We start from the raw sequence: 72,089 nt of genomic DNA on the forward strand, positions 1-72,089 counted from the left end.
TTTAAATTTATTTTAAATATTGTCTAATTGTTTTATAATTCACAGAGATCGAACAACAGTAGACTCCGTGAGGTTGCGAATGATCTGAACCAGGTTCTTGCTATATGTAGTGACAACCAAAGCTATATGGAGGAAATTCATTATATGTACGATCAACCTATTGTTCCTCCACTAGCTCCTAGACGTAGAGGACATGTTCGGGAAGAGGATGAATTTGATGAGGTTGCACATAATATGGAAGAGTTGTCCCTTATGATGCAGACGCAGAGTCAAACTGATTATGTTAGTCTGATGATGATGATGCCAGCATTTGGTTCAAGACATTATGACTCAGAGGTTGGTCCTTTGTCTTCATACGTGTATGAACATGGTTGGGGTCGTGGAGAGCATAATGAATATTTATATTATGAAGTGCCTGCAGAGATACCAGAGCAACATCAAGAAGAACCCGAGCAACCTCAAGTTCGAAGTCGACGACGACAACCAGCTCAAAATCGACGACGTCCGCCTTGTGGGACACATCGATTTTTGTAATTATTTTTATATAAATGAGATATTTAATCTTTTATTTTTATGAGATATTATTTTTTTAATTTATTCTTTTTAGAATTTAAATAAAATGAAAAAAAAAATTTTAGAAATTGTTTTTATAAAATGGAAAATTAAAAAAAAAAAAAAAAAGAAGAAGAAAGAAAGAACAAGGACAATGTGTAATAATTAAAAAATAAAAGAAAAAGGGAAACTTGTACGGATGACCCAAAAATTGAAGTGTACTCTCGCTCTCGCTCTCAAAATCTTGCTCTCTCTCTTTTATTTTTATGAGATTATTTTTTCTTAATTTATTCTTTTTAGAGTTTAAATAAAACAATAAAATATTTTTAGAAATTGTTTTTATAAAATGAAAAAAAAAAAAAAGAAGAAGGAAGAAAGAAGAAGGTCAATGTGTAATAATTAAAAAAGAAAAAAAAATGGACATTTGTACGGATGACCCAAAAATTGGAGTGTACTCTTGCTCTCTATCAAAATCTCGCTATCTCTCTCGCTCTCGCTCTCTCTGAAAATTATGGAAACCTCTCAAAATCTCGCTCTCTCTCATATTGTCGCTCTCTCTCAAAATAATAATGGAAACCTTGGAAAAGCGAAAGGGCAAGGTTGATGGTTCAAAATTTGACCTACCTTGGTCGAATTTTGAACCCTTGACTTATTTTAAAAAAAAAAACAATATTTTTACAAATAGTTTAAAAACAACAATATTTTCCTAAATAGTTTCTAAAAGGACAATATCTTTTTAATTTTCCCTATTATCTTTTTCATTACTTTTAACTTTAATGTAAAAAATTCACTATTTAAATTTATTTAAAACCATATTCATTTAAAATTTTATATTTTAAAGATTTTTAACCACGTGCGATGCACATGTCCTAAACTAGTTTTTTTAAGATTGTACTATTTTTTTAGTACAACTTTAAGGGCCTGTTTGAGCCACTGAATTGAGATATGATGTCTAGAGCTCAAATGTATGTGGAGTACATATGTTTATGAAGTTCATATGTCTGTGTTTGGGGTGCAAATTTATTTGGTCTGAGTTCATATGTTTGTGGGGCAAAATTGAATTCATATGTCTGAGGTATCTAATCCAAAATTTTGAACTATAAGACTCCACTTGGTAACCATTTCAATTTTTATTTTTGGTTTTTGAAAATTAAGCCTATAAACACTACTTACGTCTCCAAATTTTTTCATTTGTTATCTATTTTTTACTAGTAATTTAAACAATCAAGTCAATTTTTGAAAGCTAGAAAAATGAGTTTTTAAAAACTTGTATTTGTTTTTTAAATTTGGCTAATGATTCAATCATTGTACTTAAGAACACATGTAAATCATTGTAATAAATGGAAGGGAAATAAGCTTGATTTTCAAAAACCAAAAACAAAAAATAAAATGGTTACCAAACAGGACTTAAATAATCTGATTTTATTATTTTGTTTTAAAACTTTTTTTTTATTCAAAATTCTATTTGAATAAAACATGGTTTGCGGTTTTTTCTTTTATTTTTTTTAAGTTTTTATTTTTTTGGTAATGAACAATAATTAACCCACTACGTTTCTTATAGGAAGATGACTAAATAAAATGGGGAATCAAAGAGAAACAATTTTTTTCATTCCTAATTTTTTTCAATGAATATTTTTTTCTCTTCTTCCGGTTGTTGTTTTGATTTTTCTTTGATCAATAACTTTTTTGAATTGAATCTCCCCATCATCTTAGCAGCTAATGAACTATTACCACATTTCTTCAACAATTTCACTTTCAATTCCTCCGAATTTGGAGGATCATTAGAGAACAAGTCTCAAAATTTGTCACTAATTCTTGCTAAAAAAATCTTGATTTTATGGGTTTTCTTGTTTGTTACATACTTTTCAACTACATGTATACTTTTCCAAATATTCTTAACACTCATTTGATATGTGAATTCAATTAAGTAAAAATCGATGATTTTGATCGAAGTTGGTTGTGCGAGGGTGGTCGTCAAATCTGATCATCAAGGGTGATTTTCATCAGAGTTTTGTAGCCAGAGGTGATTGTTGAAGCCTAAAGTTGGTCGCATAAAGGTGGTTGTCGGAATTGGTCATCGGAGTTCATTGCCAGAGGTGGTTGTGAAAGCCTGAAATTGGTCGTCGGAGTTGGTCATGCGAATGTGATCGTTAGAGTTAGTTGCCATAGTTTTATATAGAAGGTGGTTGTTGAAGCCGAAAATGTGGCAAGCTAGTCATCGCTAGTGGCAAATCTGTAGAATCATTGAAAATATTGGAAGAAGGGAGTGTTGGGATGAATTGGTAAAATATTCCAACTTAACTTTACCGATATTTAAAGTTAGTAGACAAAATATCTAATGGTATATTTTACCAACTCAAGTGGTAAGGAAACACCCTAAAGGTAGAGATGTCCACGGGGCGAGGCGGGGTCGAGGATGACTATTTGTGGGGATTAGGTTCCCCGCGATGATTTTTTTTACAAAAAAGAAAAATAATAATTAACTTAAATCATATATATAGAGAGAGGTTTACTTAAATAGTTACATGTCTTTGACAAATATATGATTACAATGTTTAATTTCATTATTTCTAAAAATTAAAATTAAAATATTATAACGATATATCATAATATCAACTTAATAAGACACACACATACATATGTATGAGATAAAAAATTATATATAATTAATAAAAAATTATATATAATTAATTAACTACATGTATACATTATTATAAAAAATGGTTTTTATATATAGTTCTTTTATATTTCAACTCACCGTGAACAACGAGTTATGTATATATATAACTTTATATGAAAATAAATATAACAAAAATTAGATATATATAATTTAGGCAACTGAGAAAATTCTCTCTGCTCCCTCTTCCATTTCCCGTCTAATCATTTAGGCAGAACCCGTGGATCCCATCCCTATGGGCTAAATAGACATTTCCACCCAAATCATTATTTTACTCTTACCCGTCCGATTATTTAATGTGCATTAAAATCAGACGGCGACGGAGAAAGGACTCGGTGTTATCATACAATTGGAGCCAGCAGATAAAGGCTCAGCAGGAAGAAGCTTCAACGAGCAAGAGCAAAGGTCCAGAGCTAGCTGGTGGGGAGGCTCGCAGATCTTTGACGAGCGACGAACCACCGAGTGTTGAACTCATAGTTTCCACCGCTGTAAGCCTTTTTCCCGTTGGATTTAATCGTTTCTGATTCCAAGAGGGTGAGGCGCCGGGGAATTTTGCCATGGATGCGCTCAGAAAGCAAGCCAGCAAGCTCAAGGTTCAAGTTGCAAAGCAACAGCAGGTGACTTGAAAATTACCTTGTATTTCAGTTTCTGATCTCATTGGTTAAGATCCAAAGCTGGTTTATGGTTCAATTTTTCGTTGGGGGAAGAAAGGTTAGTGTGATTGAGCTTCTCATTTTCCTTGGTAAAGGGGAGGAAAGTAAAAGTCAATGAGTTATCATAGTGGTACTGTTTCTTTTCAGGATAGTTAGCATCCCGTTCTAAACTTTAACTTCATTGATTTAATTGTCCGTTTTTCTCAGTAACTGTTGAAGATGCTGTATTTTTATTTTCCCTTTTCGATCTTTCATCTTTCCTGTATGGTAATTGGCAGTTCCATTTGATAATTTTGGTGGAGTTATTTTTCCATATTGGAACTTAGAGGAAAACATGCTGATTCCAAGTATGAAACTTCTGTTCTGTTTTCGTCCCATTATTTGGTTGGCTTAGTTAGATGCAAATTATTGACATGTTTACTTTTTTGATGTACGCATGCAGCCAATGCACTATGGTTTGAACCCTGTTTTTTGTTCTGAAAGTAAGCATATTGAACAATGGTTTAAATGTTTTCCATGTTAGGAAGATATGACTATCACGAGGCAAGAACCAAATTAACAAATGTTTTGAAGTTTATTTATTTGGTTACAGTGGTCAAAACTCAAAAGAACTTGAAAGAATGTTGATTCCTTCCTTATAAGGTTCTTACATCTTTAATTTAGCTGGGTAAAAGGACATTTGCTTTTATGGGACTTAATCATCATCTCATGTTTCGTAATTGCCTTGTGGAAAGAATAGCAGAGAATATGAAGTCTAAATGACATTTTTTTTTCTTTTTTTTTTTTTAAAATCTACTTTTTGTACTTCAGGCTGTAATAAAGCAATTTGGTGGGTCCGGCTATGAGAGTTCGGATGTGATGGTGATAGATGAGGTTGAGATGCAGAGACATCAGCAACTAGAGAAATTTTACCGATCAACTCGTGCAGGAAGGGTAACGTGTCACACGCTCTTTCTTAATAATGATTTATTAGTGTTCACATTGAATTTTGATGCCTCTCTGTTATAAAATAATTGATATGGTTTATTTATTGTCAATTGTTGGTCGTGCTACCGTGAATATGGTATTAATCTTTTGCAAATTCCCCTTTTAATGATGTTAATTAATAAGATGATGCTTGGCCAGTTTTTAATGTGAAGACAAAGTGAAGTAGAGATCTGGTATCTGTGGAGAACAATGGCTTCATGTAACCCTTAGACAACTGGAGGGTTTGTTATAAAGTTGATAGGCACCCGAGTATCTTTGCTATGATTTGATATGTATAAAAGATACTTATTTTGATGCAAGCTACGTATCTTGGGCATGGATGGCTTGTTGAGTTGAGAGGAAATTACGAGGATTGGAAATGAACCTTGCACGTGAGAGGTCATCTGTCTGAAACCCCTGGGAGCATCTCTATCTGGGGTGTATGCCGGTTTGGTGTAGTATACTTTTAATCGAAGTAATTTGATTAATTAGTTTGCTTCATGTTGACTTACAGTCTGAACCATTATAATATGCCACATAATGCATAAAACAACGCAATTAGATTGACAGGAATGATGGTTGATAGGGTCAGGATGACCTTCATCCTTGTTCCCCTCCAATTTTTTGGATTAGGGTGAGTGTTGATACCAAAAATCACACCAATGGTAAATTTGTCTTCTCGAGGAGGAGTGGCCCCAAAATCCTGCAAAAATATACAACTATGAACACCAGTGTGGTGTTGAGCCAAGTCCACCGACGCTCAAGTTAGAATCTTAGGTTGGTCGCCATTGGGTTTAAACTCATTCCCTCTAGTCCTTTATTATTTACATGACTCTATTGACCTTAGGCCAACCCATAGTGGTTAGAACGGTGTATCAAACAAAAAAATTTCTACTTTCGGGTCTTTTCTTGAGCTGGTTCTTTTCACAGCTTTCTCTTGGTGTGAATTTACTCTTCCTTCCAAAATTTAGTATTTCTCATCTTGTAGATAGGCAGGGTTGTTTTTTCCATAATTCATCTTTGGTAGTTTTAAGGCCTTCCTTCTCTATTGTTAATCTCATTAAAACAAAGAAATTCATGTTTCTCTGCCCCCCCCCCCCAAAAAAAAAAAAAGAAAAGAAAAGAAAAGAAAAGAAAGAAAGAAAGAAAAATCTACTTCAAGTTATTTATTGTTAGATGATCTCAAATGTGACACATGACACTTCGATGTTTTTCTAATATTTCTAGTGAGTTTAATTGAAACCATTTTTTCATAAGAGAAGTTTTATGATAAGTTACAAAGTTTAGGGCATTGTCTTGTTGTGTGGAAATTTCGTCTCAGCTCTTTGGATGTGATATTTCTAATATCAATTATCTAGAATAAAAGGACTGCCGCCTAATTTGGGGATTTTCTTTCTTTCTTTAGGATTTCCAAAAAGATATTGTTAAAGCTGGAGAAGCATTTATAGCCATAGGTTATAGGCATATTGAGACAGGTAAAAGTTCTGCAATGACATTATGTTTTGATCACATCACGTGATTGTAAAATACAAGATTTGATGTATCACCCTTATGTTGGAAAATTCTATTAACTCAACTTTATCAAAATTGCTTTCATGTTTTTCTAAATATTTAATCCCCGTGTTTGTCAGGTAACAAGTTATCTGAGGATTGTTGCAACTATGGAGCTAATAATATCAATGAAAATATATTGGCAAAGGCTTCATCCATATATGGCGATGCTCGTAAGCATGTGGAGAAGGAACAGGAGGACTTGATCAAGCTTTTATCTTCACAGGTTGGTGCGAATGCTGTTTAACCTATTGTGTTTGAAGTTGCATCGTTGCACAGAAACTTAACATCTGCCAATTTTGTTAAATGTGTTCTTGATTTTTTTTCCCCCTACCTAAGTTGACAAGTTAAGGATGGTAATATAATTTCAGCAATCGTAATATATCTTCTATTTGTCTCTCCCACTTAATAAATTTAAATCTCTCAAGTATATGGAAACGGGATCGCTCTGATGTTGCTCAGAAGCATCCATAATAACCCAGGCATACTTTTATGTCAGCCCTTTCAAATCTTTTGGACCATCTCACCATATATCCAATATCAGTTTATTAGCTGAATGAGAAGCTACAATTCTGTAAAATTTGTGGTTGTCATTATTATTTTAATATTTTTAATATTTAAATTGATGTAAATAACATCCAAAATGAAACTGTCATGGTTGGGACTGGCTTATTCCCCCCTCCTTCTCTTTTGTTTATGTTTTTATATTTAATTAACAATTAATTTAACATGGAACTGGTTGACTTTTCAGATTTTAGATCCCTTGAGAGCTATGATTACTGGTCCACCTCTAGAAGATGCTCGACATCTTGCTCAACGTTATAGCCGTATGAGACAGGAAGCAGAATCACTGGTACTAAAAATTTTCATCTTATTCATCAGTAATATGCAGAAGCAGATTCACTTTTATTATTCTTTTTTCTTCTATGGACTTTCACGTTTGACTGTTTCTTGTATTTGAAAATATATAAGTTTGTAAATTATGTTGTCTTCTCAATTATTATTCAGGCAGCAGAAATTTCCAGAAGACGAGCACGCGTGAGGGAATTTTCTAACCCTGAAAATGTTGCAAAGCTACATGCTTCAGAAGCAAAAATGCAGGAACTTAAAGCAAACATGGCAGTTCTTGGGAAAGAAGCTTCAGCTGCGTTAGCTGCTGTTGACGCTCAGCAACAGAGACTTACTTTGCAGAGGCTAGTTGCAATGGTGGGTTTGGATCTGATTTTAATTTGGACAAAATATAATGCAAAGCATACAGTAATTAGTTGATATATGTTAATTTTATGATTGGAGTACTGCGATGAGTTTGATATCAACTATGAATATGATGCTATTGTTTTTGAAGGTTGAAGGGGAAAAGACGTATCATCTTAGAGTAGCTGCTATCCTTGGGGAGGTTGAAACAGAGGTTAGTTTCTCTTGTAACTTTTGCAACATCTACCACCCTAATTAACTTATGTGTTGTTTTGTTCTTTTGTTCAGATGGTCACAGAGAAACAACGAAAAGAATCAGCGCCCCCTTTGATCTCATCAGAAAACCACTCAACGAAATCATCATTCTTTCTGGCTGAAGTATGCTCCTCACGAACCATTAGTGCGACTGTTTGAACCATCCACTTTTTATTTTATTTTTCAACTATTCTTTCTATCTTCTACCATGTGAAGGAGAAACACAGTTTGTTTCTAGGACCGGTGCTGCGTCAATACTTTACCTATTTTAGCACCACTTTCTTCATTGTATAGTTCCTTTAATGTGAACTTGGTTCTTGAATTGCTCCACGATATCTTTCCAAGTTACTGGTTTACAGCCACAAAGAGGATGATTGAAGTAGGGAGATTTGAGTGCTTTAAACTTGTGCTGACTACCCAATTATTATATCTGGGATCATATGATTTGCAAGTCACAGTCAAATCATTTGGCTAGTTCTTTTAGCTGTCTTACTATGGCGTGACTACTCCTTTGATTTTGATGGAGAAAATTAGAAATAAGAAGTCAAAAGTCAATGTTTGTGGGGAAACAAAAGTCATTATGGAAGGAGTGACATTGGTCCCATTTTCTCAAACAAGAGTTGACATGTGTTCTGCAGTGACCTATTAGGTGATAAGCCTGATGGAGATATAACTAACATTTTGCAATATCAACAATCTCTGTCCTTTTGTTCTGGTTAATCAAAACTTTCTAATAATTGGTTCGCTTGAGTCGGACTTTGCTAAACCTTCCCTAATATAACCTCAATTTTCTTTTTCCCTAGAATGGCCCTTAGATATGCAGTTTTCTTAATTGCTCACGATTTATAAATCTTTTGTAATTTCTGCAGGCGGTGCATTCTTTTAATGCTGAGTCTGAGAAAGAACTGAGCTTGTCCGTTGGTGACTATGTCGTTGTACGAAAGGTACTTATTTCCTTGGGAAAATTTTCTCAATTTGTTTGTTTTCAAGTTTGTAGAAATATCATAACCTGTGAGTAGAAAGATTTATGAAGCAGAGGACATAATTGCTTTTTTTTTTTCTTCAGAAACCTGGCGTTAGTACTTAGTTCTATAGTGTTAGTTCTCCATTATCAGTTTTTGTCCTCTATCTTGTCTATTCAAATGATCCAGTGACAGAAAATTGTCACGTAACCTCATCTTCTTGTTGGTCACCAGTTTCTATGAGCTAATACCAGTTAATCAAATTATTAGTTTGGATCTTAAATATGCTCGACTTTTATTATGCTTTCTCTTATTCAATGTGTAATGTGCAGAACTAAAGGTTGCTAGGGTATTCTTTATTTATTAATTTGTCAATGGTTGTGATGTTTCCAATTTTGAGCAATATGGACATTCGGTAATTGTTATGGTCTAAGAGCATCATGGATTGATGGTGTACTGGATAGACCAGATCATAAATTTAAAAATTCCTCAAAATTATCATATAGTAAAAGTTTGGTCCCTCAGTGTAGCTTCTCTTTGATTATAAGAGTGGATAATATGTTTGTTGAAATAGTGTTGATGCTCTCACTTCTCGCTCATTTAGATGGTTTTCCAAATTTGGTTCTTTGTCATGGATTGGCGGTGTTGAGTTATTAGTATTCTTAATGGAAATAAGACACAGCCAAAGATGTTATTTTGAGAAAAAATATTACATAAAAAAGAAGTTAAATACAATTTGTTATGCTAGAACACCTTAGTCCATGCAATTTAATGATGGCATATGTTCTGTTAGGCTGTCAAGTTAGGACAACACATTTGTTATGCGAACTCTATCTTAAACATTTGTTGAAATGTTAAAGCAAAATGGTATTATTCTGATATCGCCTTTGGTTGAGACGTGATAATCAAGACAAATCTTTCTCCAACAAGAAAGAAATGGCTATCCAATCTTTGTTTTTCTGTGTTAATCTACTTGCATTAGATGATTTATTATTATTATTATTATTGTTTTCCATCCTAAAATACAGACTTGTGATTAAGTTCTTTGCTCCTTATGATTTTGGAGATGAAAAGTAGTCTTGAACAGTTAACCTATTCCATGTCCTCCAGCTTTTAAATTTACGCTCCCAAAGGAAACTGGGAAAGTAAAACTCGTGGAATCTATTATATATGCAGGTGAGCCCTACAGGGTGGTCAGAAGGAGAATGTAAAGGTAAAGCTGGTTGGTTTCCATCATCATATGTGGAGAAACGCCAGAGGATTCCAACAATGAACTCCGTTCCTGAAGCATTTTAATTCTCATCTGAGTGCATGTTCCACAGTAGGCTTCATTCAGGGTGGTAAGCAACTTGATCCAACTGTTCACATTTATTGGTTTCTAATGTCAATTAAATTTTATGTATTCTTTTCTCAACATCGTTGTTTAGATGTGTTCTTGTATAGTCATTCTTTTTGTCTCCTTTCTTGAAAGAGATATGATACCATTGCATGAATATGCAACCTTAGCTATTCATATTAACAAAAACAATCAATGTGATCTATTTTAACTTGCTGTGTAATATGTCTATTATTATGTGGAGTCCAATAACTGAGTTATATTTAGCATTTATATTGTTTTGTTATGTATATCTTGAACATGAATTGTGGAGGTCAAATCATGAGTGTTTAAAGGGTTGATGAAAACGAATTATTTACAGTCATGATAAAAATTAGAATGATAAAGATAGTGATATGAACCGCCTAGGCTTCAAAGTTATTATTTATGTTTTCTTTAATAATTTAAATATAGTTTAATTATTTCCAATTTTATCCTTTATAAAACTAATTACACAAGGGTTTTTTTTTTTTTTTTTTTTTTTTGTCATTGTATTAAGATCAATGATGTGACACACATTTGGGTTTTGTGAGACTATCTAAAACCTGATGATTAGATTATACGATCAAAACATTTCGAGTTTTGGGAATGATATTCCCCCGTGTTGATGACAGATTCAACATCTTTCTTTACAATTTTTTTTATCAAGGGTTGCATGTTTAAACTTTTAGGTAAGGTTGATCACTTTACTTGTGAAGTGTTCATACCTTGAGTAGGGAAGTAGTTCTCCTTACCTCATGGTTTTCGATCACAAGGTAACCTTCTTTAACTCTTCATGGAGAATTATGTTGAATCGATTTTGGAGGTTTTAGAATTTGTTATTAGGAGATTAAATAACCGAAGGGTTCCTAATTTTCAACTCCTATGTGGTTCATATTAGATAGGGTTGAGATATAAAAAAAGATATGTTGAAACTCTATTGAGGATTTCACATCGAAAAAGTCGAGGAATTCCACTATATTTATTAGAAACACAAATTACTTCTTTCATCGTCAATTGGTTTGAGATAGAATCTTATATTATCTAATACTGTATCATAGTCTATGAAGTCAATTTAAACTAACTTAGCGATAGAAGTAAATGCAAGAAAATATTGGTTATCTTGTTCTATCTACGAAGTTATTAGAGTTGTGCTCCAAGTAAATAGACAATAAGGGCCCATTAGGATTAATTTAATAAAAAAAATCATTTTTATTTAAACACTTTCGATCAGAATACATTTCAAAAGTTATTTTGTGGGGTTTGCCAAACATTCTATTTTTTAAAAAAAACAACCTACTTTTTAAATTAAACACTTGAAAATGTATTTCAAACCCATCTTATAAATGTCTGAATGAAAATTTTCCTTTTCAAATGGGTAATCAATGAACACAAGATTGAATGTTTCGAGCGTCAAAAGGAAGAACAAATTTTTGCCTTTCCACAAGATACAACATTGGCGAGAGACCGAGGTCCAAGAAAACTCAACCTTTTTGCGATATATTTCTCTTCAAGATTTTTATTGTTCAATTTGCTCATAGATGATAACGAGAGAGTTGGAAAGGCAAGCCCATATTAAATACATATTCGTTTTTGATAATTGGTTTCTGAATTCTATCATCCGAATAGGAGAAATATTGGAAGCAAAATTCAAATTTTATGTTTTCAACCTTTAAATTTGAAATTTAATGTGCAAAATTAGGATTAAGTGCTTAAATAGAGTGGTTTTATAAAAATATTGGTAAAAAATCGAAAAGTTGGAGGATTATCACCGAAGATGACATTTTGTTGTCTTTATTCAATTGCATCTTCATAACACTGCATTATTTTGTCAATGTTGGGTTGCACGATATGACTTATTTCTTGACTTCTTGCAACTAAGAGGCAAGAGAAGTGCTCCATTTTCTTCTCGTTCTCACTCTAGCATCCACTCAAATTCTCGCTAACTATCTTGTCGATCCTGTGCTCACTCAAACTTTTTCTCTTCACCTGGTCTTTTCGTTATCCTTCTCTTACCAATCATATTGCTTCTGTTCTCATTTTTTGTGAATATCTTGCTTTCTGTCCCTTAATATCTTGGTTTTGCTCTTGTTATCTTGCTCTCGCTCTCGTACCCGCTAACTCTCTCTTCACCTAGTTTTCTGGTTATCACTCCCTCTCGTGATACTCACTCTTTGCAACATACTCCACCTTTGTCTTCAAAAAATCTTAGCACACTTTCGTCTCTCAAACTTCCACTTTATGCCACTTTTAAAAATCTCCAATTACCTTAGATTAAGTGACCATATTTGAATATTCATGTGAAGGTAAATGATGTTTGGTTGAAAGCTTAAACTTGTAATTTAATCAAAGTTGTTGTAGACGCTATATTTGAAATCGAACCCAACATAAAGAAATACGGGTTCAGGTTCGGGGTCGATGGGGATTGGGTAGGATAAAAGGGTGTGAAAATGACCTTTTCACCCAAAGCACATTGAATAAGAATAGTGTCACCTCAGGAGAGACATCCGGGCGATGAGGTCGCCGGTAGTGGTCCGAGTGTCGAAGAAAGCAATGTTTTTGTCTCTTTAATATTGTCTGTTATTAAGTACAGTCCTTCTTTTGAAGCTTTGTCTTTGTTCTGTTACCATCCAACACCACACCTTTCCATCCATTCATCATTGCCATCCTTTGCATCAAAACATTTTTACTTAAACAAAATAATAATAATAATAATTAATAAATAAATAATTGTCCCTACAATTTTAAAAGAATGAATTTAGTCCCAATAATTTATAAATAGAATCTAACATTTATGTTTAATAAATCATTCATATATATGTATATAGTTTTTACCATAGAGATTATTTGTAAGGTCTTAATTAAGGAGAACTATTTATGATGTTTTATCAAATCATATAGACTACATTCTAATTTTTAAAATTAGAGTGACTAAATTCTAACTTTCTCCAAAATTATAGGTACCAAATTTATAATTAATAAAAGAAAAGTCTCAAAATAAGTGTGTTCGGTAGTCAATTTGAATTATGTTTTATGTATTTATATTTATTGATTTTATTCACACGTGTATATAATGTATGTTTTTTTTAAAGGGTAATTGTTTTAAATAGTAAAATTGTTAAAAATATTTTCAAATATGCAAAATGGCATAACGCGATAGACCGTAATAGATATTTATTAGTGGACGATAGATAGTGACATTGTACTATATTTATAAATAAGTTAGTTCATTTTTCTTTACTTGAAAATAACTATTTTTTAAAAAACTATTTTCAAATTTTATTGTTCAATTAATGCAACTATTGAAAATGGTCTTGTTTGGTAACAATTTCTTTTTTATTTTGGTTTTTGAAAATTAAGTCTATTTCCTCTCCATTTATTACAATGATTTGAATCTTTCTCAACTATAATAGTTGAATTTTTAGCCAAATTTAATTCCAAAAACTACTTTTTAAAAGCTAAATTTTTGTTCTCAAAATTTGGCCTGGTTTCTTTAACCTTAGTAAAAAGTAGATAACAAAAAGAAAAAAATTGGATGATAAAGTAGTGTCTACAGACTTTTAATTTTCAAAAACAAAAAACCAAAAACTAAACGATGTCTACATTTTATGTTTTTATTGTACTATATTCTGACTTTGAAAATTTAAAACGTAGATTTATATTAAGAAAAATTTATAACTTTAATAAATATAATATTTCATATTATAAATTCAATTCAATTTTGTTAAATTAAAATATGTAGAATATAATATATTATAAATGATTTGGTATCGTAAAATGTTTTAACATAAAATATGTTCGTAAATTAATTAATACAACATTATTTTCAAACTAATGTTTTAGTTCAAATTCATATACTCCACTCCATTTATTGGAGGGTGTCATGTTTACTCCACTAAACTTATTTTTTTTTTACGAGTTTACTACTTATATAAAATGGAGATCAAACCATTGATTTTTTAGATGGTAATTGATTTTTTATTTATTGTGTTTAAATTAAATGGTTAAAATTATAAAATTTTTATTGACTTTTTTTTTAAAAAAAAAAATACTTAGATTGATGAATATATTTTAGGACAATATCAATTTATACGTTTGAATTTGGGGTTGCATCATTTCAAACTTAAATTTTTGATGATGTATCAATTTAAACTCCAAACTAATAATCATGTAAATTTAAACCTTGAACTTTCATACGTATGTCGATTTAAACCCTAAACTTTCACAATTGTATCAATTTACACTTTCCTTTAGATTTAGTTTTAGTTTTAAAATATCATCCAAAATATTTATTTTTTTTCAATAAACTTATAAATTGTTATAAGTGGATCGATTTAGTACCTTTATTAGGATTATGTTTGAGAATCGTCGAGGCATAAATTCCTATACATGTGTAGATTTCTACAAATGTAAATTTAACAAATTGATTATTATAATTTAAATGGACAATTTTCAAATAGATCTTAACTGAGAGTCTAAATTAATTCGCTTTTGTAAATATAGAGATTTAATTGATATAATTATAAGTCTCATCCGATGTTTATCCAAATAAAACATAATGAATGATGTAAATTTATACACTTATGAAAGCTCAAGATTTAAATTGATATATTTGTGAAAAATCTTGGTTTAAATTGATATAATTATTAGTTTAGAACTCAAATTAATACAACCCCAAAAGTCCAGGATTTAAATTGATACAATTATTAGTCTAGTGTTTAATGAAACAACTCCTAAAGTTCATGGGTATAAAATGATATTTGTCCAATATTTTAAGTATAGGTATCAAAATAATGAAACACACTGGTAAAAGTAGGACTAGGACTAGCTTTGATAAGTTAATTTTTCAAAATAAATCAATCCGGAGGATAACTAAGGCCCCGTTTGATAATCATTTGGTTTTTTATTTTTGTTTTTGAAAATTAAGTCTATTTCATTTACCTTTCTTACAATGATTGCATCTTTCTAAAGTACAATGGTTGAATTCTTAGCCAAATTTAAAAAACAAATACAACTTTTTGAAAGCTACTTTTTTTTTTAGTTCCCAAAACGTAGCTTTGGTTTTTTAAACCATTGGTGACAAGTAAATAACGAAGAAAAAAATTGAAAACAAAAAAAAAATGGTTACCAAATGGGGCCTAAACTACCTAAATTTTATATGAATTAGGACTAGCTTTTATAAGCTATTTGTTACTAGTACTTAAAAATGTAATTATATAAACTAAGGCCATGTTTACCAATTCTTAACAAAAATTGGTGTAATCGAATTCTATTGACAAATCAATCATAATGGACCTCGATCGCAAATGTAATTAGATTGCTTTTGATTGCATTTATCTAAGATTAAGAATTTTGTCAAATTTACTGTTACCGTTATGGTTACCTTTACCTCTGAGAGTTAAACCGTAATGGTAATAGTAACAATAACAGTAAATGTGTCAAAATTCATATTTTTTTTTCCTCTGAAATAGTTAACAATAATGGTAATGACAACAATATGACATAATTTTCAGACATAATTCAATTGATCACCTCACGCTCGTTATTCAAATTACATTACTTGATTATAAATTTTCAACTGTAGACCACCTGTCAAAACGAATGTGGTATGCTAGTAAACACTAACAAACGTTAAAAAAAAAAAAAAAAAAAAAAAAAAAAAGGTTCCACTTTCCAAATTACCTTTTATTTATTGTGATACAACTTCCGTAAATGTGGCCTAAATCAAAACAAATCAGACAATGAGACTTAAAAAAACCGAATTAGGTTATAAAGGAAAAAAATATGTGTAACCCCTATTATGAAATATTTTGATGGTAACTTAAAATTGTGTGTTGATTCAAATTTTTTATCAAGTCATCTAAAAATTACTCCAATTCTTTTAATCATAACATTTAAATATATATATATATATATATAAAGGAGTACTTTTAAGTATATAGTTTAACCATAAAAAAGGGACTATGTAAGGTTTAAAATATCGATATCAACAGAAACGTCAAGGTCTTAGTTTTATGAAACGTAGATCAAAATATCAATAATATGTCAATGTCGATTGATACGTCTAGAAAAACTAGTCTTTAATACGTGTTTTCATGCAACGTTCCTATTTTGTTTCCATTTTATAAATGAGATTGATTTATTCTACTTGATTTGTTAAACTATCTTCATACATGTTTGATAATTATTTAATAACAATAAAACCAATTGTCTAAGGTTCAAAATAAGTTTATGAAACATTAAATTTATTTTGTACGTTTAAAGGCGAGTTTTGAAGTTATTTCAAACCAAACATAAAAGTGAATTTAACAATTTTAAAATCACTTCCAAACATGCACTTTTATCTCCCATGAAATAATTTTTCACCCAATTATTGTTTAAGAAACCAATAAATAGTGCTTAAAATTTAAACTAACCTATCACTATTTTTAAACCAATACTACTTTGCAGCCTTTACAAAAACAAAAACAAAGTATACTAGTTTACCATACTAACTATATTTTTAATGAAAAAAACTAGAGATGTTAACAAATTTTCAAAACCAATTTTAAACCGTTAAGTAAATGATAATTTTGATATTATATAATAGATAATAATTAAAACCGTACAAAAAATATATTTTTATTCTACAATTTCTAATCCTTTACAATTGTGAAAACCATATTGTTATTAATTTTGTGTATTTATTTGTTGTAAATTAATTTCATATTGATAGCTCAGTTTATTGTAAGAGTTTGTTTTTTTTTTTGTTTTGTTTTGTGTTTTTTTTTTTAAATTATTAATAACAATATTAAAAGAGAGGGCATCGAAATAGTTATTTCAATTATTCACTTTATTAAAAGGTTAGAAACACATCTTTAACTTTTAAAAACATTGAAATTTTCTCGATTAAAAATAACTTTATACAAACAAAATAAACATACTTTTTAATATTCATAGCTCTTTATATTCCAATTTAAATAAAACTAATTAAATCATGGATATTTCATTATTATTCAATATTTAACTTAAAAACTAACTATTTCACACCGATAAAAAAAATAGTTTTAGCTAGATTTATAAATATTAATGTTAAAACATTGAAGTTATCATGAAGGAATGTTAGAATAAGTTCAAAAAAAATGTTTTAAATTGTTGTCATTATTATATAAAAGGTTGAAATAGTTTCATAATTGATAACACTCGATTTTTCTTTTTGATAGAAACTTTCCTTCACAAAACTCAATTTATAGTTATCACATGGCCCTTTTTAAAGATAAAGTATATTTAAAAATATTTATATTTTATAGTAAAAAGTTTCAAAGTACAAAGTATATATATTTTTTAATTTTTTTTTTTACTATAAATTGTAAATATTTTTTTTTTATTTATAAAAATTTCTCTTATCTCATATGTTAGAAAACTTGGAATTTGAAGTGTACTTATCTACGAAATTAAAAAACTAAAAGAAATTAAAAACGCATTTCCACAAAAGCAAATAATTGATATTAATTATAGGGAGTAAATATAAGATGAGGATGGAGTTCAAAGGATTGAGGAGAATAGGACGAGAGAAGAAACTTAGTGACGTCTTTTAATTAAATTTTTAGCGGCGGATCTAGAAATCTTGTATAAGAAGACGCTATGTAATAAAAAATTATAAAGAAATGTTAAAAAAAAATATAGCTCTATAGATTAACTAATTTAATAAAAATTACCATTGTTCTGTACAAATTTTCATGTTTTGAAATTGATCTAAATTTCATCAATGAAAAAATATTATTGTGAGGCTAACAAGGACTTTGTTGTATATATGTTCCAAAAATTTGATCTTGAATATTATCATTATATCCATAAATTTAAATTCTTAAACGAGAATTTGTAGTTCTCTTAAATTGATTTGTACATAGAATCTATCAAAGTTAGAGATTTTTAAGATGATGACTTTGTGGTCTTTATTATTATTTTTCTTTTAAAATTTCTCCTCTCCATATTGATATAGAGTTAACTCTATAAAAGTATTAATAATAAAAATATTATGTTTTATTACATCGATTATGAAAATTAAAAAGATTGAGAAGAATTTGAAGCTTATGTATGATATGTATATCCCAAATAAAAATTATTTTGTACCTTTAATTCTGAAATTAATTAAAATAAATATATACTAAGTAATAAAAATTTGAAAATTACGTAAAAAAAAAAAAGTGAATGATTCGTTTTCAATAGAATGTTGCTGAGATTTGAAAGTGGAAATTTATGTTAAGAAAATATCTATGATTGAAAGAAATTGCTTATGAGTTTTTCTTCTTTAAAATCTTTGTTGGGATGACGGTTAGAAATTTTAGGTTAAAAGGTTGTTTTTTTTAGAAAACCTATTTTTTTTTAGAATACTTAAATTATTTATTTAGACAGCGCAACATCTACTATACACTCTAAACTTAAATTGTTTTTGAAAAAATTACCTTTTTAGTTCTAATATGTGCATTTGGTCTATCAATTTTCAAAACATATCTTTTTAGTTCCCGAATTTTTTAAAATAAGTTCATTTGGTCCCTAAATTTTCAAAATATATTTTTCTAGTCTGTGAGTTTTTAAAACTACATTTAAAAAGTCATGCATTAATTTTTGGTTATTATTATTATTTTTTTTAAGATTAGCTCTTCTCTCTAAAATTATTTTTTAAACATATTTTTGTTATTCAAAATTTCATACAATTGTTTAAAGTGAAAATAAAAAATAGTTTAGGGATCTTTTAAATCCATTCTTAAAAATTTTGGGACTAAAAATGTACAATTTGAAAACTCAAAAACTAAATACACCGATTCTAGAAAGTTAGAGATTAAAAAAGTATGTTATGAAAACTACGACAATTGGCATTTGACAACAATGCTACACACTACACAAGATTCAATTTTAAAATAAATTAAATTTCAAAAAGTGCTTGGGGAGGAATTGAATCCACAATATACAAATCTGTGTGTGCCCCCTTATCACTATATCATCTTCAAATTTTGACGATAATATTGATTTTACATGCATATATTTGTAGATATTACTCAACTTTATATTAAACATTCAAAAAACGACAAGTCGAGAGAGAGGAGGGGACATGTACCTCCCTGGCTCCTACGTGGTTCCACCGATGGTTACATGTTTTTTTTTGTTTGTTTGTTTTTTTTGATAGAGTGGAGTAATAATATCTTAATTGCTTTGCTGTTTTTTTAAGTTAATTGTTTTGCTAGTTTTGTTAGTATTTGAAAAGGAAATGAAAAGTTCAACGTGTATTATTAATAAATGGAAAATGAAGGGTTAAATGCGTATTATTAATGACACATTTAATACCCATTTTTAAGGTTAAGATAAGTATTACAAAAATATATAAGGATAAAATTATCCAAAAAAGTTCCTTCTACCTTCGTACCTTTATATATATATGTATAATTCAAATAAATATTTGAATAAGTAAATAAATATTTTACTCCGTTCTAAATTAACATGCTAATTATCATTAACATCTATATTAACACAATTTTGTTGATTGTTTTTTCATCATTTTTAAAATTTTTATGTGGATGCCAAACTTATAAAAATATCAAAATATTAATGAAAAAGTAGAATATATATATTTTGAAAATAATGTGAAATTTAATAGGACTATTTTTTAAATATAAAAGAATGAATCAAAATATTTATAAAATATAGTAAAATTTTAAAATTATCAACGATAGACGTTGATAGACTTAGCATCTATCATTGATGGTTCTAAAATGTTGCTATATAAATATTTTCTAACAATTTTACTATTTGAAATAATTTTCTAATTTAATACCCCGATATATATATATATATATATTTGAAAAGTAATACCATGATATCTCTATTGAATGAATGCTGTATAGCATATAGTTGCATTAAAACGTAGCGGGGAGGGAAAATAGAAAGCCGCTGACTTTATATTATCACACATACATTAGCGGGTTTAAACTTTACTTGCGCTTTATACGCACGCGTTTTTAGAGTGGTGCAATTCACGCGCCATTCACATCCAACCGCTTCACGACTCATCACGCGCCATTTATTATAGCGAGTGGGAAAATTTCTTTCATATATATATCAAAACGCTGCGTTTTGTTAAAAAAAGGGCGGGGATTTATTTTCAAAACCAAACCAAATTAAGCCACCTCGGATAAGATAAAAATAAAAACATAATTATATATATATAAAACAACACCAATTGCCGTCTGTCTCTGTTGCTTTGTCTAGGAGGTCGTGCGGTAGAACAAAACAAAAACAAAACAAAACAAACCCACTCTCGCTCCTCTCTGCTGATTATTCAATCGCCATTTTCCTTAAACCCCAAATCCCCTTCTCTCCCTCTGTCAAATTTTAGGGTTCAAAATGTTCTCCTGTCTTTTGCAAGCTCAGCTCCGATCCGCCCATGGCGTTTCTTCCACTTTTTTGGAGTTTACTAAGCGCCGGTTTATGCCCCCAAGGTAGTTTCATTTGATGTCTTTGAAGAAAATATTTGTCTTTCGATTGACTGCATTTGTCGTTTTTTTTTTTGTTTGTTTGTTGTTGTTGGGGGGTGGGGGTTGGTTAGGTTTTTGGGTTTTGGTTCTAATCATTTGGGGTTGTTTTGTTTGAGGTTTAACTGTTTGATTACATGTCAAGGATGAAGAGAAAGTGGTTGCAATTGTAGCTTGGTGGAGCACTAAAACATTTTGTGTGTGTGGATTTATGGTACTTTGTATTTTATATCTGATGATTCGTGTTTGTTCATGTTTGAAATGCTTGGAGCTGAATTGGATGTTGAATTTAGCAATTTTTTATGTTGTTGTTGGTTTTGGTTTCTTTGATCGGTGGCATTGCACATTTGGGGTTATCTGCCTACTAGTTTCTGATTATATGAAGAATTGTGTTTGTGCTTATCATTAAAAATAATATGGGGTTGCTAGCAGAAAACTCTGTGATTGGTTGGGAATTGGGACAATTTTTACCCACCTTGCTTGCAGAGCTTCAGACAGACTCCAAAGTCTATGGAAAGAAATGATGTGATGTCCTAAGACATTTTTTCTCACTGTATTGCCTTGTTGGGTTTTCTGTATTGTGTTATGAAGTTTGGTGAGCTTCATTTCAAAGAGGAATTTGAGATCAATGATGAAATTTTCTTTCTTTCTGTCTAACATTAAGCTATGTGCTTTATGTATTAAAGTAAAAATATAACTAAATTTACCATACTCACCCCGCTTAAGTTTTTAGGTTGTTTCATGATTTATCATGGTTTAGAGCAAAAGGTTGTGTTGTGTTCATTGAACATATGTTATGTTATTTCTTACCTACTTATTATTGATTTCTACTCAATGGACTTTCAACAATTTTCCAATCCCACAAATGAGAGGACTGTTAAAATATTAAATTGACCGTTATCCATAAGCTCAAGCTTTTAGTTTTGATTAGTAATTTAGCATCTTTGACAAGGCTGTTCTGTTGTATTGTACATTGAAGCTGTAGATAATTTTGCTGTTTTACTCCGCAAAAGGGAAATAAAATCCTACAAAGAGGACGTTTCTTTCTATATTTGTTGTCAGAGTCATGATTCAAAGATCTGTTTTTACTGCTAACTTCAAAAGTTTTAAGCAATTGTCTTTGGTTAATTCTCATTAGTAAGGAGCGTTGTGGTTTCTCTTTAGAGTAGGATTGCTCTTAAAGTAGTTGTTAAGGTCTTACATAAGATTCAAGGTATTTATGATACTTGAGAAGATCTACGGCTTGTTGTTTGGTCTTTTGTTAGGTTCTATGTCTCCCTATGAGCTTTTGTGACGAAGCTCTTTCATAATTACTTGTTAGGTCTCATTTTACTTGACTGAAGTCCTTTTCTTTAGTTTGACTCTCTTTCCTTTTTAACTCGATTTTTTCTTGTTTTCACTGCTAATTTCAAAAATTGTTAAGCAATTGTCTTTGGTTAATTTCCTGTTCTAATTGTTTTAACAAGAGAAGGAGCATTGCGGTTTCTCTGTAGAGTAGGATTGTGTACATAAAGTAGTTGTTAAAGGTCTTACATAAATTTCAAGACATTTATCATGCTGGAAAAGATCAACGTCTTATTATTTGGTCCTTTTTTTTGGTTTTATGTCTCATTGTGGCCTTTTGTGACCTTTTTTTTTTAAAAATTACTCGCTAGGACTCATTTTACTTGTCTGAGGTCCTTTTCTTTAGTATGGCTTCCTTTCTGTTAGGACTTGGATTTTTTTGTAAGCCCTTGTATTCTTTCAATTTTTTTTAATGCACTACCACGGTCGTTGATATGAATGTTGCTGTCTTGATTCCCATTATTGGCCTCCATGCTCAATGAAGTGCTTTGATGAATTTCCTCTTTCTTGAAGCTCAAATTCTCTGTATTTCAATGTGTGGTAGGTTGAGACATGGAAGCCATAGTTGGTGTAAGATTGATGCAGCCTGTTGAGTGATTGGAAGAAGGCAGTGTAGGGGATTTTGTGCATCGGTTAATATTTCAGGTTTGGCAGAGGGAATGAAGCCACTGGTCCGCTGAGCATAGTGATGTATGTAATACATTGATATTTTTGTAAATTGATCTGATTTCTTCATATCAATTTCAATTTCCATATCTTCTTCATCTTTTGACCTTTTTCTTTGCCATTCTCTATCAATATGCCTGATATTGCACCATAATCCTACTGTCGACCTCGACGAGTCATACAACTTCACCCAACACAACGCTATTTCAAAGAGTTTTGAATTCATCAAGCATATAATATGACTTTTCAATTATTTAAGATCAATTTTATTTTAGAGAGTTTTTGAATATGAGTGATTTGAATCATCTCAAATCACTCCCAAACTTGCCTGTGCTCACGTTTTGAGCTTCCACTTAAATGAGATAACTCCTTATACCCATTATTGATTTAGTTTGAAACTTATACTTGTGGCTTTTATGCAATTTACACCAGCCTCATATGTCGAATCTTGGATCAGAAGTGTAACTTTGGAGTCCATACATCTATGCATGTTTTATGGTTGATATTGCATTTTTTTTTGACAATATATAGGAGGGGATTAAATTTCAGATTTCGAAGTTAATTTTGCTTCATAATATATGTTTCCGTTTCTTTTTTAAATGATATACAACATTTATTAATACATCAATTAGTAAGTAACGAGTGTATCGAAGTTTTAACACAATGTATCGAATGGCTCGTAGCTAAACATTCGAAAAGAACGAAAAGGAAGAAAAAATACTTTATGCGAGGACTGACTTTAATATATACAAACTATATTTCTATGATCTTTGAAATTATAACTATAGTTCTAAATAATAATTTAGTATGGCATCACCACAGTGAAAGGCAAGTACATAAAAATAATGAAATGAAATTAAGTAGCCTTATACATATGATTTAATATATACATATATATATATATACACACACACATATGTCGACAAAGTAAACTTAATTGTGTAGTAATCGGGCGGTTTGACTCCCCAATCTCCTATAATAAAGTTAGTTGATTGTCCTATTTAAAAATAACAAAATAGTTGTTATAAGAATAAGCTTGTTAATATTTAAAATCTCGATGTCACTAGTCAATGGTAAATAACAACGCTAATGAAAATCTTAAGAAAAAACATGTAAAAATAAAAAATAAATATACAATGTACATATATGTAAACGTCACTATTTAAGACACATGTCCTAACCTAACCCCTCAATAGATCCATTCCGATCAACATTAGGTTCACATAAATTTGTAAATATGAACAAAACGATATATATTTGTTTCACTCACGAGTATATATATATTTGGAAGAAAAAAAAAGAAAAGAAAATTTATGCTGCATTAATTAAGAAGAAAAAAAGAATTGAATTTAGTGGTACATGGAACTACGTAGGGGCCAAGCCCAAGGCATAAAGGTTTAAAGTCCAAAAATCGGTTGGAAGAAAATCCTACGAAAGACCGACTCAAACGCCTAACAGAAAGTCCGAGGGCGGTGCCATTATTCGGTTTCCTTCCATTGATTCGATTCTTCAGATACGCTCAATCTCACAAGTAGTGAAAGGAAAATGGTAGTCGAAGAGACGATCAATGCTACATCGACGGAAGATCTTTCTAATTCCATTGCAAATCAAAACCCTAGAGGACGAGGCGGTGAGGAAGATGAGGAACTTGAGGAAGGAGAGATCGTCGGCGACGACGACCTGGACTCGTCCAATTTGTCGGCGGCGATAGTGCATCAGCCTCACCCTCTTGAGCACTCTTGGACCTTTTGGTTCGATAACCCATCCGCCAAGTCCAAGCAAGCCACCTGGGGTGCGTCTATCCGACCGATCTATACCTTCTCTACTGTTGAGGAGTTCTGGAGGTAGAACTTTATTTTTTCTTTTTAGAAATCTTCATCTTGCTTTTGATTCTTTTGCTGTTGGATTTCTTGGTCCGTTTTATGTTTTTGATAGGGAAAATTTTGGAAACTTCAGGTGAAAAGGGTTTGATGTAGAATTAGGAAATTGAAATTTATTCTATGTTCTTTTTGTGTTTCAGTTGTGTTGGTCTACTCTTGTTGTATTTAATTTGAAGTAGGCTGGGACAAAGAAGGAATTATGAATGTGAGGGCTGGAGAGAGGGGACTGGATAATGGAGAAAATTGGGAAGAACTTTTATTTTCTTGTCGCGGATCTTGAATGGATGGAGTTTATGGACTGCTATTCTTGATATATGCATGAAACTACGGGGGAAAAATCCGTGTAGCAATGTTTCTGCTCTTGTTTTTGTATGTATTTCAAAACCACCGCCCATTTTAGGGTTTTGTTTGGGGAGCTCCGTTGAAGATTTTTATCTTTGACGTCCATATAGATTATCTATGTGAATATTCTCAAATTTAGTACGAAATACATTGATTATGTGCCTGATGTTTAAACATAAGAATCAGATATTAATGAGTTATACAAACTTATTTTATGAGAGCAGTTACAAAAATACTAGTAGTAGGAAATTGCTTTCAATTTATATAAACAGCCACTTCTGCTAATTTATCTGTAATTAGATGCCTCGACTATTGTTTTTCTTTTCCGTAACTAAATTGGGAAGAGTTTGGACCATCATTTGTTGTTGATGTCTTAAAATCGTATTCTTTTATTTCTTGTTTTTCCTTTATTTATTGTTTTTCCAGCTACGATTACTGGTTTAGCTTACCATCTTTGCCTCCTTCCTTCTTGTTTGCTCTGTTTTGTGGTGTTCACCAACTTCTAGAGCTTTTGGCTTCTATTTGAATAAACTATACTAGGAGTTGGTCTTGTGGTCAATCAGGGTGAATGTGGCAAAGGTCTTAGAAAGGAATGAGTTTAAGCTATGGTGGCCATTGGCCACCTACTTGGTTTTAATATTTTGACCGTCATAGTAGCTTCAAGTGTTGATTGGTGAGAATAATTGAGGTGCATTGTTAGCTGCCTTGGACACCCTCAGGCTTGTTTGATATTCATTTAATTTTTGGTTTTCGATAATTGAGGTTGTTTTCTAACAATTTCTTTATGATGGTCTTAATCTCTTTTTAGGTAACATTTGAATTCTTAGTTTGATTCCAAAAATAAAAACAAGTTTCTTTAAAACTATTATTATTATTATTATTCTTATTATTATTTTTTCCCCCAATACCAGGCATGGATTCTACATACATTGTTAGAAAGTAGGTAATGCAGAGTAGTGTACTGTTTATAAGCTTAATTTTTTGAAACCAGAAATAAGAATCAAATGGTTATCAAATAGGCATTTGCATGCGTTGTTTGCTTTTGAAATGTTTCCGTCTCGATGCTTATACTGTTATTTTTATAAATTACTCAAAATCCTCCTTTGTTTTTTAATGGATTGGTTTTAGGGTCCCGTTTTTCTGCACCTTCATTACTTAAGTTTGTAAATGATTGTCTTGTGTTGACATTTCCATCGTATGAATAAAAGTTTTTACTGCCATACAATACTTAGTCTTTTACTTGCTGTTAATTTATCTCGACATTTCTCTTTTTGTTTTCATTTTCATTGTGATTGGTTGACCAATTTGTTCCTTTCTTTTCCTGCTTCAAGTGTTTACAACAATATTCATCATCCAAGCAAATTGGCGTTGAGAGCAGATTTGTACTGCTTCAAACATAAAATTGAGCCTAAATGGGAAGATCCTGTTTGTGCGAATGGAGGGAAATGGACTGTAAACTTTTCAAGGGGAAAATCTGATAATGGCTGGCTGTACACGGTACTAAACTGAACTGCATGTTCAATTTGACACACGAGCTGCTTCTTTTTTATTATTATTTTCTTTAAAATATTAATGGTAATACATAAGCAAAGATATACAAGACTCTAGTTTATTATTATTTTTAACCATCAATTACTTCCAACAGCTTCTTGCTGTGATCGGAGAACAGTTTGATTGTGGTGATGAAATTTGTGGAGCAGTTGTTAATGTTAGATCTGGGCAGGATAAAATATCGATTTGGACGAAGAATGCTTCCAATGAAGCTGCGCAGGTAATATAACAGCCACCAGATCAATAATTTATATATAGCCCACTATATTTTCTCCAGCATAATATGGTTTACATCAATACAATACTCCATTCTGGCACACGCAATGAACTGCATGCATCAACTATTCATCAGTTTAATGTCTCTGCTTCATACGTTCTATTTTTCTGGCTAGGCGAGCATTGGAAAACAGTGGAAGGAGTTTCTTGATTACAATGACAGCATTGGCTTTATATTCCACGTACGTATGCTGCTATATAGGTTGTTTCATGCTAAAAAAAATTGATCTTTTGTTTCAAAGTTTCTGATACAGTGTTGTTTCCTCGTTCAGGAAGATGCAAAGAAATTTGACAGACATGCGAAGAATAAATATTCGGTGTGATGTTGTACGGTTTCTAGCGCATCTCAGCATGTAAGGTTGAGCTGTGTCTACTACTCCCCTCCCCCAAAAAAACAAACACAACACCCAGAGAAAAAAAAAAGGAGTTTTATTCGGTAAACAATGTTTCTGTGCGATTAGGAATTTTGTGGAAATCGCCATTGCTCATAACAAGCACCTGAGTCCCAAATTCTTGTTCTGTGCACTTGACAGTTTTAGCAATGAGATGAAATGGATGCTCTTCTATAATCAAATGATATTAGCTTCATCTGAGTTGATGTTCCCTTCTTTTTCTTTCCAATTATTGTCTCTCTCTAGTAGTTTGATCTCTATTACAGAGTGTAGACGACATTACATTTTCATTTGTGTTAATTTCTAAACTAAACAATCATATTAATATATTCGTCTTTAAAAGCATTTTTTTTCTGATTTGATGAATTAAAATTGTGTTTAAATTATATATATCTATTTGAAAAAAGAAAATTAGATTTAAAATAAGAATATTATTAATAATTAAGTGTATAATAATATTTTTAAAAAATTGTAAATATGGTAAAATATATTTGAGATAGATTCAATTGTATATGGATGTGGTAGTGCTAATCCTTTATTCTCATTATAATATATATTTTTTTAAAAAAATAGCAATATTGAATTTTATGTTCGTCTTAAAACTACTTTGGAATAAATATTTTCATATTTTAGAAGAAAGTTGGAATTTAAGAGTTACATTATAATATTGTATTTAAAGAGTATTATTTTTATTTTTTAAACAATCGACAAAGTTCTTAAAGTTTATTATTATTATTTTATTTTTAACTTTTCATATATATTTTATGACAAGCAAATTATTTTATAATTGGTTATGAAAAAGAATTAAATACCAATTGTGCATAAATATAATAAATAAAAGAGTTGTTTTTAAATAGAAAAAATTGAATCAAAATATTTATAAAATATATCAAAATTTTAAAATGATAGATGTTGATAGACTATGAAATAATTTCTCTAAATAAATAAGGAAATTATTTTAAATGACAATGGTTAACCATTCAAATTGCAAAAAAATGAACTGAGTCGAAAAATGCGGTTCAGTATAGTTTTAAGAAATTTTGAAATCGAATTAATTCGGTTCGGTTTCAATTTCAAAAATCAAATTTGAAATCGAATTGAACTGTTTTTAACTCTCTCTAAATATATAAGAAAAAGTAAAATCGAACATAAAACCAAATCATTTTAAATTTAAAGAACAAAATTTAATTTAAAATTGAACCGAACAGTTTTTAATTAAAAAAATATAACATAGATTTTTTTAAAATGTCAAAATCGAATTTGAAACCGAATCGAACCACACGGTTTCACATGTTAAAAAATTTGATTTCGGTTTCACTACCAAAATGAGCTGCACTATTTCTATGAACTCTAGTTCGTTCTATATATTTTAGTATATTTTTCAATATTCGAAAACGAGCTTAATGAAAAAGATCCCTAAAACGATTACTTTTGAAATAAATAATTGGACAATATTATAATATTTCAAAAAATTATCACGAGGTCAAAATTTATTTCCCCAAAATTTAAAACGAGAAAATTATGAATGGAAAAAACGAGTCCCAGGTCAATCAGAGCTATGAAAATTTCCCGCCATTTCCCTGTCTTCTTCCAAAACCTCCTCAATCTCCGAGACTAAATTGGTTTCTGAAGCGAACAAAACCCCCGTAGAGCTATCGACCGTATAGAGCAATGGGGATTCAGGGGCTGTTACCGCTACTGAAATCAATAATGGTGCCGATCCACATCAAGGATTTGGAGGGTTCTTCTGTGGCGATCGATACCTATTCTTGGCTCCACAAAGGCGCTTTCTCCTGTAGCAAAGAGCTCTGCAATGGCCTTCCCACCTCCAAGTATCTCCATTCTCGCTACTGTCTTCTGGATTTTACTTTTTCTTTTTTCTTTGGGTAAAATATATTGTATCATTCCCTTTATTTGCATCTATACCCGATATCTAGGATACCCAGTTCGTTAAATTGCTCCGCGAGCTTTCTTGTTAGCTTAATACTTGTTTTCTTATGGGTTTTTTTCGTCGTTCTTTAATTTTTTTTTCCTGGTTATGAAGTATACTTTTGGGGTTTAGGGAATTTCCTGTAAGTGTCATTGATTCTGTATTATGATTCTAATGGGTTTATAATCTGCTGTTTACTTCGTGTTTAGTCATCAAATTGCACTGGAGTCGTGTAATCAATATTCAAAGGCGACATTTGCATATATATAAGACTCTATTTCTTCTCTTAAGATGCATAGCCCTTTTTTTTCTTTTTCTTCCCTCCTTTGGAAGTCTAAGAATCAAAGCAATATGGCAGAAAACAATATCTTATTCCATGCTTTTGGTTTTGAAATGAGAGAAAATAAAGAGACGAAGAAAGTAGTTTTGTTAGCAGCATTGTGGAGACTCTTAACTATCATCTAGAGGTTTATCATATATGGGAGTGGTTGAATAGTAGTTTAGGTAAATAAGAAAAGTGAGTACGCATATTTTGGAAGTTGGTTGTGACTATTTTTCTATATTCCATTCGGTTTTATAGGCACATAGATTACTGTATGCATAGAATAAATCTTCTTCGGCACCATGGAGTAAAACCAGTTCTTGTCTTTGATGGAGGTCTTCTTCCAATGAAGAATGAGCAAGAAATCAAGCGTGCGAGGTATGATAAGCATCAACTCACCTGCTGTTTCACTTTCATTAAAATTCTTATTCTTTGAGATCAATGATGTTTGGTTATTTCCCTACATCTTTCTATATTGGCAGTCATTATTGATATTTTCAAAGTTGAACTTATTGTAAACATTAAAACATCAATATCTGAAGAGGATAATGGAGGTTTTTTCCTCCATTGTTATTTGGACAAGTTACAATACTTCTTATCTTTGAGTTTTCCCACTTTCATTTTGCTGTATGGTTTGCACACTTTTAAATTCATGCCTCATCTGACGAAACTCACTTTTCAACACAGGACGAGAAAAGAAAATCTTGCACGTGCAATAGAACACGAGACAAATGGAAATTCGGCTGCTGCATATGAGTGTTACCAAAAGGCTGTTGATATAACTCCCTTGATTGCCCATGGACTAATTCAAGTAATAGCTTTTTCATAACTTTTACTGTTAGTTAACATTATCTAAGGCTTTTATGAATTATACTTATCAGTGCTCAAGAATGTTATTTGACCATGAATTCATTCTCAAGGTTTTAAAACGAGAGAATATATCGTATGTTGTGGCACCTTATGAGGCAGATGCTCAGATGACCTTTTTGGCCATCAGCAATCAGGTTGATGCTGTTCTTACCGAGGATTCTGATCTAATACCGTTTGGCTGTCCAAGGGTAAGCTATACAAAAAGAAAATCTTTTCATTCATGAATCCACTTTGATATTCTTATATGGAATCTGCTTCTACCCTATATTTTATGGAGAATTCTTAATGATTTTTTTGGTGGTCTGCTCCTGTAAATCAGATTATCTTTAAAATGGACAAATTTGGACAAGGAGTTGAGTTTCGATATGACATGTTACAAAAGAACAAGGACTTAAACTTTGCTGGATTTACAAAACAGATGATTCTCGAGATGTGCATTTTGAGTGGTTGTGATTATTTGCCATCATTGCCAGGAATGGGACTTAAAAGGGCCCATGCACTTATCAAAAAATTTGCAAGTTATGATAAGGCGAGTCTGAATATTTAATTCAATTTAATTATTATTATTATTATTATTATTTTATTTTATATTATATTTCAAAAGAGTGTTTTGGATTTTTAGGAGCTCGCTGACTAGCTGAGTTGTATTGATCTTGTTTTCATGTAGAAAATACTGACTTGTATAACCTTGTCTAGGTGATTAGACACTTGAGGTACAACACAGTTTCAGTTCCTCATCTGTACGAAGAATCATTCAAGAAAGCGATATTAACTTTTCAGCATCAATGGGTTTACGACCCTATCACTGAAGATATTGTACATCTATCTCAAATATCCAACAATATAGAAGATGACTTGGATTTCTTGGGACCATATCCTTTTCGTTGGAGCTCATTCCAATTTTCTGTACACATTTTGTAGCATATTCTTCTTTAAATGACCAGAAGCAGTAACTTAACATAATATACATCGATACCGCAATATATAGCTAAAGGTATAGCAGAAGGTGATATCGATCCGTGTACTAATTTACCATTCCAGGTACATCATTTATTTATTATCTTCTCCAGTGCCAATTTTTTGCTCCGTGTTCTGACATGAATAGGCAAATCTTGCAGATCTTCCTTGTTTTTGCAACACTTGGACACTGCTTGCAACAATTTCTAAACCTGAGGAGTCTGTATTTTAAATGTTATTCAGTTATTAAAGGCAATGGATTTGATGAATTAGTTAGTAAGTCAATAATAGGATGTCCTGTTTTAGGCATTTTAGCCATATGGTAGTCAGATGCCAGACAGATTTAAAGCAAATTGTAATTATATGCATAAGTGGATTCACTTGTCCAAAGAATTTACAGTGTTCTCTATGGTATAAATAATGCAACGACATAATTAAATAGAAATGGAAATAATATTGGCGTTTTAAGTGTGTTATATTTATGTTCTAAATTCGATGTTTTGTAGCTTAAGAGTCCCATTTTCCTCTTATAAGTTTGTCAGAGTTCGGGGACAGTGGACACTAATGAATAAGATTTGGCACTTTTAAGTTTTTGTATGTTGTAATGCTTATAGTTCTCTGCTCTCTTTACGTGAACAGGAGCAGAATATAAACACCGGAGTCATGCATGAAAGACCTTACAAATTAAAAGAATTTAACGCTGGAAGTGTAAAGAAAAAGTTGGATTTACCTGTGCAGAAGAATGTCCTTACGAAATACTTTTGTATCCGGGAAAATCTGAAATCCAGTCTTATTATCCTTTAATGCATTTGCTTAACTCTATTTTCAAACATTATGCTTCATGTACTAGGCAGAGGTAACTAAAAATAATCATATAGATCTGGTATCGGGTCATCTTTTGTTTTTTTACACTTTATTTAGGTTATGCACCTTATATTCATATGTTTATATGCACAATTTTCACGAAGGCGTTCCTTTTCAGACAGCATTCATAAATGCTATCATTGACAAAATGAATGCCATGAAGTTTAATTTCTAAAGTTTTGAAAGAAAGGTAATGGTCGTAGATCTCAACTTGTTGAAGTACAGAAGTATATTTATGGTAGAACCAAGGGTTTATGTTCTAAACATGTATATCTGGTTGTGAGGTTTGGAAGTGCAGATACTTGCTCTATCAATGATTAAGCAACTGAAAACAAAATGTCAATTAACTGTCTCCTGATTGTAAGTTTGATGTCTAAGTGAGTGGAGTTGTCAAGTATTTCTTAACACTAAAAAAAAGGTTTCGCTTCTCTTGAGGCCAAGAGAAAATTTAGGGCGCCAAAACAATCAGCTAATCAACCAAGCTTTAGGGATGACTCCTCCGTTAGTGTCGAGGAGCCGGTTGGTCCTGAAGATAGTTGCCTGCTAGCTTCTAACAATCACTGTGAAAACGTAGAGGGCTGTCTATCTACTTATCCTGTAAGAAACTGACTTTGGTTCTGGCAAATATCATGTGAAGCATGCTTGTTAGTTGAAACTATCTTGATCCTTCTCTTTTCTTTTCTTGAATTGATCAGGTAAGAAATGATAATGCAGATGGATTTCCTCTTTCTGATTCTTGCAACCAGAATAAGGGTATGTATCTTTTAATTCTGAAGAACCATTTTCTTACTTTCTTATTTGCTAATTGCTGTTCATGAATGTTAAAGATATGGTCAATAATAAAATGGAAGGAACGGAGCATATTTTACTGCAGCAACACACTCAATCAATTCATAAGCCTTGTGTAACTTCGCATAAGAAACCCGATTGTGAGAAGTTTCCTGATACAACTGGAGAAAAAGTGAGGAAAGAGAATAAAAGGGTCATTGTAAGGAGTTCTTACTTCAAGCATAAGCCAGAAAGCAATGATGAACAGGATGACAACCAAAAACTTTCTGACCAGAAAAATGCAGCTGCTGCTATGCTTGAGATAACCACTCCCGAGGTTGCCTCTTTTATTAGTAATTCTTGTGACAGTTCAATCACTAAAAGGAAAATCTCTCCAAATGAAAGCATTCAAATGGTATGTTTTTTTATGCTACTCTCTTATTAAAAATTGGCCTGCTTACTAATCGTTGGTATTGTATTCAGGACAATGTGAAAACTAAGCATTTGTGTAAGGAGACATTGCAATCTGATCATGGTAAGTGTTTAGTAAAAGATTATTGCACATTATTGAGAATTTTGGGGACTGGGTTGAAAATTATTGTTTTGAGCTGATTGATATAATTATGCCTTTTGAGTGAGCTGTGGAATCGTTCCAGACCACTTTTACGTTTTTCTTGAAATAGATTTTTTTTCCTCCTCGAGTTAAATTAGTTTACTTATGAAATATAGATGAAACAGTATTGGGGAAAAAAACTGAAGAAGGGAAATTTGGATCCAACATTTCTCATTTAAGTCATTACTCAGACATAGCAGAGAAATCAATGGAACGATTTGTTTCAGTAATATCATCATTTTCATTCACTTCGGGGTCTCGAGCGAGTGGTCTCCGGGCCCCTTTGAGAGATGTTCAGAACAGCAATAGCAATAGGTAAAACATACATCCTATCTTGAGATCATGGACATTTTCTTTGTTATAGACTCATCATCTTAGACTTAATTATCCAATTCCATTGAAGGTCTACTCCTGCAATGGACTTCAGCCAATTTGCTTATGTACCAAATAAGCACAGGGATCCCTTGAAATTCCGAAAAGGAAGACGATGATCGGTATTTAAGCAGATCCTTTCAATCCTGACAAGACGTGGGACCTCTGTTGTATATAGATAACCTCCATTTTATTTTTATTTGAATGTGAGTATCAACAATCTCATTTGTTCTTGCTACTCACCTGCTACTTATATTCCTAGACTGATGGGTTTGATTTGATTTTAGAGCCAACAAGAGTTCACAAGTGGTTCATCTTGGACTGCTTGGCGCGTCTCGGCTATGTTGCTACTTGCTGCTTTTCCCTTGCTTCAAGTCTCATCTGTGAGTCTAAATGTTGCCCAATCAATCATATTCTTGAAATATCAGTTTTAGGAATAAAATTACTGTCACCATTGCTTCAGATCCTTTGCTTTATTGATAACTTCTTTTTTTGGGATATAAATGTTCCATCAATAGCAACATGTAAACAATTGGGGGTGATATATGGCAAGTAAGAAACAGAAATTTCTGTATGCAAATTTTAATCTTGCTTCTTAAGAAAAGGAAAACAAAAAATGTTGAAACCTTATTACATGCACATTTGTTAAACCAACAAGCAACTCTCTCTCCATGGCTAAACCCTGCTTTAATTCCTCTTATGTTTTACATTCTATTCCCAAAAAGAACCATTCTACTTTTTCTGGGGTTGATTTGAATTTTTCTTAAAGTTTGCGACTTACTTGCAAAGTGCGACTTGTCTTTATGTGCTGCGACCAAGTATTTGTAAAAATTGTTTCCTTTTTGTATATAAACTCTTCCAAGAGGGCTTGATTGTGAATTTGTAAGGTATCGGTTGATAGCCATTTCATCTTTTATTTTTTATTTTTTTTAAAGTTTAAGCTTATAAATCTTTTCACATCTATAAATTCTATGTTTTTAAAACCAAATCAAATTTAAAAAACTAAAAGAAAATTGTTATTTAAAATCTTGTTTTTCTTTTTAGATTTTGACTAAGAATTCAAAAGTTCCTTTAAGAAGTGAAAAGTAGTAAGGAAACTAAGAAAAAATAATTATGAATTTGAAAAATGAAAATAAGAAAACAAAATTATTATCAAAATGAGACCTAATTTGTATAAGTCTAATATGTAATTAGAAAAAAATTTCTAATTTATTTTCAAGAGTATATTAAGCAAACTAACTCACAAAATAATTCAAATGAGTGGAAAACAAGGTAGTAAAGTGAAGTTTTGCTTGATAACGATCTTGTTAATTGTTTCTTGTCTAGAACTGTATTTGGTATATGAACTGTCAAAAGTTTTGTTAGTATCTTTAAATTTTAAAAAAAAGTTTTAAAAAAATATCTTTATCATTAATATATGAATGAAAACGGTTACTACCTCACCTAAAAAATAGTCTTGTACTCTCAAAAATTGCATTATAATACCCTTATCTTAAAAGGAAAAAACATCTCTTACCATTAATTTGAGGGAAAACATTTTTTTTAGTGAAGGCAAGAGCATTTTCTTAGTGATGGTTTTCATCACTATATCAACTTTTTGTTTCTTAAAAAAAGGTAAATGATATTTTAACGTAGCTTTGGAAATTCTGAATGTTAAAAGGTCACCACGTCATTCATTCACCTCTTATCGCTTTTTTTCAATAAAAGGGAACTCAAAGAAACGTCTAACGCCTCGTCACGAAACCGCTCCCATTTTATATTTTATCTTTTCCCATGCAAAATAGAATTATTATTACACGCATTTGATTTTTCAATGGCTCTGATTATTCCACGTCACCATTAATTTCATTCAATTCGGCCCCACTCGAAAGCCCCTTCTCTGGATAAAACTTCAACAACTTAGCTTCTACTGATGATTGATTATATTGACCAAAATGAAAGCTCTCAATTACAATTTTAATATATATAAACGTATATAATATTGATTCATACAGGTACAAAAACAAAGATTTCATATAATGTTTTGATCGATAAATCAATCATATTTATTTCGTAATTTTTGCTCAAGGAAAAAAATGGGATCTATCATTCCAGTCATTCTTCGGGATAGAATAAAAGAAGGAATAAGAATCTTGAATGAGAAACATGATCCAACGACTTTAGAAGAAAGAAGGAATAAGAATCTCATATAATGTTTTGTTGAGGAATATGTGTGTCTAATGAGTTCAACGACATGTATATATGGATGGAGGCTTTGAACTTATAAACTTTTGATTGAGGTAGAGAGTATATATATATATAGTCTAGATTGATGCTCATTTATTATCTCTTTATTAAAATTGTGAAAAATTATTATTGTTTTAGATAATTACAACATTATAATAATAAAAATTCAATGTCAAGTTTTAACATATCTTATCGAATTAAGATATATTCTCGAACCTCAACAAAAGGTTAAAAAATTCGAATTTTTAACCACATATTGTTAAACTAAAAAAACAATAGAGAATATATTTCATTTCAATAACTTTTTAAAAATTATTATCCTTCCCAATAAAATATGCTTAAGTTTGACTTTAAAATTTTGAAATTTATTTTTCAAAGCTTGTAAACATTTTCACATTTAAAATCTTATCCCACACCAATTTTTTCTTTTAATATATATATATCATTACAAATACGAGATAAAAGTTGAAATATTATAATTACATACAAAATATTAAAACTATTTTAAATATCAATATTAAACATTTTAAATTCGTAAACAAATTTAATAAAAGTTATAAAACTAGAATTAACATTTTATGAAGAATGAAAACACAAATACAATAATGGAACCAAAACTTAAAAAAAAATTAGGGGGGTAAACAATAGAAAATTGATCCAAGGAAGCTACATGCATACTTTAAAATAAATAATAATAATAATTAAAAAAAATAGCCGTAATGAACAAGTAATATAGTTGGGACACAAAACCAAAAGTCAAAAGTTCACAGCCTGGTATTTAAGCTGCACGAATTTAATGGTTCTTTAATTTAATTTTAAATCAATAATCCCTCCCCCAAAATTTCATCATGAAAATACAATTTTTAATAATCCATTATTAATTAATTTCCTTGAATAAAAGCAGAGCAGAAGAAACTTTTTCGCGTTCCTCAATCGCGCTTTAATTTTTCTCGTTTCAAATTCGGAGATTATTAGATCGATCGCCGTCCGTTTTCCGTTCCGATCACGTTTCTAAGAATCCGGTCATCCGAAGGATTGAATTCCTTACTCTACTCAAATCTCGTCCCTTCAGAGTCCTTCCATTGCCGGTACAAACAGAGAACGCCATTTTTCCGGCAACTCGTCTCTCCGCCACCAAGTGCGGCGGAACTATTTCCTCTCCGTCCATCTCGTCGTCTTCGTCCGATATCCTCCGGCTGATTCTTTCCGGAATTCTTACTGGAAGCGACCTCGCGATTTCCTTCTTTGAGAGCCGGCCGCCGTCGCGCATCGTTCGGTGATGATACTTAATTCGCGGTGCAGCAACTATTCCGCGGCGAGAGTTGAAGTTGAAGAAATCGTTGCCGTAGTCGTCGTCGTCACGGCAGAGGTAACGGCAATGGTAGCTATCGGAGAAAATCACGTCGGATTCCTGAAATTCTTCAGCCATTTGGAGATTCAAGTGAAGAGAAATGGAACAGTATAAATTTAAGTAAAAGAACGCGAAAATGAAGGGGCCCGTATTTATAGAGGGAATCCGAAGAGACTCGGCTCGCCTTCTGAGTCGTACTGGGCACACTTTTTTTTTTCTTTCTTTCTTTGGGTTAAAAAAGGGAAAATGACGTCATATTATAGTTGTGTGGGCCCCATATCTCTCCCCCTTATTATTATGAAACGAAATATATTACTTTACATTAAAAATATCAATTATTATCCATGCTCATACTAATTAAAACTATATATGTTTAAACATTACTTTACTGCTTGGATTTTTTTTATTTTTATTCATTTTGTCCATCTACTTTTAAAATATTTATTTTGGTTCTTATATTTTTAATTTTATTTCATTTTGGACCCTATATTTTAAAGATGTTCATTTTAGTTCTTATAATTTCAATTTGTTTTATTTTGGTCCTTAAACTTTAAAAATAGTGACCACTTCTATCCTTTAAAAATAAAAATGAAGGGATCAAAATGAACAATTCGAAAGTATAAGAACTAAATGAATCAAAAGTAAAAGTATACGGACTAAAGTAGTATTTAAACCAAGCTATATATATAGTCAGCTTACACATAACTCGACTAATCTTGCAAGACAACTTGTCTAACTCTACAATATTTAAGTATCAAGAAAACTCGTAGGATATTAAATTATAAGCAGGTGACTATCATGGATCAACTAATAATTATATTAACTTAAAATTTTAATTTTTTTTATGAATGTTGATAAATATCTTTAAATATCGAGCAAGTCTTAGAATTTCATAAATTAAACCTATAAATTTTTATAAGTAAATCAGTAATTTATGCTTTCAAGAAAGATTTTATTTAAAAATTGTTTACGTATCAATTTTTATGGTTCATTTTATTAATTCGATATTTGAAAGATGTACGCATATAAACATTAATGCATTGATGATTTCAAAGATAATCCTAATAAAATTATCTAAATTAATTTATAAATTAAAATGATGTTATAAATTCATATTTATCAAAATTGATACATGAGAATTTTTAATTAATAGGATATATCTGAAATTGAATGGCTATTTTTCTATTATTTATTTATTTATTATTATATTTTGGCATTACAATTGTGAAGCGTCTCCGTTACTTGTGGGCCACGGAGTTACAGGCTGTTGGCTTGCATAGGTAAGTCATTGACCTGATAGAAAATTTCCGTCCACGTGTCCAATTTTTTTTTGCCATTCACATTAATTGTTACTTATTTATTTCTAGATAAAATTTTGAATGCTACCAAAATAGTATAATTGCTAACATACTGTTCGTACTATCAACTTCAAGATTAGAATTAAAAAACTTGGGTGCTATGCCAACATGAGCGTAACCATTCTAATTTTCATTATTATTATTTATTGATATACCAATATAACTTTGATATCATTTTATTTTTATCTCAATACTTTTAGAGGTTCAGTTTTATTGTGTTTTAAAATTTAGTTTGTAATGATTTTTTATTTAACCTTTAAATTTTGTAATAACTTAGTCTCTAAATTTTACATTTTATAACTATTTCGTCCCTATCATAATTTTTTTAAAAAAATTAATATTTGGTGAAATTCTTTATATACTTAAATTGATAAAGTTAGTACAGATTAAATTTGCCTATAAATTATAAATGATACCATTACGTAATAAGAATTGATAATCAAATTGGATGGAATTTTTCGCAATAGAAACAAAATTGTTACAAAATTGAAAATATATAGTTTATGAACCAAAATTGTTACAAAATTACGAAAATGAATCTTTTAAAAGTTTAGATATCTAAATAGAAAAAAATTGAAAATCTATGAACCAAAATGAGACAATAACTTTATGAAAGCTAAATTGTAACCAATTTAAAGTTTTAACAAACTTAAATCGTTTGTTCAATGAAAATATATATCAGAATCAAGTATATTTTAACTGATAAATTTTGTGAAGTATTTAATATGTGAATGAGGTAAATTCACATTCACAAAAGTGTGAGGAAAATTAAAGTTTTTATTATTATTAATTTTTTTAAAGTTTACTTCCTCTCATGGTTTTATCACAAGGGTGAACCATGAAATGAATAAAGAGAGAGGGAAAAATTCAGAATTAGGGGAGTGAAAAAACATGAACCACATATCTTTTTAGAGTAGAAAATTTTAAAAGCATCGTCACACTAAAGAGATTTATTCGTCAGTTGATTTATTACTTTTCCAATTTGATTAAAAAAAAGGTTTTTTTTTTTTTTTTTTTTTTTTTTTTTTTTTTTAAATTTATTATTATTTTTTAAAAGTTGAAAATATATACCAAAATTTTAAATGGTAGCATATAGGACCACATACAAATTTATATATACAAAAAAAAAAAAAAAAAAGTTTGTAGTGCTGCTACATTAGGATAACAGTTTATTATTATTATTATTTTGGTTTTTTCCTAACTGTGATTTTCATCTTTTTCAAAGAGAAATATTTGAATTCTTCATCAAATTCTAATATATATATATATATATATATTTATTTATTTATTTATTTTTCTTTAGTTTTGAATAATTAGTTTGGATTTTAATGCAATGTTAATATGGGGACAATAAAACAAGTCAATTCAGTGTTTATGAACTTATTTTAAACAAAAAAAACCAAGACTTTATTTAATAACTGTTTTTATTCTATTTTTAAATATTAAGACTATAAACTATATAGTTTCTCATTTTTTTTTAAGAATAAGTGATATTATTATACAACAACAAGGGTATTCCACAGCCCAGGATGACATCAAAGCAACAAAGCCTACAAGATAAGACTAGAACAAAACCAACACAAAAATGCAAAACTCGCAAACCACTAGGGAGAAAGCCAGAGAAAAGAAATCAAAACTCCACAAACTAGGTATAACAACAAAACAAAGAACAACGGAAAGTTCAAAAAGAAAAAACATCCGTAAACACACTAGATAAGACCAAGAAGATCAACCAGCTAGGAAACAGCACGAGCACGAACCGTAGAGACCATAAGGTGAACCAAAGTAGACACCGACCTCGGTCGACTTCCATGCAGTCACCGATTACGCTCCTGCCAGATGTAGTATATGGAAGCACACCAGAATACACGAAACAACTTACTACGCACCCCCTTGCTCGACCCCACTCGGCACAACCAACTCAACTCCACATCCTAACCCGCCACCCGATGCGACGAACCCAACTGACGCAACACACCAGACCACATCTCTCTCCCAAACCTACACTCAAAAAGTAAATGATCCCGCGACTCCACACCTTCCCCACACAGAAGACACCCTTCCTCTAACAACATACCCCAACTCCTCAACCAATTTATACGTACCCAACTTGTCCCTCACATCTAACCACACACAGAAGAAGTGACATGAAATACCACCCTCCGCCCACAAAATACCAGCCCAAGACACTCTAGGACGACGAGGACGCAAACTTTCCCACGCATTAGCGATAGAAAATCGACCACTAGCATCCGGCACCCAAACCCAATAATCTTCCCCCCTCACCCTAGGCCCCACTACTTGAATAAGATCCCAAATCTCAAGTAGCTCCCAAGACACTGTAGGCTACCTCCAACCTCCCTCACCATCCATGAACTCTGAAAACCGCGCCTCCAAACTACTCCTGCATCATAAACCGCCGTAGACCCATATGAATAAAAAATTGGACCCTTGGTAGCCAAGGATCCCACCAAACAAAACAAGACCATCCATCACCGACCATCAAGCGAACCAAATGCTTGAATCTATCTCTACTTCGCAAGATAGCCCTCAAGCACCAAGACCTCCCAACCTCACTCCGAACAACCCACAAAGACTGCCCAAGAAAAACATACGCCTCCACTCACGCCACCCATAATGATCCCTATTTAATTAAGAGAAGCCAGAGCAGCTTCATAATAGCAGCCTGGTTCCAAGAGGTCACATGCTTCACACCTAACCTCCCCTCACCCAACGGTAAGCATACCTCATCCCACGCCACTTATGCACCACCCTGACTCACTACACTACCCTTCCATAAATAACTATGTAATAGACGATCAACCTCATGAGTTACACACGTAGGCAACACGAAGATGCTACACCAAAACACCTGAAAAGATTGTAAAACAGACATAACAAGCTGCAACCTCTCAGCAAAGGAGAGGGATCGTGCTTCTAATATGAGCTGTAATCCTCTGAATCAAAGGCGCACAATCCTCAGCCCTCAACTGACTCGCCAATAAAGGTAAACCCAGGTACTTAACGTGCATCGAATCAAGAGAGAAACCCATAAACGCAGCTAGTTCCTCCGTCTCTCCAGACTCCACATCTGCAACAAACATGGAATTCTTCCTAACATTAGCAACTAACCCAGACAGCCCTGCAAAATCTGCCAGGACCTGCCTCACAAACTCCAAAGAATCTCTCTCAGCTGTACAGAAAATCATTAAATCGTCTGCAAAAGTCAAATAAGTCAGACCCACATGCTCACAACGATCATGGAACCTAGTTTCTAAAAAGAACATTTAAACAGAAACATTTCATTTAGTTAGTTTGAAATCGTTACGATTTTATTTGAGGAATGCGAATTTCTTTCTAGCCAAGGAAGATGAGGAAACAATAATTTTTTTTTCTCAACATTATTTTAGTACAACAAATCTAGGGTAGAAAATTCTACCTTTTTGATCGGAGGAAATCAAATTATTGAAATAGATGAAGAATAAGAATTAGGACCGATTTGGAATGATTAGAGAAAAAAGTGTTGTTAAAAAAATCATTTTTATTTAAACTATTTTGATATAAATTGTTTAAAATACACTATAAAATTATTTCGAAAACTATTTTATATGGTTGCCAACCACTCAATTTTTTATTAAAATGACTTATTTTCAAAATAAAAAATTTGAAAAGTTAAATGATGTAGATCTAACTATCTAATGCTTAATTTAGGTTTTGAATTTTACTACTATGGTTAAGTAAACTCCAGTTACTTTATTTAGTTGGTTACTTTATTGTCAACGGTTCTTATTTTGTTTGGGTCTTAGTTTAAGAACTTGTCCATTTTGGGCATTCTTTATTTAACGTGTTATGTTAAAAAACCCTAGGTTATTATTTATTCTTTTAGTTGGAGATAGCAGTTTTCTGAAAATGAAAGTAAAATATAAACCTCAACAGCCGACATATTCTACTTTAGTCTAGACCGATTTGCTGCTCATCTCAAAATCATCTCAAATTTTCTCTTAATCTTTACATCAAAGTGGTATTAGAGCTTCTCTAAGATCAGCTTGGGCAATGGCAACTAGAGGGGATAAAGAAAGGGAAATCGAGAGAGAACGAGATTTTCCTGGTATGTGGCAAGCTATATAACAGATATGGGAAATCGACTTGATGAACGTCTAGAGTAATTTAATCGAGATATTCAAGACATTCAGCGAAGTATGTCTCAACTGAACGCCAATTTTCGAGGTGCGCACCCACAAAATAGCTGTGAACAGCCACGAGCTCGAGGGGTTAAACACAGAAGGGTCGGCGTGGAGGTAGATAGCACGTTGGAGGAAGACAGAGACCTCTAGTGGAAGAAAACAGTAATGAGTCAGAAAGTAGTGAGAATAGCAGTACTGAATCAAATAATCTAGTTGAAGAAGCCATATCATTGGAAGGAGAAAAGAAAGAGAGTTTCCATAACAAAAAAAGAGCCGAAAACAGTGAGTATAAAATTAAAATTGATCTTCCGTATTTTAATGGTACAACTAGATATTGAAGAATTTCTAGATTGGCTACAACATGTGAAAATTTTTTCTGAGTACATGGACATTCCAGAAGAAATAGAGTTAAATTAGTAGCTGTTGTGACTATAACATGCGATGGAATGAGTACTAATTGTGATGTTATAACACACTCTTTTAATTAATTGAACCCAAGTGCAAGCTCAACTAGAGTCCTGGCGAGTCCAAGATCGAACTCAGGGATATCTTTACAAGTATGCAATGAAGTCTAATGCCTTGATCTTGATGCAATTGATTACAAATCAGATTGATTTTTGGTAATACTTAAACACTAAGTTATGTGCGATGGGGGAGGGGGGTTTATACTTTGAGTGAAACAGTATATGCTATGACAGGGTGGAGAAAAATGTTTCCCAACAATTCCTAAGTGAATATATAAATCATGCGTTCATGCGATGCACATAATATTCGAACTTATTCTTCTCAGTGTACATGGCCACATTATCCTATTTCTAGGATGCATGCGACGGGTGTGTAATGCAAAAGAAGTTACTTATTTCTAAGGAACCTTTTTTTTTTCTTGTTATATGAGTTCTAAATCTCTAATTTTCTCAAATTGAGATTTAAGCAACTTAGGACAATCTTTCGAGTTATCCAAGCAATTCATTAGGCATACATAAAACAAGTAAATCGCATGAGTTAAATATTACTTAGTTCATGTTAGCTAGATGCTTTTGAACCCATAAAAGATTTAACTGCTCATAATGAATAAAGAGAGTATGGATGAAAGTTGAAATGAATATGTATTCATACTAAAGAAACAAGTCTTTGCAATGCTTAAAAATTACAAATACGCTTTACGATGGAAAATAGAGAAAGTGAGTCAAGCTGTGGTGCTCAATTTCTTATTTCCCTCGACTTCCTTAATGACTGTTTCACTGTAAATATTGAAAGATGGAGTTCCTCTTCTACTCCCACAGGAAACCGAAGCTCTCACTAAGGTTTTTGAATGGATGAAAGAGAAAGGGTTCCTTTGACAGAATTTGTACTCTTGACTCTTCTCTTCGCACGTTCCTTTTTTTTTCCCTCTGCATGGCGATTTTATGGCTATTTATAGACGACGTGGATAAATTTTCTTCTCTTACTTATGATTGTATTGATAAGGTGTATTAAATTCCATACCCTGATGCGTCACCTGCTGCACGTTAGAAGTTCATTGCAGCAAAGCTTTCTTATCAGCCACTAACTCAATCTTTGATTTGACCTCCACCACTCAAGTGTTGCGCCATGTCTCTGTTGGGTTTTATATCCTAAAACTCGCAGTTTGTAAAAGTTAAACATATTCTATTATCAATAAAAGATATTATTCAACATTTCTTCAATAGAGATATTGAATCTGTTAATTATATTCAAAGAGACTAAATCCAATAAACTAAGATCCATGGCTATTACATGAATACTTGAACTTTATGTAGAGACATAAAGATGAATCAAGTTCGAGTAAATAGCCAAAATGGTCTATAGTACATGATTAAGGTTGAATACCTTATTTTAGTAACACTATTGGATGCGACCTACTTTGTAGCTGTTACAAGTTGTTGTAAAGATACCACAAATGAAGTGATCCAGATTCGTTCATGTATTAACATGAGGAGTGAAGGCGAAATGAGTTCGCATAAGATCGGACCAAGAAATAAGTCATTCTTACTTTATAACGTTGTTTACTGTTAAAGACTGACTATTTCGCTTAAATGATCTAGGTAACTCAATCTTAATCCTGAGCTAACTATGAACTTCTGTTCATTCGGGACTATCCTTAGATTTGCATAGGTGAGGGTTGACTCAATAGCATCGGCTCAATAAGCCTCCCATTTCAGGAGTAAGACCGGATAGATAGTTGGGGACATAGGGTGCAAGACGGAATTTACGCCTACCTGATTTAGGGATAGGATAAAGGTTGTTCTTTTAAGTACCGAATCCAGGTCTTGAACAAGGGACCCTACCCTCTCACCGGCTCGAAAGGGATCCTGTTTAGTGATTGAATCATAAACCAATTGTTCATTAGAGGATTGGTTGGAACTTAAGGAACAAGACGTAATATCAAGGGTAAAACAACACATTGACCCAGTCAGTATTACAGACAACATGTGAAGGGTCGGCTTGCTGATGACGGTTAAAACATGTGGACACAAATAAATCTACAGTGAGGAGAGTGCAACTATCGAGCTATAGTGGTGTGACTTGATAGTTAACGAATACTGATAAATCGGTCTAAAGAGTTTTAGCCAATTAATCTTATATGTTGAAGCTCATGATCTATAGGTCCATAAGATTCTTTTATTAGCTCGTAAAACATGAACACTTTGAATTATTAAATTGAGTGAATTTGTGTGATATCAATTTGAATTGTTCAAATTGAATTTCAATTTGAAAATGTACAAATTGAAATTAGAGTTTTGAGTTTGAATTAGTTAAAATTCAAATTAGGGTTTGCATAATTATATTTGATATAATTAATGTTTAATTTGTTGAAATTAAACAAAATTGGAGAGTGTATAATATTTAATTGTTGATTTAAATATTAATTACATGAATTAGATTCATGTTTTTAAATTAAGTGTGTGATTAATTTAATATTTAATATTAAATTAAAATCAATTAATTAAATATGTTTAATTAATTAAAATCAAATTTATTTCCAATTTTAAATTCAATTTGAGAAATTAAATTTTTAGAATTGATTAATTAAGAATTAATTAAATAAAAATTTGATTAATTATAGAATTAATTGAATGACAAATTAGAAATGGAAAAAAATTTGAAAGTGGGTTTTCCCACTTTCATCTTGAAGCTTGAGGTGTCTCTCTTGATTATACACACAATTTCACTCCAATTTGAAAGCAATTACTGGCCTTGATTTAGATGGATAATGCATGCATGCTTAAGAGTGATAAAAACACTCTGAAATTGCTGAGAGGTTAGATGTTGAACTGAATTTTTTGAGGCTGAAAGAGTATTTCTGCTGGTTCATCTTCTCCACTCTTCAAACCCATAAAACACTCATCAAATTCACTCAAATCAGAGTTCCACCACTCAAATTCAAGACTGAGAATAGTAGAGAAGATCTCTTGGTAGTTTACGGACAAATTTGGAGCGGAATTGAAGTGAAAAGCAGCTTGAATTTGAAGATTTCATCCAAAAGGTATGTAACTTGAAACCCACTTGAAAATGCATGCATTAGAATCAAATTAAATATAATTAGAGTGCTTAATTATTATGTTTGCTTCTGTTGCATGCTTATGTATTCTTTCAAATGGTATCAGAGCATGATTTAAACACTCAATTAACGTTGATTTGAGTTTTGGCGGGTGAATTTTTGAAAAATGTATGTTTGGACTGATATGCATGGTTTTTTTTCAGCTTTGACATTAGATTTATTTTTTATTTCCATGTTAAATTTGTAATTGGCTCTTGATTGATGAGCTTATATGTGTGCTCTAGAGTCTGCAATTTATTTGGAGTTATTAGAGTCCGTTTTAAGCTGTAATTTGGAGATTGAAGTAAGCAAGGTCGTGAGAAAGCTGTTGCAGAATTGCCCACTGCCCAGGTAGCGTTACAACGCTGCGTCCAAGCGTTGCAATGTTGTTCTTGGTGAAAACCGAATCATTGCAGCACTGGGATAAATGTTGCAACACTGCTCATCCTAGTTGTGTAACGTATGGTTCAAGCCGATTTGCGTGGGAGACTCTGGTTCGATCGGTTCAGCTCTGTTCCAGTCCGGTTCAACCCTATTTGGATCGGTTCAACACATTTTGATGCTTTGGAGGTCCAGTTCAAGTGGTTCGATCTGGTTTGGGTTAGTTCGAGCGATTCTACACCAAATTTAAGCTATTTTGGACTTGTTTTTGTAATAATTTAATTATTATTCTTGCTTAGGATGCCAAAGTCGAACCATATCAATGTTTATTTAAATAATTATGCATGTGATGTATGTTGTATTTAAATTCAAACATGTTTTTTCATAACGTATGCCATTTAGATTTAAAATCTCACCATAGGAAGCATGTTACATGCATTAAGTATATGTTATAAATTGTTATAATGTATAGAATGCATGTTTAGGGTGTCTATTTTTGATATAATTGTTATATTAAATTTGAATGCCTTTGATACATGTTGTGGATGTATAAGCATGTCTAAAGTTTTATAAGTTGTTATAAAATTGAATTAGACATTAAAATCCATAATAAAGATAAGATGCATGCTCACATAAGTTAATAACCCATTTTAAATAAGTTAAAATAGGTCGACATCTTGTAAAACGTGGTTACAAACTCAACTGGTATATAATCCTGTCTAAGGCTAGAGATATTTAAGTTGACGGTCTACGGAACACCTCCTACCTTGGGATTATGGGCGAATAATTGAGTATTGTTAACCGGTTTTATAAGCAGTGACTGGTGTAAGGTAATAAAACAGTTTATCACCTAGACATTGTAGGTTAAAATCTAATTATAAACGTTATACTTGGATAAACCACATAGACTTAGAGTTGTTTTAATTAGCTGTAAAAAGAACCTAAGTATAAATTTACCCAAATAATTAGAATACTTCAGTAGGAGTTCAATAACTCATATATGATAAAGTTATTAGAGCACTTCAGTGGGGGATTAATAACCTATATGATATGTTATTTTTAGCTCTCACGTCCCTAAGAGTTCACAATCGAGATTTAAGCGATACTTCGTATCACCCTTGGAATGACCTCCATTTGGAAAATATTTGCATAAATCTAGATTCCGATGAATAAGGGGAAGTCGTTCAAAAATAAATCAAATATATGATATAGAGATTCCAACTTCCACATCCCCACATAGGCACACCGTGAGATTCATATGACGCTTCGTGTCACCCTGGGAGTGACCTTCATTTGGAAAGTGTTTGTATGAGTCAATAACAAGGTGACGTGGGAAGTAGTTCATATTAAGTGGGTGAAGGATTTGTGTCAACATATCTTGAGGTTTCTTCCGTTAATTTGGACCGTGAGATTCCTATGTTGCGCCTGTTGATTTGCTTTAGGCGACCCTTGCTAGTCGTTTAACGAAGACTATCCCCTCGGAAGGTTGTAACATAGGATTCGGAACAACACAAACTCCATAAATGGATAGAATTTCTTAGGTCCATTCCCAACCTTGACTCTCCATTTTAGTAGCATAGTTAGGGCTGACTTCTGAAGTCTGAAAACGGAGGGTTACACTTACAGAATTACCGAAGTGTTAGTAATTTCTGACAAAAAACGGTAACTAAATGACTATAGGAATAAGAGTTATTTTGGAGGTAGTGTTTGGTCAAATTTTTTTGCTTTAGTGAAGGAGTATTTGATTGTCCCTCGGTAGCACATATTCTAACTCACTATAGTATCATTGCAAATAGATAATGGTTATGAGTACATTATTACTTGTTTTGCTAAGATTTGACTTTCGATTTAGTTGCAATTTGCTAATAAGAATTTGTTTAAAATATTCAGCATGTTGAATTCTTCTAGAATACTCGCTTCTGAATTAGTTAACAGTAAAATCGAATCTACATACAAATTACTAGCGGTTAATGGTTCTAAAAGGGTTTTAACAGAGGATTGTCCTCGATCTCCCAATTCATCTAAAGTTTTGAACTATATAGATAGGAATGCAAAATTCGAAAAAAATGAATATGATTTATTTGTTATCGAAACATGTTTAGTAGAAAACGATAAGACCTGGATAATTGATTCAGATGCCGCTAATCATGTCTGTACTTTCTCTCAGGAAACAAGTTCCCGAAGACAGCTGACAGAAAACGAAACAATCTTTAAGGTAGGGACCAGGGAAGTTATTTCAGCTAAAGAAATGTAAGATATGAAGTTATTTGTAGGAGATCGATAATTTTTTTTTTAAAATGTTTATTACATTCCTTCTATGAAAAGAAATATGATATCTGTCTCTTGTTTGTTAGAATAAAATTATAGAGTTTCTTTTGAAAATGATGAAGTGTTCATCAATTCAAGAAATTACAATATTCGTTCTGCAAAATTAGAAAATAACTTATACGTTAAAACCAACTGAGGTAAAGGCCGTTTTGAACATAGAGATGTTTAAAACTACTGAGACTCATAAGAAAAGGAAAATCTCTCCAAATGCCTATCTTTGGCACGTGAGATTGGGTCACATAAATCTCAACAGGATTGAGAAACTGGTTAAGAATTCTCATCTAAATAAGTTAGAAGACAATTCATTACCGCCATGTGAATCCTGTCTTGAGGGTAAAATGACTAAGAGATCTTTTTCTGAAAAAGATCTTATAACCAAAGAACCCTTCGAGCTCATCCATTCTGACCTTTGTGGTCCAATGAATGTTAGAGCCAGAGGAGGGTATGAATATTTCATCAGCTTCATTGATGACTTTCAAGGTATGGGCATATTTACTTAATGCACCAAAAGTCTGAAACATTTGAAAAGTTCACAGAACATAAGGCTAAGGTTGAAAATCAATTAGGTAAGAAGATTAATACACTTCAATCAGATTGAGGTGGTGAGTATATGGACTTAGAATTCCATAACTATTTGATAGAACATTGAATCCAGTCTTACTAAGCCCCTGGCACACCTTAGTAAAACGATGTGTCAGAAAGGAGAAAGAGAACCTTGTTGGACATGGTTTATTCCATGATGAGTTATGCTCAATTTTGGGGACACGCATTTGAAACTATAGTGTATATTTTGAACATGGTTCCCTTGAAAGGTGTTTTTGAAATACCTTACGAGCTCTGGAGAGAACGTAAAGGAAATTTACGTCACTTCATAATTTGGGGTTGCCTGACACATGTGTTGGTGCAAAATCCTAAAAAGTTGAAACGTCGATCAAAAGTATGCCTATTTGTAGGCTACCTAAAAAAAAAAAAAAAAAAAAAGAAAAAGAAAAGTGGTTTCTTTAACAATCTTCAAGAAGATAAGGTATTTATATCGACAAACGAAAACTTCCTGGAGGAAGACCACATGAAGAATCATCAACCTCACAGTAAGGTAGTAATAGAAGAAATGTCTAGAGAAACGACAAATACATCAACAAGAGTTGTAGACAGAGCAGGTCTATCAAAAAGAGTTGTTGATGAAATTGGTATTTCATATCATTTTCAAGAGTTGAGAATGCCTCGTCATAGTGGGAGGGTTGTGCAACAGCCTGGTTGGTACATGGGTTTAACTGAAACTTAAGTCATCATACCTGACTTAGAGGATCCATTGTCTTTCAAACAAGCAATGAATGATGTGAATAAAAACCGATGGATTAAAGCCATGAACCTTGAAATGGAATCTATGTACTTCAATTCTGTTTGGATCTTGTAGATCAACCTAAAGGGGTATAACCCATCGGTTGCAAATGGATCTATAAGAGAAAATGAGACCAAGCTGGTAAGGTACAAACCTACAAAACAAGACTTGTTTAAAAAAGATTTATCCAAAGAAAGAGGGTAGATTATGAAGAAAATTTCTCTCCGATTGCCATGATAAAGTCAATTAGAATACTCTTGTCTATAACTACATTTTATGATTATGAAATATTGAAAATGGATATCAAGACATTCTTTCTGAATGACTATCTTGAAGAGAGTATCTATATGTCTCAACCAGAAGGGTTTGTCGAACAGGGTCAAGAGCAAAAAGTTTGCAAACTTAATCGATCCATTTATGGGTTGAAACAAGCATCTAGATCCTAAAATATAAGATTTGAAACTGTGATCAAATCTTATGAATTTGAACAAAACATTGACGAACCTTGTGTTTACAAGAAAATCGTTAACAAAATTGTCGCTTCGCTTTTCTGGTGTAGTATGTTGATGATATTTTACTCATTGGGAATGAAGTAGAATTTCTTGCTAACGTTAAGAGATGAATGGCTACGCAATTCCAAATGAAGGATTTGGGAGAAGCACAGTATGTTCTTGGGATCCAAATAGTTCGGAATCGTAAGAACAAAACATTAGCACTATCTCAGGCATCTTATATAGACAAGATGTTTTCTAAATATAAAATGAAAAATTCAAAGAAAGGAATATTGCCTTTTAGACATAGAGTTCACCTGTTTAAGAAACAAAATCCTAAGACACCTCAAGAGATTAAGGATATGAAATGAATTCCGTATGCATCAGCGATAGGGAGCTTGATATATGCTATGTTGTGTACACGTCCTGATATATGCTATGCAGTTGGAACAGTCAGCAGATTTCAGTCCAACCCTGGATATGATCATTGGACTGCCGTTAAGAACATTCTCATGTATCTTCGGAGAACAAGAAATTACATGTTTGTGTATGGTACTAAGGATCTGATCCTTACTGAATACATTGATTCTAACTTCCAAACCGATATTGATTCTAGGAAATCAACTTCGGGGTCAGTATTCACTCTGAATGGAGGAGCTGTTGTGTGGAGAAGCATGAAGCAGAGTTTTATTGCAAACTCCACAATGGAAGTTGAGTATGTAGCTGTAAGTGAAACAGTAAAAGAAGCAGTATGGCTCAGAAAGTTCCTGACGGATTTGGAAGCCGTTCCTAATATGCGTGCCTGTCAACCTCTATTGTGACAATAGTGGAACAATTGCAAATTCAAAGGAATCTCGAAGCCATAAATGTGGAAAGCACATCGAGCGGAAGTACCATCTCATCAGGGAGATTGTACATAGATGAGACGTGATCGTCACACAAATAGCCTCACAAGACAACTTAGCTGATCCATTTACGAAGGCCCTCTCGACTAAAGTGTTCGAGGGTCATTTAGTAGGACTAGGTCTACGAGATATTTACTACTAGGGCAAGTGGGAGAAAATATGGGTATTTAATTCCCTAGTTTATTGTATTTATACTTTTTGTTCTCTCAGTGTAACTCAATATTGTATATATTTGTATATAATGATCCACTGGAGTTTTAGTCCAAGTGGGAGTATTGTTAGGTTTTATGTCCTAAAAGTTTGTAAAAGTTAAACATATTCTATTATCAATTAAATATATTATTCAACATTTCTTCAATAAAAGTATTGAATCTATTAATTACATTCAAAGAGACTAAATCCAATAAACTAAGATCCATGGTTATTACATGAGTACTTGAACTTTATATAGAGACATAAAGATGGATCAAGTTCGAGTAAATAGCCAAAACAGTCTATAGTACATGATTAAGGTTGGGTACCTTATTCTGGTAATATTATTGGATGCGGCATACTCTGTAGCTGTTACAAGTTGTATTAACATGAGGAGTGGAGGCGTCCTATACAATGAGTTTGCATAAGATCGGACCAAGAAATAAGTCACTCTTACTTTATAATGTTGTTTACTGTTTAAGACTGACTATTTCGCTTAAATGATCTAGGTAACTCAATCTTAATCCTGAGCTAACTATAGACTCCTGTTTATTCGGGATTATGCTTAGATTTACATAGGTTAGGGTTGGCTCAACAGTGCCGGCTCAATAAGCCTCCGATTTGAGAGGTAAGACCGGGTAGATAGCTGGAGTCATAAGGTGCAAGACGAAATTCACGCTTACTCGATTTAGAGATAGAAGAAAGGCTGTTCTCTTAAGTACTGACCCTCTCACTAGCTCGAGAAGGATTCTGTTTAGTGATTGAATGGTTGTTCTCTTAAGTACTAAATCCAGGTCTTGAACAAGAGCTCCACTCTCTCATTAGCTCGAGAGGGATTCTGTTTAGTGATTGAATCATAAACTAACAAGATGTAATATCACGGGTAAAACAACACATTGACCCAGTTAGTATTACAGATAACATGTGAAGGGTCGACTTACTGATGATGGTTAAAACATGTGGACACATATATATCTACAGTGAGGAGAGTGCAGCTATCGATCTATGGTAGTATGACTTGATAATTAACGGATACTGATAAATTGGTCTAAAGAGTTTTAGCCAATTAATCTTATATAGTTGAAGCTCATGATCTATAGGTCCATAAGATTCTTCTACTAGTTTGTAAAACATGAACACCTCGAATTATTAAATTGAGTGAATTTGTATGATATCAATTTGAATTGTTCAAATTGAAATTAGGGTTTTGAGTTTGAATTAGTTCAAATTCAAATTAGGGTTTGCATAATTATATTTGATATAATTAATGTTTAATTTGTTGAAATTAAACAAAATTGGAGAGTGTATAATATTTAATTGGTGATTTAAATATTAATTACATGAATTAGATTCATGTTTTAAAAATAAGTGTGTGATTAATTTAATATTTGATATTAAATTAAAATTAATTAATTAAATATGTTTAATTAATTAAAATCAAATTTCTTTCCAATTTTAAATTCAATTTGAGAAATTGAATTTTTAGATTTGATTAATTAATAAATAATTAAATAAAAATTTGATTAATTATAGAATTAATTGAATGACAAATTAGAAATTGAAAAACAATATGAAAGTGGGTTTTTCCCACTTTCATCTTGAAGCTTGAGGTGTCTTTCTTGATTACACACAATTCCACTCCAATTTGAAAGCAACTACTGGCCTTGATTTAGATGGATAATGCTTGCATGCTTAAGAGTAATAAAAACACTCTAAAATTTCTGAGAGGTTAGAGGTTGAATTGAATTTTTTAAGGCTGAAAGAGAGTTTCTGCTAGTTCATCTTCTTCACTCTTCAAACCCAGAAAACACTCATCAAATTCACTCAAATCAAAGTTCCACCACTCAAATTCAAGGCTAAGAATAGTAGAGAAGATCTCTTGGTGGTTCCCGGATGGATTTGGAGCAAAATTGGAGTGAGAGCAGCTTGAATTTGAAGATTTCATCATAAAAGGTATGTAACTTGAAAATGCATGCTTTAGAACTCAAATTAAATGTAATTAGAGTGCTTAATGATTATGTTTGCTTCCGTTGCATGCTTTTATATTCTTTTAGTCTTGTCACCTGGAGTCACCGACTCGCCTCGCTATGTGATCATGTGTAAGCGTTGTGATTCTTATTTGATCGAATTATCAGCCATTCTGCACTTAAACAAAATAATTTAACTTTAAAATAGCCAAATTTGTGTTGAGTGCGAGCGATCGCATGCTGCAATTATTTCTATGAATTTTCTTACCAAATCGTCGCATTTTCAGAGCTTTTTCTTAATTGTTTTAGATAAAAGAGATAAAATAACTTGTATTTCTACAAGTTATCACACCCCTAAATTTAAAACAATGCTTGTCCTCAAGCGTATTCTTAGGACTTTTAGTAAATCCAATCACTTTGTTACATCGCTTAGACCTCTCAAAGTTCTCCTTGATATATCCAGTAGGCTTGATCTTGCGCTGATCCGAGCATCTCACTTTTGTATTGGCTTTCCCCTACGGGTGTCATGCGGACATCCAACTACGAGTAAGATGCTGTTTTCAGTCTTAACTCATGCCTTGTAATTTGATATGACAGTGGAGTTGTGATCACTTATTTCTTGCATTGATCATGGTTCCTACCTTCGTGGACATCCAATTACGAGCAAGATCCGATCTTAACTTTTTTTTTTTTTTTTAAGTTGAATGAAATCAAGGAGAATTGAATGCTTTTCGCTCGAACCTCCCATCCACAAATTTAGATAGCAGTAAGGTTCTCATTGCTGAAAATTGAATTATGCAGTCAGAAAGATATTGCAAAAAAGGTTTGAAGTAAAGCTTGTACGCATATTAAATTCTGGAAATGTTTTCTAAGGCAAAATCCTAAAACTTAATACTACCAGCAATCAAGCTACTAATGCATTGATACACGATATCATCATTGAGGTTATTATTAAAATGCAACAAAATAATCGAATTTAGGCGATCAAAAGTATAGGTAAGATATAAACAGAAAGAAATAAAGGAAAATGGATAATTGCATAGTAAATTTAGACTTTAATTGATAATGTAATGCGATAATACAAAGGAGAAGGAAAAAAACACAGAAAGAAACACCCTCAGATTTAATTTTCTCTCACATCATTGTAGTTTTGCTCATGTGGTGGATCTTCATTGGGAGATTGTAGAGGAGCTTGGAGATAGGGGGAATAAGTGGTCCTACCACAAGGCGAGCAACGACGTCTTGAAATAATTGGATGAAATGGAATTGGTTGTGCTACTTTTACGTCTGTTGCCAAATGGAAGTTACGCGTTACACTCTACTGGCCTAAATTCCCTTAACTCGTTATGTTGCCTAACGAATTCTTTTTGCTATCGCTTCAGATCATTCAATGCTTTATCCACTGCCCATTTCTAATCTAGGCGTAGTCAAGCTTAAGTCATTAGGTGTGGTGTATGGTAGAGTTTATTTGGATTTAGAAGAAGGAGGTGGTGTTGGTAATTTGGAGATGATGAGGGAGATAGGAAGAGGGTAATCTTCAGGAGCAGGGGGTTTTTCGAGCGATGACAGACGCTTGTTGAGGTCGAAGCTTAACCTAAGAGACTCCTCATGATCATCATTTTTGGGGGATGTTGCTCTAGGCTGAGGCGACAGGGACCTTTCTTCTTGGGGTGATACGATCACCTTTTCTTCAATTGTTAGAGCAATCGTCACCTTCCATTTTTTCGTTGAGAGGGTTCTAGAACGTTTGGCTTTGCTGGGGTCATTGCTTGACTTGCTACTTTGGTAGGCTCTCAGATTGAGCTGCGGTTGCATGAGGCGACAGAGGGAATTGCTTGTAAGTGTACTTCCAACTTCAAAATCTTCCTCCTCCTCAAACCAGCCTTGTGGAATGCATAGTTCTGTTACAAGCGATGGAAAGAATAGCTGCCCCTTAGGTCTTAAGAAAAATGACCATATTTAATCTGCAATCAGGTGACCAATGTTGATTGGGATTAGTCGCATGATGCCAAATATGGCTATCACTTTCTCTTGTGAGACCAAGTGATCATGCTTTGTTGGGAGTAATTTTCTTTTGATGAAGTACAACCAAACATTCGCTTCAGGTGTTAAGTTGTGAGGCAACAACGTCTTGACCTTTTTGCTAAAGTGGTCCATTTTATACCAGATAGTGCGACCACTTTCAACGCTTCCTCCAACTAAGGTGTTGGAGCTTTTATGATTCTATTACCTTCGGTGCTAGGAATATCTTCCAAATTATACAGACGGTTAATTTTCTTGATGTCGAATTCAATTGTCGCTTCTCCAACATCTACTCGGTAGTTATTTTTGTAAGGTTTCCCTTCATAGAATGCAGTTACTACAAATGGCGTGACCGTCCATGGCCCTCGTAGAAATCTTTCCATCCCAATGCATCAATTGTGTTAGTGATAAAGGGGGGTATCAGAGCACTCTCAGGGAAGAAGCCCATTTCAATCAAGATTGGAGGCTTCTTCTTAGGTGCTCTCTCTTCTTTTACTACTGGCGCCTTGTCCTTGTCTTTTTTTCTCGTCGCATGTTTTAGTGCACTTCCTTCTTTTTCGCGACACCTGCCTCTATTATTTTTTCTTCTCCTCTTCTTCTCTCAACAATCTATTTTCTTATTGAATTTTCTTTAAATTGCGCTTTATGCGTCGAGCCTTTTCTTTTCTGGTATTTTTCTCCTCATCGCTCTCCTCGCACCAATCATTTTCAAATTCGATTGCGGTACGGTTCGCACTGTCCAATGACTTATCGCGTGCTTCAAGCTCCTTATTGCCTAATTTATGATGGAGTTCCGTTGCAGCGATGAGAGCTGTTGCTTCCTTTCTTATAGCTTTAAGGCCCTCTATTACTTTTTTGGCTTTGCTTTTGAATTTGTCCGCCAATGCTTCCTTCCTTATGTTTAATTTAGTTTTTGAATTAAATGTAATTTAAATTGAATTTTGTTTTTGAGAGTGGATTTATCCAATTTTGTGATAGTGGATTTCTCCAACATTCAATACCTAGGCCATTTAACTAGTGCAATTTGAAGTGTTAAGTTATTGAAAGTCTGAAGTGCTTGCATGTTTGTATTGATTAAATACTTAATTTTTTTTAGAAGCATGCAATCAGAATTTTTGAGAAAATTCTGCAGCAAGTTTTTTTTCTCTCAAACCCTCTTGAATCTTCTCCATTCCCTCTCAATTAAGAGTTTCACCACCCAAATCCAAGGCTTAGTAGAGAAGATTTTCTTGGTGGTCTAGGTAAAATTCGTGGAGATTAGCAAGGATTTGAAGGAAGTCTACAAAGGTTGTACATCTAAAACCCCCTTTTTTTAAACTTGTGTTTTAACATACTTAACACTCAAATTAAGTGTAATTAGAGTGTTTAATGATTATGTTAGTTTCCATTTTATGCATGTTTACTCTATCAGACAACATCTTCAACCAGCCAATATAGAATATAAAAAGCATACTAACATGAAAAAACAAAAGAGAAAAAGTCTTTCAAGTTAGGATCTTGTCATGGCTTACCTTCGCCTGAAGCGATATTCAATTGGATCATATTCCAAACTGAAATCTCTAAAAATTGGACTTTGCAAAATCGTACGAAAAATCAATGACAATGCTTATGTTCTTGAACTACCACCAGAAATAAAAACCTCACCAACCTTTAATAATGTTTCAGATCTGATCGAATACCACCCCTTGATGCTACACCCACAGTTGAAGAAACCGATTTTGAGGAGTCTTGTGTGCAGATCAACATCGGACAGAGTTGCTCCACGCCAAATGTTATCGCGTTGACCGTACATGTCGATGCACCGGAGGGAAAGACCATCAATAAGATCGAGTTTGCCCGCGCGGTTCCTTGCTCGCTCCGCCCCGCCCCCCCCCGCCCCGCCCCGCTCGTGGTATTAACGCAAGGACGTGCTTTCTTTTGGTGGTGGGAGAAGATCTGATGTAGATCTAATTATCTAATGCTTAATTTAGGTTTTGAATTTTACTAATATGGTTAAGTAAACTCCAGTTACTTTATTTAGTTGGTTAGCCAGTAACTCTTATTTTATTTAGGTCTTAGTTTGAGCATTTTGGACCTTCTTTTAAAGAAATAAGTATGTTAAAAGAAACCCTAGAAAGTAAAATGCCAACCTCAGCAATCGGCATATTCTAGCTTAGTCTAGACCGATTTGCTGCTCATCTCAAAATCGTCTCAAATTTTCTCTTAAATCTCTACATCATTAAATCAAAATACATCCTTACTCTTTCCTATTTTGATTTTCATTATTTTACTAATTTCATGTTATTGATTGTTCGAAAGAAAAAAAAAAAGTCGATTCATCGGTATAAAATATCTATCAACTTTGTAGTAAATTTTAATTACACCTATTAACTTTCCGAAGTTTTATTAGAAAAGTACTATTGATCACTTAGAAATTGATTGAAGAAAACTCTGAATATTAAAACAATAGATCATTCATTTTAAATGTATTGTATTTCACATAATTTATTATTTATATTATTTACAAGATTAAATTTTTACATCCCCTATGATAACGTATTTATTTCTTGTTTTCCGTTTCTTGTTTCTTGTTTCTTGTTCTCCATTTTTTAAGAAATAGAAATATGTTTAATAACTATTTTTGTTTTCCGTTTCTTAAAAAAAGAAATAAAAACATAAACTTATTTGATAATTGTTTCTTGTTTTTTTAAATAATAATATAAATGAAAAAGATATGTTATATTAAATATAAAAAAAGAAATTATCAAAACTTTATATCATTTAATACAAATAAGTCTTGATGCACAACTAAAAACAATAACAGAACCATATCTATCTTTCAAATGTCGCCAAAATTTGATTAACAATGTTATTTCTCATGTGAGCATATGTAAATTATTTCGACTAAAAATAATAGTAATGTCGTAAATTATTACGACTCACATCTAACTCAATTATACTACAATTTGGCAAATGTATGTATCTTCAACGATCATTGATTCATTGTTAAAGTCATTGAATGTATTAGTGAGAAAAATTTATATATTGTTGTAACTGGTTTTAAATGCAATAAAAAATAAAAAATGAAATTCATATAATTCATAAATATGCATATGGCAAAATTTAAAATTTAACAATTGAAAGAAATTTGAATTTACAAAATTTAAAATTGAAACTAAAATAATATATATAGAGATTTTTTAATTCAAAATTAAACTAATATATAAATTTAAAAAGTTAAGAAATGCCATAAATATGAGTAAAAGGTTTTTTTAAAAAAAAAAAATAAAAAAACATTCATCAAGATTCAAAGTCACAACCAAGGAGTCAAATTGCATTCAGGACAGCTTCCATATCAACAAGCCAAGCTATGTTATTAATCTTCAAGGAAACGAAAATTAAAAAAAAAAAAAAAAATTTGAGAGAAACAAACTTTTTCTAGTTCCTTAAAATTTACTTATCTTTTAAAAACGTTTCTTAAATTTTAGAAATAAGAAATGTGAACAATTATCAAATAAGTCCATTTCTTGAAAAATGAAAAATAAAAACCGTAAATAAGAAATGAAAAAGTTATCAAACCTATCCTTAATTATCACGTCTTTTACATAAATAGTGTAATAAATATGTCATTCATACTTCTCAAATTTTATCAAATTTATTTTAACATAGGATCATCTTAAGATTTTTTTAAGATTGATTTTCAAATTTCAATGTTAAAATAACAAAATTCTTTAAGACATTGTTGAAATTACCTATTATAAAATTAGTAGTATTTTTATATAATTTAACCAAAAAAAATTGTTCAAAATAGTTACCACAATATGATTATCCCTCCAATCCATTGAATTCACAATTAAAGCACAAAATTTTAGTTTGTCAATCATACATCAATAATATAAAACCATCCACCATATTATTCTTATGGAAATAATTTCCTCTTTCTAGGAGGGGATAGAAATATTGTTGCATCCATTTCTTTGGATGAATATATCTGATGACGGGCAGAAATGCACGTCATTATAGGCCTTTTATTTAGAATTATGAGGGCTGTTAAGTAGAAGATGCGACGATTGTATTAAGAATTCATGAGAAAATGAGCTTGCGTCGATCGGTATTAAGAATCTCAGCTAACCCACTTTTATGCATTTTTATGCGTTCAATTGTCTATCTTTGTAGCTAAAGCAGGAAGTGGTTGCATACGCGGAAGCCAGGCTATCGCAAAGACGACCGTATGCGGGGAATCTCTCCATCGCAAAGACGAACGCATACGTTCGACACATGGATGTTACGACTGTCAACCGCATGCGTCCATCGCATAGAAGTTACGGCTGTCAAGTGAATACGGTCATCACAGAGAGATTGCGGCTACAGAGTAATAACCATAATAAAGGGATGATCGCAAGAATGCGTTGATACTCCAAAAACTAAGCATGAACGCATACCTCAGGAGTATCAAAAGGTGATGTTGACATTTCACCTACCACACTGTTAGCAGCAGAGATTCAGAGTAGGTCCATCACGTCCATCACGCTGTTAGCTACAAAATTTCAGAGAAGGACCATTAATGCTGTCGGCGACCAAGCTCTATAAATAGAAGCCATTGAGCAGAACTTCAAATCATCCAAGGTCTTCCACCTGAGGTTCCCTGCCTTAGGGTGGATCCTTGTGATCCAAACCAAAGCGTGAGAAGATAGTCTTGAGAGTTCTTCATCTTCTCAACCATTTCGAATGATGACCAGAGCCTCCGCCAAAGTTAGAGCTCGAGAAAGTCTACTCCACTGCCCATCCATGGCACCACTGGCAGCCTTGACACACATCTGATGGAAGTAGGACATTGCTTCCATCCGCCCCTCCATATCTCTTCTATCCTTGTATTCTATTACATTTTGTCTTAAGAAATTAATACATTTTGTGATCAATGCATTTCTATATTTTCCTTCGATTCCATCTCCGTCTTCATTTACTTAGCATCCTTTATTTTCATTGCATCACTAAGTAAGACTGTTAGAGTATCACATACTTAATCATGCGACATAGGAATATGAAGCATGTAGCAAACCACCAGGAGGTGTGCGTTATGTGAGTGTTGTGAGAAAACCTTATTTATTTAGTATGAAGCTGTAGCAATGTTTGTCTATAAGCGGATGCAATGCTTGTCTATGAGTAGCATCAGTAGCAACCAACTGATTGGGAGGGTAAGTAGTTGATCGCATTAAGCAATGTAAGCAAGTGTTCACTAGAGATAGGAATAATCTTACGTCAACCATATTTATGTGATTACCTTGTCTTATGAGCGGATCATTCATCATTTAGGCATACTTGGGAGAGTAGTCTAAAAACCAAATCTAGACTCGAGAGAGCGGATTGGATCGCATAAGCAAGAATAGGGAACTTAGGAATAAGCTCCGCTTGCTAATACACAACGTATGTACCCTTTAAGTAGGACATGGTGGTATGCGGTCATCTTGATTATGTGTGAGAGCACGTGAGCAAGAATAGAGACTTAAAAATAAGGCCTCGCGACACTATCGCATATTCATCGCATGCGTTTTCGTCAAGTGTGTATAGCATGATCACATGGCTTGCGTTGATTGGGGTTACCCTTGTGGTCAAGCTTAGTGTTGCAGTGAAGCCATCATCGCCATTTTATCTATATTTCCATGCATTTTACTACGCGTTAACAGTTGCCGTGCCTCTATCATTCAGTCATACTTCCACCGCTTAATCTGTTAGTTAGGAGTAGGAGTAGTGCATAGCTCATAACCCCCAATATTCTTTTATTTTTCGCCGCAAACACATTACCACATAATATTTAGCTATAAGTCCCTGAGTTAGACCTCGGATCATCTGAGAAACTTGCGATCTCGTTATACTTGGCGAGAGCACTAGAAAACTTGTGATAGGAACACATGGTCATTGCATAAGAGATTAACGCATACTTTCCATTTCGACGCATGACCACCGACGCATGAGAATTAACGCATGACCTAAGACATGCATCACATATTGCACTCCCATAATTTCCATCATCAATATCCCATTACATTTCTCAATCCATATTTTCTTATTCATATTTTAGTCACATTGAATTCAAATTTTTATTTTCCATTCCAAATATTGAAACAGAATTAATTAAAAAGAACTAACATTACACTTCATTCTGAAAGAGCTTAGTGTAAAACATTTTAAATACTCATTGTTCGCATGAGATTTCAAGAGAAATTTATTTCGTGGAACTTGAACTTTGTATTTGTATTAATTTTGTGGAAAGTGAGTACAATCTCTAATACATAGTATTTTGATGTTTTCAAAATAAACTATAATCTTTAAGCTGGATCTTCTTGAACGATCGACCTTTGGGCTTGTTGATCTTCTTGGATGATCGACCTTTGGGCTTGGTGACATTCTTGGATGATCGACCTTGGGTTTGTTGATCTTCTTGGATGATCGACCTTTGGGCTTGTTGATCTTCTTAGATGATCGACTTTTGGGCTTGTTGATCTTTTTGGACGATCAATTTTGGGCTTGTTGATCTTCTTGGAGGATTAGTGTTCACACGAGGCTTCCGGAGAAACTTGTTTCGTGGAGTTGAACTTAAGTTGGTGTTGATATTGATGTTAATTTGATGCAATATGGTTACGCATGATGTATAAAAGCAGGGCGTGTGGATGTTCTTGAGCTTCGAGTCTTGGAAGAATGTTTGTATCTTCCAAGGACTTTAATCTTCAAACGTGTTCAGAATGCTTGTATCTTTTTCAGCCTTTAGAATGCTTGTGTCTTCAAAAGACTTCAGCCTTCAAGTATGGTCAGCTTTAAGAGTTAAGAGTCTTCTGATTATAGAGAATTCCCTCTAAGCTCTCTAGAGTGTAGAATTTCTGACCACTGTAAATGAGGAGAGCTTTTCTATTTATAGAGGTCCCTGATGGACTTCATGAGCTTGGGTCTGGCCTTGACCTTTGTGCCTAATTTAATTGAACTTGGGCCTGACCTTTGGGCCTAATTAATTAGAGTTGAGCCTGATCTTTAGACCCAATTAACTGGGCTTAGGCCTATTTTAGCGTTTTAGGCCCACATTAAGCCCATATTTGGGCGTAACTGGGCCAACGCCCAAATTATTGTGTCAAATTGGTTGAAATTAATTTTACTCAATCGACGTCTGTGACAAAAACACAGAATTTGTCCTAAATTTCAAATTGAGACACATGTCAACTCTTAATTGGCCACAAATTTGACGATTTTAGAATTCTGTCATTAATTTAGCAAATGACGTGGCGGTCCGTGGTTAGTCTGAAATTTCTCCTCCAAAAAATGCCCTTTTTCGAGATTTGTGCACAGATGTGGGTGGATGAATCTCGAAAAAGATAAAGCCGATATTAAGATGCAAGTAATTCGGTCTTGACTTTGATGCTCCCAATTTAATTACAATGTGAGTTTAGTGACGAGTTTAACTAAAATTTGTAATAGGGGACGACCAAAATTTTAATTTATGAAAAATCTCATCCGTTATCTCAAACTTGATTTGATTTGGAGAGATAAAACGTAGGAATTCTCAAATTTTCTTCTTCTTCTTTTTTTTTTTTAACAAAAAGGAAAATTCAAGTTTCATCCCAAATTAATTTGACTTATGAAACTTAAAAAATTTGAATTTAAAATGAAATTCAAGTTTCATCCCTAATTTAATTTAATTTGGAGATGAAAACTTTAAGATTTTTGTTTTAAGAAAGAAATTTGGAATATGGCCAAATTTAAGAAAACTTTAAACTTTATCCCAATTTAATTTGATTTTAGGGATAAGACTAAGCAATTTTTTTGAGTTAAAAATAGAAACTAAAGTTTCACCCCAATTTAATTTAATTTGGAGATGAAAACTTAAAATTTTGGTTTTAAGAAAGAAATTTGGAATATGGCCAAATTTTCGAAAAAAAATTTAGCTTTGTCCCTATTTAATTTAATTTTTGGATAAACTCAGGAATCTCAAATTTAAAAATAAATGAATAAGTTGATTTCTTGACTGGATTTCTAGATTAAGTGGAGTCCTATAAATAGACTCAAAGTCTTTTGTATTTTCATCATAGGCTCTCAAAGATAGAGGAAAAAAGAAAACTTCCCCTTTCTTCCCTTTTTTCTTCTTCTTTTTTTTTTTTCAAGAAAATTTAGTTTTTTTTTCCTTTTTTCCCCTTTTCCTTCCTTTTCTTTTCCAATTTCTTATTATATAGTTTTTTTTTTTTTTTTTTTTATAGAAGTTAGAACTATCAGCGACCTACACTTAGTTATTTCACTTACTTCTTCATATCTTTGCACAAAAGATGGGTTTGTTTAGGTCAGATGCAAGTCTCTAGTATCAACGACGTTATATACAGAGTCTAGTCATCTCGTGGTTCAGGTCTTATACAAACTCTTTGTATAGGATACCCTCGCTCGGACATCTCTAGATGAATGGTCAGAATCTACCATCTGTAGTAGTTTAAACACTTGCAAACCTCTACAAAGCGGGCCGTATCCGTAGTGTCACCAGGATCAGGTATCCCACCTTAATCTTTATACTACAGACCTATTTAGGTTATTACTTAAGGCATGATCCACTTGTATATCACATATACATACTTAAGTTCACATAAGATAACTAAGGAGCTTTGTTTATTGGATATGAGTAAATGACAAAATTAAATAACACTTATTTTATTCATTAAACAATGTGTATCTTTACAAAACAACGAGACTCCGGGAGAATTAGGACACCAATCCCAACACTTCCAATAACGATCTAACTCCTGCTAGACACAGCCCCTATGTAGGCGACTGTGTAACCTGTAGGAGTGGTCGTCAGCTCTGCCAACAACGATCTAACTCCTGCTAGACACAGCCCTTATGTAGGCGACTGTGTAACCTGTAGGGGTGGTCGTCAGCTCTGCCAACAACGATCTGACTCTTGCTAGACACAACCCCTATGTGGGTGACTGTGTAACCTGCAGGGGTGGTTGTCATTTTAATGTAGTGTTTGTTGGAGATGAATCGAAGTTGCACCATCATTCTGGAGATGAAGCGAGGTCACGCCTTGATTTGTGAAGATGAAGCGAAGTCATGTCTTGACTTGTGAAGATGAAGCGAAGTCACGCCTTGACTTGTGAAGATGAAGTGAAGTCACGCTTGGACTTGTGAAGACGAAGCGAAGTCACGCCTTGACTTGTTAAGATGAAGTGGTCTTCACAAGCCACGCCAGACTTTGGAGACGAAGCAAGTCACTTCAAACTTTGGAGATGAAGTGAGCCACGCTAGACTTTGGGGACGAAGCGAGCCATGCCAGACTTTAGAAACGAAGCGAGCCACGCCAGAATTTAGAGACGAAGCGAGCCACGCCAAACTTTGGAGATGAAGCGAGCCACGCCAGACTTTGAAGACGAAGCGAGCCACACCAGAATTTGGAGACAAAGAGAGCCACATAATAATTTGAAGACGAAGCGAGCCACGCCATAATTTCGAGACGAAACGAGTCACGCCAGACTTTGGAGGCGAAGCGAGCTATACCAGAATTTGGAGGCAAAGTGAGCCATGCATACCGACCATAAACTTGAAGATGGAGCAAAGTCGTGCACCCTGACCTTGAACTTGAAGATGGAGCGGAGCCATGCACACCGACCTTGAACTTTAAGATGGATGTGGAGCCATGCACACTGACCTTGAAAATGAAGATGGAAGTGGAGTCATGCACACCAATCTTAAACTTGAAGATGGAAGCAGAGCCATGCACACCGATCTTAAACTTGAAGATGGAAGTGGGGCCAAACACGTTGATCTTGAACTTGAAAATGAACTAGCATTGATGGAGCCTCTGAACTTGAAGATGGAGAAGCATCGACAAGACCTTCGCATTTAAGTTTGATAAAGCATCGGCAAATCCTTCGCATTTAAGTTTGACGAAGCATGAACGAATCCTTTGAACTTGAGCTTGAAGAATCGGTGAATCCTCTACATTTGGGTTTGAAATATCGACGAATCCTCCGCATTTGACCTTGAAGCATTGGCGAATCCTCCGGACTTGAATTTGATGAAGCATCAATGAATCTTCGCATTGAGCTTGACTTCGTGACTTTGAGCATGAAGATGGAATTACAAAGCCTCCAGACTTGAGCATGAAGATGAATCATCGATGAAACCTCTGAACTTGAAGATGGAAGAGCATCCAAGTTTGATTTCAAAGAGAAAGTGAAGTGTATTCCAAGTGTGTGCCTTTTATTTACTGTGCTAGCTCCTTACGAGGGATGAACTTCTTCAATCCGTTGTGTTGCCCCCAATAGGGATGAACATCTTCAATATGGAGTGTCATTCTTTTATGAGGATGATCAACATCAATCTTGTAGTATCATACTTAGGTGGTTGTGGTACCCTTTCTGATAGACTAAGCTTAAATTTCTTTAAGTTGCCTTTGTACCTCTAAAGAAAGGGATCAAATCATGACGTAGTTCAAGTTTTTTTTAGCTGGATTGAACTTAAAGTTTCTTTCAAGCTGCCTACATACCTGATGACGGGTAGAAATACACATCATTTTAGGCCTTTTATTTAGAATTATGAGGGTTGTTAAGTAAAATATGCGGCGAATATGTTAGGAATTCATGAGAAAATGAGTTTGCATCCATCAACATCAAGAATCTCAGCTAACCCACTATTATGCATTATTATGCGTTATTATGGGATTACTCGGGCGATTTAAGATATAAACATTACTATGCGTTAATGGTTGTTGTGTCTCTACCTATTCTCATCGCAAGACTTCTATTACTCAATCTGTTTAGTTAGGAGTAAGACTAATGTGTAAATCCATTAAACTTCTTTTTATTTTTATTCATTGCCTCAAACGCATTGCTTCACAAGCATTATTGAGTGACAAGTCCCTGTGTTCGACCTCGAATTATTCGAGAAACTTGCGTTCGCGTTATACTTGGCGCGAGCGTAAGAAAACTTGTGATAGGAACGCGTGGTTATTGCATACTAGATGAACACATCTTCATTCCGACGCATGACCTCAGATGCATGGGTGCAAACGTATAAGCCATGTCTAACTCATGATTTCATGTACAGCCCCATCCGTCCCTAATAATAAAATTTTCCTTTCTACCAACACTACTCCTGTAAGAATTTATCCTAGAGATCAAGGACCGAAAGGGCACCAAGGACCAAGTCGCAGATCATTTGTCAAGATTAGAAAATTGCGAGGTTTAGGAGAAAGAAAAAGACATTGAAGAAAGATTCCTTGATGAGCTGTTGATGTCGGTATGCGTTAATGTTTCATGGTATACAGACATTGTAAACTTCATAGTTTTCGGCCAAGTACCAGAAGATACACATACCAGCAGAAGAAGAAGCTGAGACATGACGTCAAGTTTTATTTTTGGGATGACCCTTTTTTGTATCGACTTAGACCTGATCATATTTTACGTCGATGCGTCCCTGAGCATGAGGCCAAGCACATTTTGGAGCTTTGTCATGAGTCCCCTTATGGAGGACATTTTGGGGGCAGCGGACCGTCGCAAAAGTCCTACAAAGTGATTATTTTTGGCCAACACTATTTTAGGATGCCCATGCCCACGTTGTACAGTGCGATAGATGCCAGAGAACGGGGAATATGTCTAGAAGAAATGAAATGCCTCTGACTTCAATCTTGGAGATTAAATTATTTGATGTATGAGGAATCGACTTTATGGGCCCTTTTCCGCCGTCAGAAAGTCATCAATACATCCTGGTCGCGTTGACTATGTATCGAAATGGGTTGAGGCCATCGCATGTGCTAAGAATGATGCGGCCACGGTGGCAAAATTTCTCAAGAAGAATATCTTTACCGGATATAGAATGCCCTGGGCCTTAATCAGCGATGAAGGCTCACATTTTATCAACCGCATCATCACCAACTTGTTGACCAAGCTTAATGTCAGCCATAGAGTTGCGATCGCATATCACCCACAAACCAATGGGCAGCTAGGAATTTCTAATAGAGAAATCAAGACTATCTTGGAGAAGGTAGTTAGTACCTCCAGGAAGAATTGGTCACCCAAGTTCGATGAAACATTGTGGGCATATAGGACTGCCTTCAAAACTCTAATTGGCATGTCCACATATGCTCTGGTCTTTGGAAAAACTTGTCATCTGCCTCTCGAGTTGGAACACAAGGAAATATGGGCAAGCAAGAAGCTGAACTTTGATCTAGCAAGCGCGGGGAAAGTCCAGAAGTTGCAATTGAACCAGCTGGTCGAGTGGCGAATGAGCGCCTACGAAAATGTCAAGCTCTATAAGAAGAGAACCAAGAAATAGCATGATGACCGCATAAACAACCGAACATTCTTCATGGGTCAACAAATACTTCTATTTAACGCGCGTTTGCGATTGTTTCCTAGGAAGTTGAAGTCCCGCTGGTCTGGGGCATTCTGTATCAAGACTATCTTTCCCCATGGCACAGTGGAGCTAATAACTGAAGATGGGAACAACACATTTAAAGTCAATGGTCAACGAATTAAACCCTACTACGGGGCGATATGGAACGACGCATAGAGATCATCAACTTAGGCAAGCAAGATTGTCCGCTTGCGGAGATGCTATTGCGGTAACTCTGAAAAACTTCTTTCAATTAGCATCCCTACATCTATGTTTAAGTGCTTTCTTTATAGCTTTCGTTTACTAATTTTTAAATTGCATTATTTACTACTTATTAGAATTAGCCTTTATTGCTTTACGTGTTTACTTTTTTAGCCAGGACGATAGCTTCTGACTCGAGGGAACTATGAAAGTATAGCGCTCATCGAAGGCTGCACCAGTCCTAAAAGAATATAGTGGGGAGGTGCCACCTCTGAGAGAGAGAAAGCGAGACGGAAAGAACTTGCCAATGGCTCGCTTCGAAAGACAGAATTCTGCTTCACACCTCGCGGTGCTTACACCTCTCGCCTATCGAAGTTCTATTAATTCCCGAGCAATTTCAATAATCGGGTTCATTGATATTTCTGGTATAGTAGATGCTATCACACATACAATCATACTCAATTCGATGGAATTGAGAATACCACATCAAGGTGACAGGATTCGAACCTATGGTCCTCTGTACCCAAAACAGATGCTCTAGCTTGCTTCCACTGGTGGCGGGCGAAGGGTCCAAAGGACACGTAGCTGGGGGCGAGTCAAAAAATCCACGGCAGCTGTGTGGTTCCACGTCGCTAGATTGAGATCTGCAGGGTGGCGGGGCTCAAGAGAGTCTTTTACGGCCTTCTCATACATAGCCATCAGTCGTCGAATTGTTATAGAATGCCTTTATATCAGGCCGAAATAGTGCAAAAAGAGGTGCTTCGAATCATTACTATTTGACTCCAAAGGGTCTAAAAGACACGTGGGAGCGAGCCTGATTTGGAAATGAAAATGAAAGAGGAAGCAACTCAATTGTCACTTCTGGTAAGACTCATCGGTCTTCTCTTCTGGCATACTACTAGCGGCGCGAGGAGTTAACGACCGGACGTGCTACAACCTAGGGATCCAGAGGAAGCACATTTCCTAGCCAGTTAAAGGCACCTTTCAGTTTAATTCAATTGTGTATGTCCATGCCAAGTTAAATTTCTTTACTCTTATGTATCAGTAGCACTGTTCTTAAAATTTCTATGAATGACTGAATAAAACGATGAACACCACAAAGTCTTATCGACTTGCATGTTTGATGAATTAAAAGGAAAAATTGGTATGCATTGCGATGATGGGTGCATCTTGTGATAACAAGATACAGCTTGCGCCTATCTAACCCAAATGTATTGCGCTGAGGGGTGTGTTGCGCTCGTATGTATTTTTCGCCCATCTTTAGCGAAAATGCACTATGTTGAGGTACTGTTGCGCCAGTAGAAATACCGTACGTTCGTCCTCCAGAAATGTACTGAGTTGAGGGGTGTGTTGCAATGATACATGTGTTGTTGCCCGTGCTCTGCAAATATGCATTTGCGTTAATGGAAACATGGTGTTAACCTTTAATCTTGCACCCGTCTGAATCAAATACAAAAGATAATTTAATTTCTATGTATAGAAGCTATTACTTGATTCTTTGTACATGCTCAAATTTTGTATTGCGTTATTTGTAATTCTTTGTATACTTGGTTAATTTTTAATACAACTAAGTAACAATTCTTTCTGTATATGTTAGCCTCTTCTTTATCATCCTTTGTCAATTATTGTAATGTTCTTTATCTTTTATTTTGCGTTATTCATTGCGCTGCCATGATGAATTATATGCATACCCTTAGAAACATTTCCCACACTTCGTATTTTCTAACTAACACTTAGATAATTCGTAGCAATAGCACTTCTTTATCTTTTATCCTTCAAAATTCTGCTCAAACATTCTTTTCAAAATTTTGACTAAGTGTTTTGTCTATTCTGGTCCAAAATAATGAAATGAGGACCTTGCGCATCTCTAAATTTGAGGGTGGGGAAGGTCTGAGCAGATGCGATCAAGCGAATGTGGTCATTAGAAAATGCGTTCATCATCCAAAAAAAAAAGGAAAAAAAATTCATACAAACTCCAATGTCAGCGCAAGGGAAAATCAAAATCCCAACTTGATAAGAGTTAAGTCGTGAAAGGAACCTGCTCGTAGTTGGATGTTCGCATGACACCCGTGGGAACAAGCCAAAACGAAGGTGGGTTTCCAAGAACGACGCAACATGAAAAGAAAAAAAAATGAGAGAAAAATAAAAGAATATAAGAGACAACTCTTTTGACCAACAAAAGTTAAACTTAGCTGAAAATCAAGAGTTGAAGTTAAGATTGGCACACAACCGTAGTTGGATGTTCGCATGACACCCGTGAGAACAAGCCAAAACGAAGGGTGTAACCATGATCAACAATCTCTAATAAAATAACGCAAACCCGACCACCGCATTCAAGTCGTACCAAGTGGTTTTTGCATGAAGAGGTAAGCATTCCTTTTAAAACTAGAAGGGAATTTTTGAGTAGAGATTTGTTGTATAGAAGAATAAAGTAGGGCTTGTTTATGAATTATCAAGGATAGAAAGAAATTACGTTGTTAAGTAATGTTACCTAGGTGGAAGCATTCGGAGTAACCAATCGACGCAAAATTTAGGATAAGAAGTGAAAAATATTGCCTTAGTGAAGATATGCTTGAGGATAAGCATATATCTAAATTTGGGGGTGTGATAACTTGTAGAAATACAAGTTATTTATACTGTTTTATTTAGATATTGCGGTAAAAAGAAAAGAAAATTTGCGTCGATAGTATAGAAATTGGCTAAGAAATGCGAGAATTATAAAATGTCATCAATACACCCATTAACACCATTGCGATGGTAGAATAGTGTGTTTCAATTTTTGTGTTGCAGGAAATCAGTCATTGCATGCATTCATGGCTCAAAGATAAAATAAACAACGCATCTACGTCGCATTATGCCCATCATTCAGGAATGAAGAGATGATCAACGCAATGACAGTGCATGCGACAATCGATCAAGAGCTTAGCGATCAACGCAAATTCAACCACATGCGGTAATAAAAAACAACACCGCATGCGGCAATCGATCGAAGATGTAAAGAACAACGCATTTGTGGAGGATTTTGACAAATGTACAGCTTTCAGTTGTGCATTTCTGACGGGTTGATTGCATAACAGAAGGAATATTCACTCCACCATTTTAGGAACTACCATAACCATAAAGTGGGGACCACGAAATCAAAGAGCTAAGCTTCACCTATAAATAACTTCTGTAAATTCACTGAAAAAATATACTTGAATACATAAAGACGTGCATATATCGATTCTGAGAGAGAGACTGGTCTGAAGCGACTGTCTAGAGTAAATCCGAGATAATCAAGAGACAAGGCCGAGAGGTGAGTCTCCGAGCAAGGAATCCTTCCAATCCACGCCGTTGAAGCTTTATGCGAAGGTCATTTCTACCAGAAGAGCAAGCCTGAGAGGGAAGCTCTCCTCTTTCTACCACACGCCGGCAAGCATAATCT

The 72,089-nt window shown here is 33.2% G+C and overlaps 4 protein-coding genes and 1 long non-coding RNA gene across 11 annotated transcripts; 4 read left to right on the forward strand and 1 right to left on the reverse strand.

Moving 5' to 3' along the window:
• Window positions 1-3,359: 3,359 nt before the first annotated feature.
• LOC120083378 (SH3 domain-containing protein) lies at window positions 3,360-10,369 on the forward strand. 4 transcript variants are annotated; one of them, XM_039039118.2, is made up of 10 exons: window positions 3,360-3,846; window positions 4,693-4,815; window positions 6,254-6,323; window positions 6,480-6,625; window positions 7,151-7,252; window positions 7,408-7,605; window positions 7,745-7,807; window positions 7,882-7,971; window positions 8,718-8,792; window positions 9,987-10,369. In XM_039039118.2, the coding sequence occupies exons 1-10, from the start codon at window positions 3,787-3,789 to the stop codon at window positions 10,104-10,106; spliced, it is 1,047 nt and encodes a 348-aa protein (XP_038895046.1). In that variant the 5' UTR covers window positions 3,360-3,786; the 3' UTR covers window positions 10,107-10,369. The 4 variants fall into 4 exon arrangements, with proteins under 4 accessions (XP_038895046.1, XP_038895047.1, XP_090172246.1 ...); XM_039039119.2 differs by having other exon boundaries at window positions 3,564-3,940; XM_090316120.1 differs by lacking the exon at window positions 3,360-3,846 and adding an exon at window positions 4,166-4,229 and having other exon boundaries at window positions 4,325-4,815.
• A 10,020-nt stretch (window positions 10,370-20,389) lies between these two features.
• Window positions 20,390-22,780, forward strand: LOC120083471 (uncharacterized). The gene is made up of 2 exons (XR_005483430.2): window positions 20,390-20,639; window positions 22,561-22,780. It is a non-coding gene; the product is annotated as an uncharacterized LOC120083471 (long non-coding RNA).
• Window positions 22,781-23,997: 1,217 nt separating this feature from the next.
• EIF4E (eukaryotic translation initiation factor 4E) lies at window positions 23,998-27,324 on the forward strand. The gene is made up of 5 exons (XM_039037564.2): window positions 23,998-24,526; window positions 26,236-26,401; window positions 26,550-26,675; window positions 26,848-26,913; window positions 27,004-27,324. The coding sequence occupies exons 1-5, from the start codon at window positions 24,228-24,230 to the stop codon at window positions 27,052-27,054; spliced, it is 708 nt and encodes a 235-aa protein (XP_038893492.2). The 5' UTR covers window positions 23,998-24,227; the 3' UTR covers window positions 27,055-27,324.
• A 1,340-nt stretch (window positions 27,325-28,664) lies between these two features.
• Window positions 28,665-34,452, forward strand: LOC120082793 (5'-3' exonuclease family protein). 4 transcript variants are annotated; one of them, XM_090316103.1, is made up of 15 exons: window positions 28,665-28,955; window positions 29,634-29,753; window positions 30,063-30,186; window positions 30,296-30,433; window positions 30,565-30,774; window positions 30,942-31,116; window positions 31,213-31,286; window positions 31,842-31,965; window positions 32,485-32,663; window positions 32,762-32,819; window positions 32,894-33,249; window positions 33,318-33,369; window positions 33,564-33,762; window positions 33,851-34,025; window positions 34,107-34,452. In XM_090316103.1, the coding sequence occupies exons 1-14, from the start codon at window positions 28,795-28,797 to the stop codon at window positions 33,936-33,938; spliced, it is 2,058 nt and encodes a 685-aa protein (XP_090172229.1). In that variant the 5' UTR covers window positions 28,665-28,794; the 3' UTR covers window positions 33,939-34,025; window positions 34,107-34,452. The 4 variants fall into 4 exon arrangements, with proteins under 4 accessions (XP_090172229.1, XP_090172230.1, XP_090172232.1 ...); XM_090316104.1 differs by having other exon boundaries at window positions 33,573-33,762; XM_090316106.1 differs by having other exon boundaries at window positions 33,639-33,762.
• A 2,346-nt stretch (window positions 34,453-36,798) lies between these two features.
• On the reverse strand, window positions 36,799-37,753 carry LOC120083461 (protein S40-1-like). The gene has a single exon (XM_039039230.2). The coding sequence runs from the start codon at window positions 37,472-37,474 to the stop codon at window positions 37,049-37,051; it is 426 nt and encodes a 141-aa protein (XP_038895158.1). The 5' UTR covers window positions 37,475-37,753; the 3' UTR covers window positions 36,799-37,048.
• Between the last annotated feature and the right edge of the window lie 34,336 nt (window positions 37,754-72,089).

This window comes from Benincasa hispida, chromosome 8 (assembly GCF_027475165.1).
Source record: "Benincasa hispida cultivar pf3 chromosome 8, pf3_genome.v1.1, whole genome shotgun sequence".
Lineage (NCBI taxonomy): Eukaryota > Viridiplantae > Streptophyta > Magnoliopsida > Cucurbitales > Cucurbitaceae > Benincasa > Benincasa hispida.

Coding starts and splice junctions, on each gene's coding strand:
- LOC120083378 (XM_039039118.2), top strand. CDS start 3,787: ATGGATGCGCTCAGAAAGCAAGCCAGCAAGCTCAAGGTTCAAGTTGCA. Junction 7,253..7,407: donor GACAGGAAGCAGAATCACTG/GTACTAAAAATT, acceptor ATTATTATTCAG/GCAGCAGAAATTTCCAGAAG. Junction 7,972..8,717: donor CATCATTCTTTCTGGCTGAA/GTATGCTCCTCA, acceptor TAATTTCTGCAG/GCGGTGCATTCTTTTAATGC.
- EIF4E (XM_039037564.2), top strand. CDS start 24,228: ATGGTAGTCGAAGAGACGATCAATGCTACATCGACGGAAGATCTTTCT. Junction 26,402..26,549: donor ATAATGGCTGGCTGTACACG/GTACTAAACTGA, acceptor TACTTCCAACAG/CTTCTTGCTGTGATCGGAGA. Junction 26,676..26,847: donor CTTCCAATGAAGCTGCGCAG/GTAATATAACAG, acceptor TTTTCTGGCTAG/GCGAGCATTGGAAAACAGTG.
- LOC120082793 (XM_090316103.1), top strand. CDS start 28,795: ATGGGGATTCAGGGGCTGTTACCGCTACTGAAATCAATAATGGTGCCG. Junction 31,966..32,484: donor TGTCCTTACGAAATACTTTT/GTATCCGGGAAA, acceptor ACTAAAAAAAAG/GTTTCGCTTCTCTTGAGGCC. Junction 33,763..33,850: donor CAGAACAGCAATAGCAATAG/GTAAAACATACA, acceptor ATTCCATTGAAG/GTCTACTCCTGCAATGGACT.
- LOC120083461 (XM_039039230.2), bottom strand. CDS start 37,474: ATGGCTGAAGAATTTCAGGAATCCGACGTGATTTTCTCCGATAGCTAC.